Genomic DNA, 70,819 nt, shown 5'->3' on the forward strand with positions numbered 1-70,819 from the left:
GGTGCCGGTGTTTTCACGCTCAGGTAGTTGGGCAAGTTCGGCAAGATTGTCGGCACCGCATCGGGGGAAAGAGTTGGTGATCCTCTAGGAATTCGCGATTCAGCACCATTCACAATGTGCACATAGTCTCTTATTATGAAACGCGACTCAAAATGCAGCTCACACACTGCACAGTCGACGTCGAGTGCTTTGTCAGACCTGTGTAAATTCCGTTGCCAAACCAGTCGCCGTTCTTCGTCAGCAGGAGCTTTGAAAAGGGAGAGCTTGCGGTTATGTCCAGTTCGAGCATATCCTGTCTTGCACCCTGGCGCGTAGCAGTGATTTAGACGTCGCTTGAGAGGCATCACAGGTTAAGAGCGGGCCAGCAGAGATTTCTCGGTAGGAAGAACTGCCAAAACCAAGCACAACAACCATTCACAGCAAGCAAGGGTCTTCAAGTGCGGGCGACGACAGCGCCGCCGCAACTTTCTACACAAGCGGGGGCCTCGGCGAACAATAGAACCGGTCTCCGCTCCTTCCACTCAAAACATTCTAGTACACTCTAGCCGGGCGGTCATATCTAGCCCGGTTTGATCGGCGGCGAACGGTCATCCGGCGGCCTGCCGCCGGCGGCGGCCGGACGCCAGTTTTCCGCGAGAAAGACGCTCCATGTGGGTCCCCCTTAAAAATGCACGAAACACGGTGGCCCGATGCGATGCGTGCGTCGATACCGTAGGGTAGGCAGTGAAACCTAAAAACAAAATTTTCTGTGCAAATGACACTTCACGTGTTTTTGAGGTGCTAAAGAAATGTATTCAGGGAGTATGCAACAGTCATATGCCACACAACCTGTGACACTCTGATGTTCCTTCTAAATTGAATAATCAGTAATGTATATCTATTTTTGTTACATTTAATGAAGTTCTGATTCTGCAGTTGACACGTGAATGAGCCTCATGTTTGATCGAAATTAGCTTGTCTGAAGTGGAAAATTTTTCGCTAAATAGTCCTTCAGGCACTCTCTTCACACTGCAGTGCTGTCGGTGGCCTGCTTGTAGGCTGCTGCAAGTCAGTGTTCGCATCTGAGACCATACGGGACCGCAGTTCGCAGTACTCCGTCGACCGCATTTCGCCGAAGTTACGAAGGACACATGCTGTAAGAGCAACTGTGGGCACGAACTTGTAGAAGATATCTGCGCACTTGATCAAGGTGCGCTAGCGTCTTTTCAGCCTTCCAAATGCTTGTTCGACATAGTTGCGGGCACTGCTGTGGTAGGAGTTGAATGACTTGTTCACTTGTGAGTTTGCCCGTGTAGGTCTTAAGAATCCACGGCAAGTGCGAACACGCTGAGTCTGCTAATAACTCGAAGCGGAATGTTTTTCTTTCATATACCCGGTCTGCCTGGGGCAGGAGGTATTCGCTCCTCTTATAAATCTCCGTTATTTTGTGTGCCGTTCAGTCATGGCCAGAACCGGGAGCTCGGCATAATCCATTAAGGAACTTGCATATGCAAAGACATGCGCGTATTAGCCGCGGAGTCAAACACTTCCCAGGTAACGACTCTTAATAAGCGCAAACTGTTGGGTTAATTGTGTTGGATCCTTTTGAGGAAAATTACGCAAAAGCGCAAGAGATAGGACGTAGGAAAGAAAACAGACCAGCACTTGACCGAGTTTTCTTTTTCAGTTCTGCGCAGTTTTCCTTAAAACTTAGAACTTCAATAACAGCTGAAATCTCGACGTTCTTTTGTCTGAAGTGGAAGAGTCAGCTGCATTTCTACATACCCTAGTAACATAGGAAAGCTCAAGCAATGATCCAATTAAGAAACCTAGACACTTTTGTATGAAATGCAAGAGTGCTTGTGCATATTTCACGCAATAATAATGGGCTGCATATTTCATACAATAGAGATATGCTAATCTTATTTGTTGTTTTATGCTGCACACCTTTTCCGGAAAAACATACAATAATTAGAAAATGTTTTGCAGCCAAATGAAATATGCCCCTCGCACGTAAAAGATTGCATACAGGAATTTGTGGTAGTCATGAACAGTTACACAACTCTCTTGTTGAGAACTATTACTGACATTTTTGCCTTTTAATCATACACTCCTGAACACATGTTTAATGCGACAAACTAATTGAGTAAGCAGAAATAAATGCGCTTACAGTCCACGGTCATCCACCACTGCTAGCATGTTGTACGGGCCCCCTGCTTGCGGTTAATCAAACCACAGTACCCATCCTTCGGCACAGTAATAGGAACGTGGATACCATAAAAAGCTGCACGCAATTGTAGCATGTGGCATCTCTCCTCGAGTCGTTTGGCTATTTCTGTAGCTTCTTGCGTACTTCTCTTTGAGGTGTGTTGAGCACATTGAGGCAGAATAGGTTGTGGGTTTCTCAGTAGGCACAGGCCACTACCTACTGCGGGTTCGAGCTTCGCGCGAGCCAAGGGCCCCGATCAGCCGTCACCACACGCACCCTGGGGCACCGCTGCGGCGGCGTTCAACCTCTGCAGAGAGGATAGCGGCTCGCCGCAAGAAACAGGCCTCCAAGTTCACAAAGGAGACGTTTATTGACGCCGTCCTCCAGCGGTACACACACACTCAACAGTCACCCCGTCCCGGGGTGCGCTCAGAGCAAGGCTCCGGTGTGCGCTCGGGGCAACAAGATAAATGCGTGCCGCTAGCACGCCGCTGCAGGAGATTGTCCCCGCGGCAGTGCTGTGATCTCTCTCGTGTCGGCCGTTTGGCCGTTTGTGAGAGAGAGTGGGCAGTCAACGCAAGGTGTGCCTGTCAGAGGTCGTTGGACCCCTGGACAGGCTCGAGCCGCGGCGGGTCGAGGACCCACGCTGGTGAGCTCGAGTATGAACTGGTCCGAACGGCAGAGGCCGGCCCGGATGAACAGCAACGTACGCACCTTATGCTGTCTCGCAGGGGGTCTCTCTCCCTGGGCCCCGCTCGGACGGTCGCGCGACCACCCAAAACGGGTCTCGAATTCCCGCCAAAAGTCACCAATGGCAAAGGCCCTCGGGAAGCCGGGGGCGGAGCTGCGGCCGAATGACAGCGATTAGCCACCAGCCGTCTCTCCGCCGCCCGAGGCGGGAGAAAGGGAAAGAGAGCGACATGGGATGCCGCGCAGACGCCACGGCGGGAATCTAGCAGGCTTCCCACATCCTCCTCTCCTTAAATGCCCTCCAACCCATCGGTGAAAGCGTGCGGCAAAATAAAAAAAAATAACAAAAATTAATCCATATAAAGCTACCACACTTCAGTTCCAGCCATAAACTCAAAAGACAAACAAACAAGAACAGAAAACAACACTTGCATACGTTTCAAGGAGACAAAACTAACTACACTGTACACAAGGCCAGCTGACAGGTGGCCTGCAGCCTCATAATGTTCGGTGGCGCGGCCCATTGGGCCCGTCGGCGGCCAACTCACGCTTTTGCTGCCTTCAGGGTCCCGGTGGACGATTTATTGACGGCGGTCCCATGTCCTCCACAAGGTCATCAAAGTTGAGCATGAGGACGTCGACGACGCACGACGATCCCGAAGAGGACCCGCAGCCCGACACATCCTCGCCTAGAGTTTCCGATCCCAGGTGACCACTTGCCTGGCTGCCGCTAGGCGCCGGAACTCCAGGGGCCAACAGCGCGGCGAACGCCGGGCTGGCCTCCGCCCGCCGGCGGCACAGCGCCGCAAGCTCGACGTCGGAAAGATCGCTCGCCGCCGGCAGTGCCGCCACACTCCGACTCCCAGCGGCAGTCCGCCTCTTCACTCGTTGTCGCTCCTCCTCCCGCCGCCTCAATTCCTGCCTGTGCACTTGAACCGTGAAATGTGCTTGAAAATAAACGGCCACCCGGCGCATATGGCAGTAGCCGTCGCCATCTGGCACAGGGACCCGCCGACACGCAGTTGTGGTCCGCCACGGTGTGACCACGGAAGAGCCGTGGCACGCAGTCCAGCGGCACCCCGGTCTTCACCCGGCGCTGCTCCTTCCGTGGTGTGTCACTGAAGAAGGCCAGCGGCGGCTCCTGGCCGTCCTGGCACGTCCACACAGCGACGCTGCGTTTCTTGGGTGCCGGCCTGATCTTGGACGGCAACGCCGCCCCGAACGACCGGTGATACTGCACGCCCCTATCGACGCCGACGAGTTTTTGGTTGACCCAGCTTCGCCGCCGCTCCACCGTTTAGCCCACCGCTGACCTGCACTGGTGCCATGGCAGAGTCATCGAGACAATACATGGTTTTCACGTGACGTCACGTCCGGCGGCGCGCGCTGCGGCGGACATGTTGGTGCAGTCTGTGCGGAGTCGGTGGAGTGCGGGTCGCACGCGTTTCCTCGCTAGTGGTAACTCGTGCAATTTTGTTGCCTTTTGTGTGGCATGCCGCCGCTTCTCAGTAAGCAGCCTTTAGACGCTACCTACCGCTTAGATCTTACGGGGTCGGAGCGCGTTCGGTATGCGGAAAAAGTGCGTCTCTGCGATAATATCGACCCGTTCATGCTGCGGCCGGGAACGGACACAACAAGCGATGTCGACATATTTCCAGAGATTTGTTACGGTGACATCGTCAATTACCTTGTTTTTTCTGCAAGCTTTCTGACCCTTGAAGAAATGAAGGCGTTTAAGTCCACCGAGGCGCATAATTATTTCACTAGCGGCTGGGTGAAGGGACTGTCGGCAAAACAGCTGCAAGGGGACAAGGTGCTTCTACTTGGAGAGGTAAGCCGCAGGACATTGATCTTTGTAAGGATTAGAGTAAAGAAATAACGGTTATTAAATCCACAAGTGACTGAGTGTAAGCAGTCACTCAGTAAAGTTTTAAAAAGAACTGTTTACAAACTTCATTCATTTCTTCGTATGTACTGAACCTGGATGACTTCAGATTAAATGGGCACATGAAAGGAACCGTTGCTGGTTTATCTTTAGTTTGGAAACCCAACAAGTTATTGCGCAAAAAAGAAACGGTCATGCGTGGAGAGATTGTTATCGCTCGCTACAGATTTGTCGACCAACAATTTAGGTCTCGCCTGTCGCGTCGCGCATTATGGCCCGCATTAACTGATCAAGCTCATCGCTGTTGCCGTTTTCGACGGTCCGGTAGCGCGACAAGATCGACAGTGACGTGCGCCTGTGCAGAGATGTGCCCAATGTTAATTTGGACTTTGCCATATTTTCTTTGCAGGTGAACCATTCACAAAGGTTGCGAGACCAGCCTCTACGTGTATGGATTCTGTGTAAAAAAAGTGGGGCTGTGCTCACAGCCCACTGCACGTGTATGGCAGGAGCAGGAGAGGCCTGTTCTCATGTTGGAGCCTGCCTTTATGCAGTTGAGACCGGTGTCATAATGAAAAACGCCACCAGCTGCACCTCACAGAGCAACATCTGGCTTCCTGCCTACGTCGAGAAGGTACAATTCAAGAGGCTGAAAGATATCGACTTCACTTCGTCCAGGGTGAAAAAGCGAAAGCTGGATGATGCAATCTGCAACAGCACTTCAACTGAGACCAAAGCAAAGAAACGAATGGATATCCCACCACCAACAGAAGAAGAACTTGGAGAACTTTACAGTGCTTTCGAAAACACAGACGTTGTACCTGCGCTATTTTCTGTGCTGCCAGAATATTGCGAACGTTTTCAGGAGCCCGTACGGACACAACCTGCTCATTTAAGAAAGTTATACTCTCAGGAGAACTTGGCTAATGATTTTGATGTGCTTTTGGAGAAGGCCAAGAACTTTCTGTCCACATTTTCAGTCGGAGAGGACACAGTTAAATCAGTTGAGGCTGCAACAAGACACCAGAGCAACTCACCGGACTGGTTCCTCTACAGAGCTGGCAGAGTGACAGCTTCAGTAATGAAAAGGGTGTGTCAAACAAGTGTTGACAGCCCCAGCGTGTCATTGCTGAAGTTGATATGTTACCCTGAACAAAATTCTGTAAATGTGCCTGCTGTTATGTGGGGTCGGAAACATGAGCAGGATGCTTTTGAGGCTTATAAAGCTAAAGAAGCCATAAAGCACTGCGACTTCCAATGCCGAAGGTCAGGGCTGCACCTGAGCACTGCTTACCCATTTGTTGGCGCATCACCGGATGCCATAGTCTCATGCAGCTGCTGTGGGAGAGGTGTTGTAGAGTTTAAGTGCCCATTTTCGTTGAAAGATGGTGAGGAGATCACCACCAAGTGTTTGAGTAATATTAATGGAACACTTAAGCTTGACACAAGTCATGCTTACTACTACCAAATCCAGACTCAGATGAAAGTGTGCCAGGTTGAATTCTGTGACTTCGTGGTGTGGGGACCGAATGTGTTACACATTGAGAGATTACGGTGTGATGAGCAGTTTTGCACTGACATATTTGCTCGTGCAAGGCAGTTTTTTCAGAAAGCAATTTTACCTGAACTGTTCAACCGCTTTTACACAAGGCAACAAAACAGTCTAGAGGACAAGCCGTCTGACGGTGCAGAATACTGTTTCTGCCGTGGACCGGATACTGGCAAAATGGTTGCTTGTGACAGTGCGTCATGCCAGTACAAGTGGTTCCACTTCTCCTGTGTTGGACTGAAACGCAAGCCGAGAGCAAAAAAATGGTTTTGTCCTGAGTGCAAAGAAAACAAGACTGATTAGTCTTTTTTTTCTCACTCTTTATTCTTAAGTGCTGTTCAGGCTTCCAGTTTTTGTTGCCAATACAAAGAAAATATACCCTGTGTAAGACTGGACATGGGCTTTAGAATCTTCAGACGCTGGTGCTCAACGAAGAAGACGACGAGAAGCGCCGAACACTCCGAAGCTTGAGCGCCGAACGCTCGTGCGTGCTCTGGACTGAACGCGGTCTCTGATCTGTGCCTGTACGGTTCCGCTGGTTCTTCGTGACGCTGTGCTTATTACTGTGCTGTGGTGTGCTGTATTAGTAGTGTGCTGTGTTCTTATTACAAGTGGTGGAGGTGTCAACGATCCCTCGCCCTGGAGCTTCGCACCCGCGCATTGCCTACCACCTCTGCAATGCCCGAGACCGTCACCCAAACCACTTCACAGCTTCCGTCGGCTGTCTTCTGTTCCGGCGCCGCGTGGCAGCGTGACCCAACCATCTTCAGCGCCACAGATGACATGGATGTGGAGGATTGGTTGGCCTCCTATGAATGCGTAAGCGCATACAACAAGTGGGACGATAGCGTCAAGCTCACCAACGTTATCTTTTATCTGAGCGACGTAGCCAATCTCTGGTTTCGAAACCATGAGGCTGACATCTCAAGCTGGGCAGCTCTAAAAACCAGTCTGACAGAAGTCTTTGGCCGTCCCACAGTGCGAAAGCTTCGCGCCGAGCAAATGCTTGCGAAGTCGGGCCCAGCAAACCGTTGAAAACTTCACCAGTTATATAGAAGATGTCGTCGACCTCTGCAAGCGTGTCGACCCTTCTATGAGCGAGGCCGACAAGATCAGACACATTATGAAAGGCATTGAGGATGATGCCTTCCAGATGCTCGTCGCCAAAGATCCCCAGACTGTCTCCGGTGTCATCGGCTACTGCCAAAGCTTCGATGAGCTGCGCAAACTGCCTTTCTACCCGGCGTGCAGGCTTTCAGGAGGCCGCACTTTGCAGCTTGGCTCTCCCAGGGGACGGTGCTCTGGACCAACAGTCGCTCCTCCAGAGCATCCAGCAGTCTGTACGTGAGGAAGTCGCACGCCAGCTATCTTTGTCTACCTGCCCGCCTGCGCCGTCGCTCACTCCCAACCTACAGCGTATCATCGAGGAGCAGGTCGCTGAAGTCCTGCCACCTCCTCCTCAGCCACTCCTGATCACGGCTCCTCTGACGTACGCCGATGCCGTGGTGCGGTCGCGGCCCTCACCTGCTGCCCCTGTCTACCCAGCGACCTGCAACACCACCTTACCGTCCGGTTGCCTGCCCCCGATCACAGCCGCAGCCACTCAACCCCTGGCGCACAAAAGACAACCGCCCTATTTGCTACGCCTGTGGCGTCGCTGGTCACGTGGCTCGTTTGTGTCGCAGTCGTGACCACCGTCCCTACGATTATAGGCGTGAGTCGACGTATGACCTTCCGCCACACTTGCCGCCTCCAGATTCTTTTCCTAGTTACCATCCCTGCACCCACCGCTCGCCGTCTCCTGGCCATCGTTCCCGTTCTCCAATGCTCTGTCGCCAACCCGCCGTCCACGCGTAAAAACTAACCACCGCAGTTACGGAGGCAAGAACTGCGTCACCAGCAGCTCACTCAAGACCTGTTTCTGCGCCTGCCAATATTATTACCATTTTCGTTGAAGGAGTCGCCGTCAAAGCACTTGTTGACACTGGCGCAGCCGTTTCGGTTCTCAGTCACACCCTCTGTCGCAGTCTCAAAAAAGTGACGATGCCCCTTCCTCCCGTTTCTCTCCGCACCGCCAGCGCTTAGGACATTCGACCGTTAGCCGCCTGCACCGCCCGCCTGCTCATCAGGAACGTTCCCTACACGATCGAGTTCATCGTCCTCGCCGGCTCCTCTCACGACGTTATCCTTGGTTGGGAGGACTTCCTCTCCTCACATCACGCCGTTATATTGACTGCGCCCGTGCTGAGCTTGACTTGTAGCCCTACAGTGACGCCCCCTTGGACGTAACCGGTGCTGCTGCCGCTACTGTGGTCGTCTCAGAGGACACAGACGTTCCACCTTTCTCTTCAGTGCAGGTGCCTCTTTCTTGTGCTGCCCTCTCAGATGCAACTGTCACTTATACCCCCACTTTACGATGCGCTGACCAGAAGTCTGTTTTGCTGCCTCATGCTGTGCTGACAATTGTTCGTGGCTCCAGCGCTATTTATGTGGCCAACCCGTTCTCCTGCCCTACCACTTTACTCCGTGGCCAATCGCTTGGTAACGTTGCCGTTCTCGATCCCGCCTCCGCATACCCCCTCGTCGATAGCGCGGCCGGCCTTCACGTCAGCGCCATTACGCCTGTTCCCATCACGAATCAGTCGTCTGTAGATATTTTTCACCGTTCCATCGACGCCGCCCTGACGTCTACCCAACAAGACTAGCTTGTAGCCATTTTGCAGCGTTTTCAAGCTTCGTTTGACTACCAGCAACCTTCCTTGGGCCGCACCACCACCGTTACCCACTGTATTGACACTGGAACCCATGCCCCTTTGCGCCAACGTCCGTACCGCGTGTCAGCCGTTGAGCGCAGCATCATTGACATGCTCCAGCGTCACGTGATACAACCGCCGCACAGCCCGTGGGCGTCGCCAGTGGTTCTGGTCAAGAAAAAAAGATGGTTCCATCCGTTTCTGCGTGGACTACCGTTGTCTGAATAAGATTGCACGCAAAGATGTTTACCCTCTCCCCCGTATCGACGATGCCCTTGCCTGCCTGCAGGGCTCCGAGTTCTTTTCTTCATTGGACTAGCGCTCCGGTTACTGGCAGGTGCCGATGGCGGAGGCCGATCGCCCAAAAACTGCATTCGTCACACCCGACGGGCTCTATGAATTTAATGTCATGCCCTTCGGCCTCTGCAATGCACCCGCCACATTCGAGCGCATGATGGACAACATACTCCGAGGGCTCAAATGGCACACATGCCTTTGTTATCTAGACGACGTTGTAATGTTTTCCCCGGACTTTCCGTCTCACCTCCAGTGCCTTGAGACATTTCTTCGCTGCCTGGCCGACACTGGCCTCCAACTTAATTTGAAAAACTGCCGCTTCGGAGCTCGGCAGCTCACCATTCTCGGACATGTCGTGTCGAAGGATGGCGTTCTTCCGGACCCAGCCAAGTTGCGAGCTGGGGCCGAATTTCCAAAGCACACTTCTGTAAAAGACCTCTGCAGCTTCGTCGGCCCCTGCTCCTACTTCCGCCGCTTTGTCCGCAATTTTGCCACTATCGTCTACCCCCTGAACAAGCTCCTTTCCAGCCACGACCTTTCGGCCTGGTCGCCAGCCTGTGATGAAGCGTTTACGACACTCCGTCGCCTCCTCACCACTCCACCAATGCCAGCGGCGTCGACCTCGGTGCAGTACTCGCTCAACGCAAGCAAGGCTTTGACGAATACGTTGTCGCTTATGCTAGCCGGACACTCACAAAAGCTGAAGCCAACTATTCTGTCACCGAGAAGGAGTGTTTAGCCATCCTTTGGGAGATCGTCAAATTTCGCCCCTGCCTGTACGGGCGCCCTTTTGACGTTGTCACCGATCGCCACGCCATCTGCTGGCTGTCCTCATTGAAAGATCCCTCTGGTCGACTGGCGCGATGGGCTCTGAGACTCCAAGAGTACGACATTCGCGTTATCTATCGTTCCGGCCACAAACATGCCGATGCTGATGCTTTCTCACGTTCCCCTGTACCATCTGAGGCAGCGCCTTGTATACCCGCCCTGCTTTCTTTGAAGTTTGAGTTCGCTGATATGGCTTACGAGCAACGCAAAGACCCTTGGATCACTTGCCTTTTTGATCTCCTATCTGGCCAATCGTCTCGACCTCCTTCCCGTGCTCTCCGTCGTCAGTCCCACCATTTCGCCATCCGAGACGAGCTCCTTTACCGCCGCAACTATCTCCCGGATGGTCGGAAGTGGCTTCTCGTCATTCCGACACATCTGCACTCCTTCATTTGCTCTTCCTACCACGATGATCCCCAGTGTGCCCATGCCGGATTCTTGAAGAATGTCACCCGTCTACGACAGCGGTACTACTGGCGTGGGATGGCCCGTTACATCCGCCAGTTCGTTCAGAGCACCGTATGCCAGGGACGAAAACATCCACCTCGCCGACCCGCCGCTCCTATGCAGCCGCTGCCTTGCGCAGTACAGCCCTTCGAGCGTGTTGGCGTCGACCTCCACGGCCCTCTTCCCAGCACATCAACTGGGAACCGCTGGATCATCGTTGCCATCGACCACCTTACACGTTACACTGAAACATCGCCTTTACCATCCGCTACAGCCCACGACATTGCATCCTTCATTCTTCGCCATGGTGCGCCCAAAGAGCCTACCATCCCCAGACAAATGGCATGGTTGAGCGTTTTAATCGCACCCTCGGCGACATCCTGGCCATGTATGTTGCTTCCGACCATTGTAACTGGGACTGCGTTCTCCCTTTTGTCACATATGCTTATAACTCTGCTGCTCAAGCCTGTACGGCCGTGAGCCTTCTTGCAAAATGGACACCATTCTACTTTACCGCCCTGATGCTTCCGAATTTACAACTATTTCTCAAGCCGCAACTTATGCCGAAGAATGCCGACAGCTTGCCCGGTCCTTCACTTCTCACGCCCAGCAGCAGCAGAAAAGCACCCGTGATCCCCCTGCACTTCCACCTGCTTACCTTCCTGACTCTTTGGTCTGGCTCTGGGTACCCTCCTCAGGTCCCGGCCTTTCCTCCAAACTTGTTAGCAAGTACCAGGGACCCTACCATATTCTTCAGCAGATGTACCCCGTCAATTACCTCATCGAACTCCTTACACCATCCCCTGATCATCGCCGCCGAGGCCGCGAAATTGTCCACACGACCCGCCTCAAACCTTACTACGACCCCGCCGTCGTCACATCGCTCTAGGCCGCGAGGGTGGCGCCCTTTCGCCCGGGGGGAATTGTAAGACTGGACACATGCTTTAGAATCTTCAGAGGCTGGCGCTCAACGAAGAAGACGACGAGAAGCGCCGAACGCTCGGTCACTTGTGCGTGCTCTGGACTGAAAGCAGTCTCTGATCTGTGCCTGGACGGTTCCGCTGGTTGTTCGTGACGCTATGCTCTTATTACTGTGGTGTGCTGTGTGTGCTGTATTAGTAGTGTGCTGTGTTCTTATTACACCTGGCTTCTTCAATCCCTCTGTGTCATGGTGCTATGCATCTTTACACATTTGCATCAATGACAACAATGAACAAAAAAAACAACTGACAATTGCAGGAATACAAAAATGAGTTGAAGTTGCATTGTAAAACCACTTTATTGGCATCCATCTACGACCCTAAACAAATCAGAAAAATGTATACATCTCAACTAGAGGTACAACTAGAGATATGGCAGTGGAATTGCCGGAGATACAGGCATAAGCAAGGGCTCTTACAGCAATTCATTAACATTAGAGGAAACCCACCAGATCTAATACTTCTACAAGGGACAAATTGCACCCCAACCCTAAAAGGATACTCATGTCAGGAGAACGGAAGAACAGCAACTCTCATTAGCAACAAAATCACAACCATAGCTCATAAGGAGTTTGAAGACACACAGCTAGAACACTGAAGACACACAGCTAGAACACATAATAACTGAAGTGATTCCCAAGAGAAAAAGAAAAGCTAAAAGCACTTTTATAGTAAATTTGTACAGCCCACTTAAAAATAAAGGAGACTTCATTAAGCTTTTTGCGGAAGCAAAGAAGCTTGCAGGGCAGAATACCCTAATAATAGCAGGGGATTTTAATGCGAAAAGCCCACAATGGGGCAGCAGGATCGAAGATAAAAAGGGGTGCGGCATCTGCACAGCAGCGGAAAACATAGGCTGCGAGTTACTCACAGATGAAAGTCAGCCTACTAGACAGGGTAATAGCGTAAGCATGGACACATGTCCCGACCTAACCTTTGACAGGGGCGCTAAGCAAGTCGAATGGGAGAACCTGCAAGAAAATCTCGACAGCGACCACTACATCATTAGGGTCAGCACAGAGGCAGAAAGCATCAAAAGGAAGATCGGCAAGGCAAACCTAACTGACTGGGATGCCTTCTGCACCCACTGCAAACAACTTAAGGACGACATAACTTCTCAGGCTCTGGGAGGCAAGACGAGGCCTGACCAAGCGGTGGAAGCGCCAAAAGCTAAACAGAAAGTTAAAGAAGAAGATTGCCGAAATTCACCGGTGTTGCACTCCCACGTGCTTTTCCTTTTTGTAAACTGCGTTCAGGTGAATAGCCACCCGATTCTTGGCCGATCCCCCAGTGTGGGTATGTGCCATCTTTTGATAGGCTAACAACAACAACATATGCAACGCAGCTGGCAAGACAAGGGTGGCAGCAGTTTAGTACCTCGCTGAATGGAACCCTCAGCACGGCTAGAACGTGGCAGATCCTCGGAACACTCATGGATCCGAGCAAAAGCAAGGCGGAAAGCAGCAAATCCATCCAAAGGCTAATTCATCAGTACGAAGGTACAGAAGAGCAGCTGCTCCAGGCAGTACGAGAGAAATGCTACGGGAAGGACCAGGTAGACGGCTACCAAGGCGACTACCAGGGCGAAGAAAACCCAACCACGGACTGACCCATCACAAGAGAAGAGGTCGTCGAGGCCATAAGGGCAACAACGAAAAATATGGCAGCAGGGGCGGACAAGATTCATAACTCGTTAATCCGAAATTTAAGCGACGAAGCAATCAGCCAACTCACCCTATATCTAAACAAACAATGGGAAGAAGGGACAGTCCCAGCGGAGTGGAAACACGCCGTAGTCGTCATGATCCCCAAGCCCGGCAAGAAACTCCAAATTGAAAACCTCAGACCGATCTCGCTAACATCATGCCTAGGCAAGCTGTACGAGAGAATAATTACCCGACGAATACAAACGCATCTAGAAGACTGAGAATGGTACCCCAACACCATGTTCGGATTCAGGGCAAATTTATCAACCCAAGACATCTTGCTACAACTAAAAGAAGAGGTACTCGAAACGATGCCAAAGAACGGGGAGAACGTTGTCATGGCCATCGATATTAAAGGGGCCTTTGACAACGTATCCCAAGCCGCCATTATGGAAGGACTTAACACAACCAACTGCGGGAAGAAGGTCCATGACTACGTTCGAAGCTTCCTCACGGACAGCACAGCGACGGTAGGCCTTGGAGACCTACGGATTGACACCTTTCAAATGCCATGCAAGGGCACTCCGCAAGGCTCAGTAATCTCGCCAATACTCTAACATAGCGATGGTCAACCTCGCCAAGAAACTCAGCCAAGTCCAGGGGATTAGTCATGCAATGTACGCAGACGATATCACCATCTGGACCACCCAAGGCTCACTGGGGGAGAAGCAGGAGGCGCTACAAGAGGCTGCCACCTGCATTGAAGAATACACAAAACAAAGAGGACTTAAATGCTCCACGGAGTGGGTAGGAACCCTACGGATGCTCCACTCGAAATAAAACTAGAGGGCCAGAACATCCCGGAACAAAAGATGATCAGAATCCTCGGCATGTGGCTGCAAGGAAGCCGGAAGTGCAGTCATACACTCAGCCTGCTAAGCAAAGCGGCAGGACAAGTAGGCCGGATGATCAGTAGAGTAGCGCACAAGAGGTATGGCATGAAGGAGGAGGACACACTCAGGCTAGTCAACAGCCTAGTGATCAGCCAAGTAACATATTCATTACCGTACCATGTGACTATCAAAGCAGAGAAGGAGCAAGCGGAGACAATACTCCGGAAGGCATACAAAACAGCTCTTCATCTCCCAAGAAATACATCCAACGACAAGCTCATGCAACTCGGAATCAGCAACACCTTCGAAGAATTAAGAGAATGCCAGCTCAAGGCACAAATACGAAGACTTAGCAACACAACGACTGGAAGGGCGCTCCTGACAAAGCTAGGTCGAGAAATAGAAAAGCCACAAAATAGCAGGGCCACAATACCAGACCCGCTAAGAAAGAAGCTATGCATACAACCTATTCCCCGAAACATGGATCCAAACCTCCATGCTAACAGGAGACAGGTTAGGGCAGAATTTTATGAGAGGAACATGGGGCATCAGTCTACACTGATGCCTCCCTATGGACCTCCTCCATGTTTGTAAACAAACGAGGTGGCGCTGATGTCGCTAGCGAGCTCGTGGTAGGCAAAAGGTCGGGGAGTGGCGTCGCGGATAGGTGTTGAGCGCGGGTTTTCAAGGCTTGTAGGCGCGTTTCCAGTTTCTGCGAATCATAGCAATGGTCGATGCTTCCAACTTAGTAATTTGTTGAAGTACACAAGCTCGCGTTGGCCACATGCGGCCTATAAAGAGAAATAGTTTGCCACTGTATTGTATATATGTTTAGTAGTAAACATGTAGAAAGCGTTCCTGCCGTTTATTTATGCGCTAGGCATTGAATAAAACAAGTTTTGACACACTGCACTAGCCGGTATGATTTTACTTCGGGACAATAGTGAGGGGAAGTGCTGGCCTTGTTTCGTCGGAGCAGACATGCGCTCATCGTCTGCTGACATACCTACGTGTCGCGCTGTGCGAAAAGTGGGGACAGAGTCGTGTCCCTGATCTCCTGTCTCGCTTAGCTGTTTTTAGCCGCATGACCACACACCAGCCAGGCCGACTTGTCCTCTTGTTAAGCTAGTCGATTTGGTGAAAATTTTTGATTTCTAGAATTATTTTCTTTCCTAGCCCTGAAGTCTAGTTTCGTGACGCAAAATTATAGCAAAATATTGAGTACAAATTTATAAATTACGCTTTTTAGAAGTGTGGTCGTCAAAAATTGTGAGGTAATTTCTTTGATTTCAGTGCCGCATTTCTTTGACCAAAGCGAAAGCGAAGATGCCATAAACGAGGGTTCGTTTTGTGACCTCTCACATTTTCTGCGACTGGATCAATCACCTTCTTAATTCGCATGAAAATCAAATGATTCCATTTGTCGCAAACTATTCCTGAGACGTTGAGGAGCGTAATAAATCTCTCGATTTTTTTTCCCTAGACGTGCAGTACTGTGTTAGTTATTTCTTGTAAGAAACGTTTTCATGTAACTATGCATGCATAAGTACTGATCATATAGAAAAAGAACTAATCGCGTCATCGTACAGAACAGGGCTTTATGCACATGCTGGCATGAAAAAACTGCGCACTATCTAGTCAATTATTTGAGACCTTGGGGGGGACTTGACGACGGTGTTAATTATAATTACCCAGAACTGCACCAGGTATAGCTATAAATAAAAGGAATTACTGAAACTAGCGTAGGAATTTCATATTTGCACCAAGTTTAGTTACATATCGCATGCATGAATAACGAAAACACTTTTCATGCCGCGTCCCCTCTCAATCTCGCCACGTGTCTGTTAGTAGCACGCCTGCGGCTGCTTCGTTCCAAACAAGCTTCGCGATCATGTACTACCTCATGAAACTTGACACATGCATGATGCAATGAAAAAGCATATGGCGTTTAGCACACTTAAGGTACGCTATTCTAAGCACACCAACGCGACCGCGCAAGATTGACACAGCTTACCAGACTTCTTTCTACTCGAATGAAATAATTACGTCGTCATATCAAGAAACAGTTTCAAGTAAATATTAAATGTCATAAAACGCGCCATTAAAACGTGCTGTGCTATTAACAAAAAACGCATTCCTTGGGGGCGAGTGAACCTGTCGGCGCCCTGTGCACTCCGGCTCAAGGTGATAAGTACGTGTGCAGCTGCATATGTCGTTTTTTTTTTCCTTGAGCAATTATCAGCCTACTATCCTGAAGTTCAGGTGAATGAACGCAGTAACTTGAATGCCATTAAGTGCATTGAGTGTCAGTGCCTATCGACTCCCAGACTTCGCGCTTTACTACCGTGGCCCAATGCCTGTTAGCCAGTTTCCGAATGCGGCATTTATGCGCGAGAAACCTATCGAGGCTAAATTAATATTTTTATGCTACAACGCGGATCCAGCAGTGACGCAGCTGGTCAATACATGCTGTTTCTGCAGTGCACAGGCTTGAAGCAGCCGCCGGTAGCTGCGGCAGCTGCGGTAGGCACGGGCAAGCGGAACCTGTTTTGCCTACCATGCGAAAGTCGCTGCTAACATCAGCGCCACCGCATCTTCGTGACGTCGCGGGGTGAAGGAGGTCCATACCCCCAAACACACAAAAATAGCGCGGTAGCAGTAGTTGTAAATTACCACGGAGAACACATCACAAGTCTCACAGCCGAAGTATCTCACATAACGGAGGCAGAGGAGATTGCTGTCGCCCTGGCAGCGAATGAAGGATATAGGACAGGGAGATCCCTTAACATCTTAACAGATTCACAAGAGGCGTGCCGGAACTATACTAAAGGCAGAATTAGCAGCACGGCACTCAAGATCCTCAGTAGAGCTCTGCTCCCTGAGGGACGACCAATACACAACATAATCTGGATACCGAGTCACGCAGGGATCAGGGGCAACGAAGGGGCAGACAACCTAGCTCGAGGAATGACCAGCCGAGCAGGAACGTCATTAACCCCGGAGGGGCCCCAGATTAATTGCAGGGACAGCTATTCAGAATTATTAAGCCTATATAGGGGCTAAGATTCCAATACCCCCCACCACATAAAGCATTATCCAAGGAGGAAGCCACAGGATGGCGAAGACTGCAAACAGGCTCCTTCCCAAACTTATACATATTAAACAAGATGTTCCCCACACAGTATAGCACCAACTGTCCGTGGTGCGGAGCAAAACCAACACTATATCATGTCACATGGGAGTGCGGAAGAAATCAAGCATTCCACAAACACAAAACACCAAGTGCGGAGCAATGGGAGAGCCGGCTCACCAGCTGCGAGCTAGGGGTCTAAAGGGCCCTCATAGCACACGCAAGCGAGGTGGCCCGACTCAGTGGAGCCCTGGACTAGGGGCCCACCCACGGCCAAGGAGGACCCAAGCTTCAAGACGAAGACTTTGTCCTCTACCGCTACTACTTCCTAAAGGAACCAATAAAGTTTTTCATTCATTCATTCATACATCTCAAGATGTTACAATATGTGTAGCGGTAAAGGCATAACACAGATTCGTATGTGCAAGAGGTGTATATATTCAATGCAGGCCACAGAGCATGGTGTACCTAAGACAAGATAGGAAGAAAGGGACAATGTCGATTGTGCCCCTTTTCTTTACTGTTGCTGGTTAACGGGAATATTTCACCTTTGCCATGCTGAGACTGCAAATGTACGCATTCCAAGGACAAATGAAGCAGAAACAGCGCAACATTGACAAAAATCTGAGGGGCAACCACACTGATAGTACAAAGCTATGCAAGACATAGTGCCGTGGATTTTGCACCTAAATAATCTGCGATTCGCTGATGACATTGCCTTGCTGAGTCACTCAGGAGGTGAACTGCAAATCACGATCAATGAGTTAGACAGGCAGAGCAGAACGGTGGGTCTAATAATTAGCATGCAGAAAACCAAAGTAATGTTCAACAGTCGAGCAAGGGAACAGCTGTTCACATTTGGCACCGAGGTGCTGGATGTGTTAAAGGTCTACTTGGGGCAGGTAGCGACTGCTGATCTGGATCATGAGCAGGAAGAAATGGGCTTGGCCAGGGCATGCAATGCGAAGGCAAGATAACTGCTGCTCCTTAAGGGTAATGGAGTAGATTCCAAGAGAAGGCAAGAACAGCAGGGGGTGGCAGAAGGTTAGGTGGGCGGACAACATTAAAAAGTTTGCAGGCACAGCGTGGGCGCAGATGGCAAAGGACAGGGATAATTGGAGAGACATGGGAGAAGCCTTTGCCCTGCAGTGGGTGCAGTCAGCCTGATGATGGCGAAAGGCTAATGCAGCACACTTACTTAAATGCAGCCCCTAATGTGAAATTACATGTAAAAAAAAGTTTCTTGGTGGGATTGAAACCTAAAAATTCCATTATCATTCCCCAGCCAAGAGAGGCACCTGTTCTTCATTGTACTGTTTTAGTGATGCTACTATTGAAGGACATAGGTTAGAAAGGGCACAGCAGACAGTAACAATCTTGTCGAGAGGTGTCAAATCATCTCCAGATCTGCAAACAACATAGTCAATGGGCAGTGTCGCTTTCAGAATAACATACTTATTTCTGATAAGCCCGATAACTCTCTCAACGTGAATCCTTACATTTGCTAGTTTCCTCGTGGTCAGAACGTCTGCTGCGGACAGTTGCTTCTTTCCTTTTGTGAATGCCGGTACATGAAGTCTAGCGCAGTAAAACCCAACACTTTCAGACACATTGAACCCTCGGTCTGCAAGGACTACATCACCTGGAAGTAAATTATCTAGAAGTCCACAGTGCTCGGTTATGTGCCTGTCGCTACAGCGCCCTCCCCAGCCTTCAGAGATGAAGTTGACAATTCCTTGTGGTGCAATGCCAATTAAATACTTTGCTGTATTGCTGCCTTTATACTGAGACCATGTCTCACTTCTGGGCAAATATGAAGATGGTCTCTCTATCTTTATTTCAAAGCAGTCGATTATTACGGCAACATTTTCCCCAAAAGAATCATAAAATGCTTGTGGCATTGTCCGGTGCAGAACACTTCGTTGTGGCCACAATATTTGAGACTTTAGACGGGAGTAGGCAGTATGCAGCCATTTGTCAAATATGCGTGACACTGTGGCATCCGACACATTAAACCTGAAAGCGAGGTCAGTGACATGCAGATTCAGTTTCAACTTCATCATGAATAGCATGAACTCCTGGAACTTCAGCAAACAGTTGTTTGTATTGTGCGATACAAACCTCTCTAGAACATTGAAGAGTGCATACAGAATTGTGAAGTTTGCCATGCCAGTGTAGAACACAACCTTAGCGTCGCTACATTTGAGGGCATCTTCTGTCAACTCCAGAAGCTTATTTTCAGTCCTTGAAGCGTAGAGACGCTCATTGAGTGCCACACATTCGTTCTCCAGTGCTTCAATGTCGCCCATTTTAAGGTCAGTCTGGACTGCAATCCCTGCAACAAAATGAATTTTGTTATGCAGTTCATGTGCTGCAAAAAAAAAAAAATTAACTTGAGATGTTGGGGGGGGGGGGGGGGCAGCATTGTAGTAGAGCGTGGGGGATAGGAGGCTAGCAAAGAAGCAGGAGGGTGACATCTTGGGTGCCCCACATAAATGAAAAAAAAAACTAAGTCCCTTCTCCACTCCAATTTTGTGCTTAGCTGCACCCGGCCCCAAACGCACAAAATAAAAAAGCGTTAAGTCCCTTCTCCACTCCAATTTTGTGCTTAGCTGCACCCGGCCCCAAACGCACAAAATAAAAAAGACGTTCACCTGTTTCGCAGTCTTCTACGCCGACGTTGTGCTCAGCTCGCGGCGAGGACGACGGAGAAGCGGGAACGACGTCCGGATTCGTAGCCTCCATTGTTCCCGACTCCTCGGCCTGACACTCCGCTTGAGCCGCGCGTTTCTGGGTCCGTCGTCTTGCCGCGCGAGCGTGGCGACCGGGATCACCATGTTTTGCGTTGTAGCCGAGCAAAAGCGTAGGGGCCCAGTCCGGGTCCGTCTCCTCCCACAGTTTTGATGGTCTGCCTACAAAATGCAAGAAAAATTTGTTTAAAATGAGATTTTCCGCTATGCTTGTACGTCATGCACCTAAATAAACATTGTGCATATGCAACGGACTTACCTTTTACGAAGTGGGCGCCGCAAACACGTATGCCCGTCCTGTCGGTGTTGAGATCGGCACGTTTTATACGAGCCAGCCAAACCTCCCGTCGCTTCGCGCATAAAGCTTTCGTGCGGTCACCTTGATGCTCTATGACCTTTGGAAGACGAAAAAAGTTTGTGTTTGTTGATTTCGCCCAACAAGTGCGGTTGGAGCATCCAACAACAGCGCAGATAACCATCGCAACGCCGTCAAGTACACCGTACGCGCGAACTGTATCAAGTGCACCACGGCCGCTGCGACTGCACCAACATGGCGGAACAGTATCCCAGAATTCCCAGCTACGACGTCAGTGCAAGCCATGTATAGACCGATCCCACCAGCCAATGTGCGCATGCGCCGGTTTTCCGGAAGTCGCGCCGCCGCCATGCTAGTTGTAGTCGAGTCGTGAGCCGCACTACAGCTGTACCATTCTAATCGGCGCTCATCGAGCACATGCAATCTTCCCGCACATCTCTCCGACTTCACCATCGAGGAAATTTCGTCATGTGAGTACTTTATGAAATTTTATTGGCTCTTTCATGAAAGCTCAACGTTCGAAAGTTTCTGCTGCTCTTCCTTTTCTGTTGATATGCGCGGGGTATCGCATTGGTTTTAGCTTCATTCACACTTGAGAGTCGCAGAGCTCGCGCGACCCGCACTTGCCGGCGACTACACCGCAGCTCGACAACACCGATGTTCACACTCGCAAGGGCGACCTGCGGGTCGCCTTCTCGTTCGATTCTCTTTTGAAATGAGAACTCTTGGGAATGACGCCGTTCGCGCGCTTTCGAGAGTTTCGTCTGCTTTGGCCGCGTCTCCTGCGCTCGCGCTTGGCCCTCAGAAGTGCTCTGGTCCCTCGATGTTAGCTATGTAAGTACGCACTGTGACGACCTGAGCGAAGAGGATGATATAGCGGCAATGTGCACCGCGGCCGTACAGGCGGCCTGCCAGCCAGCCTGGATGCCGACCGCTAGCGTCAGAAAAATGCGCTAGTATGTTGTTCGCGTTCATACCATGCTCTGGGAAGTCGAACTTAAAAAAATGAATCAATTTTGAGTGTCGTTGACCAATATCGAGCTGCTGGATACAAGCAAATTTCTTCTCATAGCCGCTTTGCTGCTGTTGCCCAAAGCGGCTCGATCGCCTGTCGTCTGCTTTCTCCGCTGCTGAAGGCGTCGCGGAAATCGACAATATTTCTATATTATCACGAGACGGGGTCCACAATAAAGCCGTGACAAATGTAGCATCTTGGTTGCAGCGCTGGTCAGTTCCGAAACGCCCTCGGCTGCGGCATCGACGTGAAAACGGCTAGGCTTAGCGACGACTACGGCAGCCAAGGAGCAGAGTTCGTCGCTCGGTGCACCCGCGAGCGGCGTCGTTGCCGAAGTCTCGGCTCGCTCGCCGATTGGTTCAGCGGTTTGCGACTCGCAATCGCGAGGCTGAAAAATCGAGCAGCGAGCGACTGGGCCGCGACTGTCGCTTTTCGACCAACGCGACCGTTTGCGACTGTCGCTTTTCGACCAAAACAGTCGCGCGACCTCTGCGACTCTCAAGTGTGAATGGGCCCTTACAGGTGCTGTGGTTTCAGATCAGTTCACGAAACTGTATTATCTGGACTCCTGCATTACTATTGCAGAGCACTCATGCATTGGATACATTTAATACTGGAAGTAATTTTTTCCCTGTAAATTGTTTCGTTTGTTTTTTACTGATTTTTGCATTATGATTTTTATCTTATTCCTGCCTTTTCTTTTCCCTACTGTTATCCTATCTTTAATTGCCAGCTCAATAACCTTACGTGATATTTAGGGTTCCTTGTAATTGCAACTTAACATATTTAGATTTGCCTTATTACAGCATTCTTTAAGCATTTTAAGTGCACCCTCACCTCAATACAGTACCTACCTTCAAAGGATTTCAGGGAGTGTATGAATGATAAAATCAATGAAAATGAGAAACAGCATTCATTGAAGCCTATGCATGCTCTAGGAAAATATAATTGTTATCAGATTAACAGCAGAGTATGACACAGGATTGAATAGACATCTGTAGGGTACAAGCATCATTAAATGAAGTTTGTATCACGTGAACAGTATATGCAGCCTGTTTACTGCCTTAGCTTATATATGGATTATGAGGCACTGATTGTCTGGTACTGCCTGGCTTTTTTTCTTAGCACTGCATGGTGTTTAAATGCTCCTGTTTCACCTACAACAGTGGAAATGCCATGATCAAAATATGTAGCCTCAGAAAGTGTATAGACTGCAGGAAGTTGAGCCTGCAGTGTTCGGTTTGAAATTGCCTTGGCATGTGGTATAACCAGACTTTTTCATTTCTGACAGCTGTGCACGATTCTGCCATGTCATGTGGACTACGCAGTCACAACAGTCAAGGCTGGACCAGCAAAACACAGTCACTGAACCCTTTCTTTGGAAAGGAGCACATTGTTAGGTATGCAAACTGCATATAGTAAGCTGTCATTGTTCTCTAAAACTGATGATTGCCTATTTGAAGCATGAGGAAGCATGCCCATGGTAAAATGTTTAAAAAATTTTAATGTTTTTTTTCTCAAACCAATAGTGTGCTGGTACAAATTCTTTATTTCATTATGAAGTGTCTGCAAGGTTTTTACAGAACTCAGTGTTATTAACTCGTTATGATAATGGTTTCAGTTCTGCCGCTGTGGTGGTTGAGTGGTTATGGCGCTCGGCTGCTGGCCCGAAAGATGCGGGTTCGATCCCGGCCACGGCAGTCGAATTTCGATGGAGGTGAAATTCTAGAGGCCCGTGTACTGTGCAATGTCAGTGCACGTTAAAGAACCCCAGGTGGTCGAAATTTTCGGAGCCCTTCACTACTGCGTCTCTCATAGCCTGAGCCGCTTTGGGACGTTAAACCCCCATAAACCATAAACCAAACCGGTTTCAGTTCTGCTGTGCAACTCGCCTTTTTACTTATTCAAAATGCATCCTTTGGGTATGTTATCGTTTGAAACGAAGTAATGCTTAGAAGTGCTTAATTTGTTACTTTGATCTGTGTGCTGCATTTACCTTTCGGTTTGGTGTAGTCTCAAGCCTGTGTGAAATCTCGGAAGTGGGAAAGGGGATGGTGCTTATTAAGCAATTTAAGTGCCTTTTTGCCGATTTCGGGGGCACTAGTACATGTCTTGCAAAGTCATTATCTTATCTAAAATACACTGACTGCAATATGTCAAGATGGCTTGTGAAGATTCCAAATGCCTGTTTTATAAAGCAGCACCAAGGTTTCATAGTGTGTGACTTTAATCGACAGAGTCCTCCTAAATTGCCTCTTTTGGATGTACAGACCAGATTTAAGCTCATGTGAAGAAGGAATTTCTCTATTTTCAGAGCTTCTACAGTGCTAAAAAACTTTAGTATGCAAAGTAATCAGGGTTCTTCCCAGAAAATATTGAGAGGTGGACATTTGTGGGCGAATGGGGGGAGGGGGGGCAGAGGCTGTGTAAATGGACCCATTGCATTTTTGAGGACGCTTCATAGCACAATCTGTGGCTGGAATGTGTAGATATACATGCTTGAAAAAAAGCCTTGGAAGTGTTATTAATGTTGAAGTTTATTTTTTTGTGCAGGTACATCGAGAGCAAAGGGGCTCGAAAACATCGAGAGAGTGGCCTGCGGCTTTTCACGTCAGGCCATTTACAGAAGTTGGTATTTTCCACTGAAGACACGGCAGAGACCGTGGTGAAGGCACAAGTGCTCGCATCTATGGCAACACGGACAGCATATAATGTTGGGGTCAAGTTGCTTAATTGTGATGGAGAAGTGATAAGCGGCAATTGTTCATGTATTGCTGGGAAAGGCGGAGTGTGTAAACATGTATGCTGTGTTTTATATGGGCTGATGCACATTGCACAGCATGACCTTACTAATGTACCTGATGCCGTGGCATGCACTGAAGGCGAACGTCAGTGGTACAATCCCCGAGACCCTAAGAAAGTGACTGAGCAATTCCAGCACATTGTTTTTTCTAAGGACACCACCGAAAGACTCAGCGACGCACCAAGGCATCACAAAAGAAGAGCAGTGTACTCATCACTGCGAAGTGAGGATACCAATTTGTCCACATCGCACCTTATAAACCTGCATGGCAAGTTGAGAGCAAGCAAACTGGATTGCTTCGCAGATGTCTTGGAAGCCAACGACTTCATGCCAGCAAAACGAAAGAAAGCCGAAAGTTCAGACCCTGAAGATGTGCCTGGACTACCTGCAAGGTGGCTGGAGCGAGCTAAACAGGGGGACGCTTTGTTGCCCTACACGCAGGAAGAAGTTGCAGCCTTAGAGGCAGCCACACGACTTCAAAGTGGTTGCCTCCTTTGGCATAGATACAGGGAAGGCATGATTACAGCATCACTGGCACATAGAGTGTACACTTGGGTGAAAACATGCCAGACAAAAATGGGACCACATGATGCCCGAAGCCTCACTGCTGCAGTAATGGGAATGAGAAGAGTTAGGGCAACATTTGCTATGAAGCGGGGTCTATTGTGCGAGCCTGAAGCCCGACAAGCCTTTCAGGAACAAAATGATGGACATGTGGAGCTGGAAGTTAGTGAGACTGGCCTCTTCCTCTCTAGAAAGCACAGCTTCCTAGGAGCAAGCCCAGATGGCCTTGTGAAGTGCAAATGCTGTGAACCACGGCTACTGGAAATCAAAGTGCCTGTCAAGGTTGAAGACTTTGCCAAAACACAGTTTCGTGATGGACAGCTGAAGAAAAGCAGCAAATATTATACGCAGGTGCAAGTCCAGATGGGTGTGACCGGCCTGGATTTTTGTGTACTCTTCGTATACAGCAAAGAAAAGTGTGTGCAAATTCTCGTGCCCTTTGACAGTGATTTCTTCGCAGAGGTAGCAAAACGCTGCAATTTTTTTGCTACAATGTATTTGCTGCCCCACATTTCCAGCAACTGCTGAAGTACGTATGCTGATGCTTGTAGAAGAAATTAATACTGCTGTTTTTTTTCTCGATGATCCATAACAGCGCGACAGACGGGACAAAGAAGAAGAAGAGACACAACACACAGCGCTGACTCACAACTAAAACGTTTATTGGCTGCCAGCCAGTTTAAATACGGGCCTGGTGGCCGGGAAAAAAATACAAGCACGGTTGACTTGCGTGATATCAAACATCGGCAGTATATCAGGCACGTGTCAACATACAAGAGTCTTTAGTGCAAAATATCACCGCTACAGCAGGCACGAGTTTTCATTCACAATCAAGGTAGCAGTTTTCCTTATCCGACAGGGCTACAGAGGGAGTGCTGATACACTGCCAGTTTGGCCGATGTGTTAACGAAAGATTAAAGGAGCACCAATATAATGTCTCTTGTGTCGCTATCACAGGCCAGGTGGCAAAACATTGCAGAAACTGCAAAGACAACGAAGATGGCGAAGACGAGGAAGACGACGACGACTCCAAAGCTTGTTTTCCCCTTTACAAAGAATGCTCTGTGATAGGTAAGAACTGCGACTCGCTAGCTAGGGAAATAATAGAGGCCCACCCGATAGCTAGGACTTCAGATCAGTGTATCAGCACTCCCTCTGTAGCCCTGTCGGATAAGGAAAACCGCTACCTTGATTGTGAATGAAAACTCGTGCCTGCTGTAGCGGTGATATTTTGCACTAATGACTCTTGTATGTTGACACGTGCCTGATGTACTGCCGATGTTTGATATCGCGCAAGTCAAGCGTGCTTGTATTTTTTTCCCGGCCACCAGGCCAGTATATAAACTGGCTGGCAGCCAATAAACGTTTTAGTTGTGAGTCAGCGCTGTGTGTTGTGTCTCTTCTTCTTCTTTGTCCCGTCTGTCGCGCTGTTATGGATCATCGTCAGCACCAACTCGTCCAACTGGTATTGTCGTTTTTTTCTCGAACTTTGGGTACTTGCCTGTGATCAGCACAAATGTTTATCAGCAGCATTATGGATCTGAGAGGACAGAGTTAACTGTTAAGCTACCTCGTTATTAAAGTAGCCTAACTAACCCCTGCAGCTGTGCTTGTAAAGTGTCTATCTTTGTACTGCATGTGGCCATTCACAAACACCATTTGTATGTAGGCATAGGTGTACTAATACATTGCACAGAAACATCTTGGGCATGCATATGGTACTACTCACCATAATCTTATCATTTAACCGTGAGGACAAAGAACCATGCACATTGAAGCAATCGGTAATAATAAATCTAGTCTAGTACACAATCTAGCATTTTCTGGCTGGTAGTATAAAATGAACGATAAATAGTGACATTGTTCGGATGCTGTTGAGTACAATTTTCAAATCATAGCAGTCATGATCTGTGCAAGTATTCAAAAAAAATTTTAAGTTCACCGGTGACTTGAAAGTCAATGGTATTTCAGATAACACAAGAGACTCCTGTTGTAAAAATGAATGCTTCCTTAAACATTGCTTTTATTGTTTGTACATAAACCTCTCTTAGACAAACTGAGTGGCTTATTACGAAGCACAAATCATTCCTTGGATTTCAGATGTTTTGATAACCACGTGACCATGCCCAGGCATGAAGATGACTATCTACTGAATTATGTGCTTGAAAGCTGAGCTTAGTCAACACATACTTCCAAGTCAAAGAATGACACCCACTGTGCTGGAGCATTGTCAGTATATTGACGACAAATAGCTGCCTTTTTCCACAGTTTTATGAGGGCATTGGACTGCAGAACATGTTTAAACAGACTGACTGCGATAGCAACAGTTAAGCCGTTCTGTTTTGCAATACATCAGTAATTTTCTTTTTTATGCGCTGGTACTATCAAAGTTGAGTCTATTGGAAGGAAATGGAGACAATCTGCTAGGAAAGCTTGTCATGCTCGGCACGCAATGGCTGACAGCCTTGAACATGCTGGAGGCTTTGGGGAATGATAGCACTTTAAAAGGTGCGGATGTAAACTACTTGAAGAATTGAACTGTTCAACTTGCTGTCTGTTCTATATACAACATGTATGAATGATCATCCCGAACATACCTGGAGTAACAAAATGTTCAGTCTGGCTTCCAGAAAGCCTACTCTGCAATGGACCATTCTCACATCAATGAGCGGAGAAAAAAAAGGGCACATAATGTAACCAACTTCTGTGTACAGCCTTCATAAGTGATAAAACATTTCGCTTGGTTAAAATCTCAGAAGTTGTGCAGACATTCTTCAACAAGAGTGTCGAGGAGGCATCTAATAAGGTAGTGAAAAATATCTCAGTTGCACAGCCATGGTAGTCCTTCATGGAGGAAGTGATAAAATTACAATCAGGAAGTGTGTCAGAAATGAGGACATGATTTCTCCAGTAGTGTAGTATTGATCGTGTGTTTACAAGCAACGAGAAATGAGTGCAGTTAGTTGGGGAACATAAGTCAGTTATTGACATCATGGTTGAGATATAGAAGAAATGGGCATGGACAAGACACGTAATGCAAAGGAAACATAACCGATGCTCCCTTAAAACAGCAGATGAGGTGTTGAGAGGGGGCAAGCGTAGCAGGGAGTGCTGTTTTGTTGACGGATGAGAATAGAAGTTGGGGACGTCAGGTGCATGCAGTTGACACCGCACAGGGTTCATTACATTAATACAGAAATTTGCCCTGCAGTGAGCATGGGCTGATAATGGCTATGCCAACCAACGAAAAACATGGATCATGATGAAGACGTGTACGAGCATACTGGCACAGCCTTCCATTCCAAACATGAAGAGCCTGTTGTGGTTGCCGAGTGGTTAGGGCACTCGACTATTAACCCGAGCGACCGGGCTCAAACCTGGCTGCTGCAGCAGCATTTTGATTGAGGTGAATCACAAGGCAATTGTATACAGTGCAATGTCAGTGCACATTTAAGAACCCCAGGTAGTCAAAAATTCTGCAGCCTTTAACTACTGCGTCTCTCATAGCCTGAGCTGCTTTGGGACATTAATCGCCATACATGAAATCAAACAACAAACACTGAGAATTCACACCTGCTCACAGCAATGGTTCACCAACGAAGTTAGTCAAGAGTGCACAAATGTGCCACACTTTGTTCAGCTGTCCAGACATGCTGTTTGGGAACACTTGGGAGAGTATTCTGTATGTCTTGATCCTCCTGATCACCCTTTCCACATGTATCCGCACACTAGCAATCAGTCTTGTCTCATTTTCATCTTCTTCTGAGAGCTGAGGCCGTCCTTCCAGGAATGGTGGTATGTTGAGGTCCAGGGACCGCTGCTTGCACTCTTCTTCAATGGTGAATCCCCTGTCAGCCATCACACTTCGCCCTGGTGCAAACTTCTCCAGCACCCCAGAAGAATTTGTCAGTGCTTTGTCAGACACTCTCCCGGGAGCCAGATCTGATACAAATGTGACAAATCCATTAGGGCTGCAGACAACTAGTCCCTTTGCAGTATTATGTTTTTTGTATGTGGAGTACGTTTCACTTTGGACTCTGAATGAAGATGGTGTTTCTATGAAAATTTCAGTGCAGTCGAGTATGCCGTCAACAGTAGTGTAGCCTTTGTCGCTGAACGCTTTTGGCCTGTACTTGTCACATAGTTCTGGTGGCATCCAGGTTGGGACCTACAATGAGGTATGAAAACAGCGATATTTTCATTCTATGCATGCATATATAGTACCCGTTTTACTGCAATACTGCAAGGCCCCTGTGGATGTTGTGATTCATCAAGACCATTAAAGAGACAGAAGACAAAAGGCACAATAAGGAACATCATAAAAAAATTGACGGTGGTTTAGCTCTGGTTAAACCTGGTATGTAGCGAGAGCTACCAAAAGCCGCGGCCCGTTTCTGTGAAGGCAGCAGCGCCCTTTCTGTACCCTCGCTATTGTCCCCCTTGCCCTCGCATAAGGGTCCGGTCACCGCTAAATGGGACGATCAGCTAGGTACAGGGGTTTAATTGAGAGGCTTTACCCACGACTTCTTCCTACCCTTGTCTGGAGACGCCACTTCGTATGCCCTCATGTGTTTGGTCTCCCTCTACTGCGGGCTCTGAGCGACGGCGACGGTAGACGAGACGCGACACCGAAGAAACGCAGCGCTCGCCTCCCGCCACGCCGAACCGTATATATATACAAACTGCGACAGCCCCTCTCCCTCTACTACGCATGCGCACAACTGGCGATGCGAGCGGCAACTGCTCCACGACGAGCGCACGGCCCTGCCAGCTGTTGTGGTTGCTAGGCAACAGCTCAAGGTCAGTGCGACCATGCTGAAGAGGCTAAGTGGCTGGCATAGTGTAGCTCTCGCTACAAAAAGAACTGATGCTTACATACCTGGCAAAGCCTATTGTCCAAAAAATCCAACCATGTTGCCCACATCCTTGAGACAGTGGTTTTAGACACACCAAACCTGTTAATAGAACATCATTTATCAAAATGTGCACTTCAGTAATTTGCAGCTCCTAGACAACAAAATAAGTGAGAAGAGGAAGCTACTGTTGCAGTTGAAAGGTTCCATAACACAGGTGTTTAAACAACTTCAGTAGCAAAGGCAGGCAGTATAACAAATGTGAGTAGAAATGTAGCGTGTACCCTTAGCTTAGCTTCAGAAGTCCATGCGGCATTCAATGAAAGTGATCGCTAACAAAAGCAGCATTTGGTAATGGTCATTTCATTAATTTATTGCTGGCACGCGTACGAGTATGGTATGGCCCTCCAGTCAACGTGACTATCCATTGATATGTAGAAAGATTTCCTGGAATATTAATGTCTGTATAAAAGAAACATCATGGTTCCTTGAAGTCATCGGGAATCTCATGGACTGCTAGAATCTACAGGGACATCGACATCGTATTGTGGAGTCCTAACACATTACCCATGGTGCTCACTGGCTTGGCCTTCCGCTTCCGATGTGGGAGCGACCCGCTTAGTGGTTAATTATCGCTACTTGCAGGACCAAATAAAGTTTTCCATCCATTCATCCACTGACCGTGCAGCCCCTTCGTTACTAAAAATCAAGTATCATGATGTTAAAACAACAAGGATAACTTTTACCTGAAAACTGCAATTTACAGTGCACTGTACTACACTATGCTCTAAGGCATTCAGCTGGTAGTTTTACAGAGCATAAGCGACTAAGGCCGTCATGCACTCAACAGCTGTTCATCACAATGTGTTTTAAGAATGTAAGGTAATTAACTTTTTGCACATTTTTACTCAAGAATCAAAGTGCCTCTACAATGAGGTACTACTGTGTGAGGAGTAACTGCATATACTGCAGCTGCCCTTCTGATAAAACATGTTAAGCTGTACATTTTGGTTAGACTGTTCAGGGTATCCTACACGCATAGTGTGTATGTGAATGTAAGCAAGAGTGACAATCGTATTGGGTTCTGCACTGTCAATCAAGATGCACCAATGTAATGGCTTAAATCAAAAAGGCTGGTCGGATTTGCCTGTCTACACTGCACAGTGGGTTCATACAAAATGTTTTGCAGCAAATGTCTTCATAAACAGATGGGAAAACATTTCTGAGTCACACTTATTAACCAAACAAAAATTAAGTACAAATGGCGCTTAGTACCAAATAAAAATGTATCAAGGTTTAAATGTTGACAGCCTACCTGTATGCAAGATCAAGGCCATCAAGACCAAGCCGTAGCCGCATCAGGACAAGCACGAGTTGGGTCTTCAAAGGCAGGATGAACTTTCTGTCCTCACTGTTCGTCTCTTTCATCTGCCAGAACTGAAGACGTTTCGCATCTGGCTCTAAAAATGACCAAAAAGCCTCCAAACGCTCGCTGGACGTGAAGCCTGTGTAATAGCGAAGCTTTTTCTCATCTTTCACAAGCTCTTCATAAGTGTTTTCTATATTCTGAGCAGCATCAGCCTTGCAAGTTTTTACTTTTCTCAGCATGGATGATAGCTCGAGTCTCAGGCACCTGTTCTTCTGCTGAAGACGGTCGCACAACTTTTTTGTTTCAGCGTGATCAAGCCGACTTCGTTCCAGCTGGCGCTTTAGCTCTGCCACTTGTGCATTTGCTGTTTCAGCTTGCTCCAAGAGATCTGTTGCAATGTGCTTTTGTTCACAAAATCTCTTGACAAGCTCATCATAACTTAATTTTTGGCTGCTGTACGAGTGGTCGATTAGTATGTTCACTTCAGGCTGTCGACAGTCGCTCTCATTGCTGCTGCTGGCAAAGGCGGACACTTCCTGCCCGCGTTGTTCGGTACACACAGTTGAGGTGCTGGAAACTTCAGGCTGGAAGGTGAAAATAAAACATAAGAAAGCAATGTGTTTTAGTAACCTGAGAAATGTTATAATGTTTGCAATGCAGCCATAGGTGATGCTTTGCACACACATGTTTTTATTGCTTCACATGAGTTCAAATTTACTACATATCCCCTCTTGTTTTTTATGCAACAGTCCAATTAATCTAGCCATCTCCTTGTGTCAAACTATCCCAAAAATAGAAATGAAGTATACATAAGCATGACATGCTATTTTTTCTTTCCTCCTTGTGCTTATCTCACCTCAGTTCTTGTCAGCAGTCGCCTCTTCTCCACCTTTTGCTGTCTCAGGGGGAAAATTGAGGGAACACGGACCATGTAAGTCTTTTTGCCCCCTTCGAAGTGGGCACTGCATACTCTGTGTCCCGTGGTTGGAACAAACTTTGAGAACCTGGGTAGAGAAAGTTTCAGCATTACATCTATGATACTGCAAAGCACGGCCAGGGCTACTGCATTGTACTTTATGCATTTGGTATGCTCAAGCTGTATGCCTTTACTGCGCTACTACAGTAACACTTTTTCTAGATTAAAAGTACATATTGATCAAGAATATGGTGCCAATATGGTGGATTTAATTTTCACTTTTTTTTTACAAAACCACAAATGCATATAACTTACAGCTGTTGCAGACACTTAGCTCAATAGTTGCAATGAAATGGTCGCGTGCTTACGCCAGCTAACAACATCGCGGAACTAAAGGCGAAGTTTAGAGATACCGCTAGCCCCTGGGATAATCCGTGAAAGTTCACCTGATCTTGGGCCATGATGTTCCTGCTAAGTGGCTGCCAAGGGTCCCGTGAAGCGAGCATATTACGTCGATAGCAAATATAACGCCTGGCTGTGCCATGCGGTAAAAAAAAAATCAAGAAGTACTGCGTCTATCCGCTCTGCCGTTCGCGTTTCGGCCGCGTTTCTTGCACCGCGCTTGTACCACAGCGCATGGTAACAAGAACAGACGACTCTGGAGTCGTTCACGATAAACTCATGGACGACTGTACCCTCTTTTTTATCATACATCTAGAAGCCCCACGAAAAGAAATGCGAACGGCGAAGCGCGTCGACACCGCGCAGTTCGCATTTACTTGTGTCGCCGCTGTAAACTCGTCAGTGAGCTTACCTTCCCCTACGGATGCGTGTTTCCTACCAGTGGTGTGAATGAAACAACGTAACCCACGTTCAGGTCGAAAAGAATTCTATTTGTAATCAAAGCACTCAATCAAAATGAAGCAAAGAAACGGGGGACCTACATCAAGAAACATCGGCGTGCAAGTACAAACGGGCTAACGATGGTTGATCCATTCCAGAAGAGGCATACGAAAGCACAGGTGCCCAAACATTATATTCTTTGGAATGTTCAACTACTGATTTTACATTCCGATACAAGAAGCTGCTCAATTTACTTGAGAAAAAGCTTTATACATCGTAAAAAGCCGTCTTACCTGCCAGTCTGTCCGGCCCTGTTTATCCTCTGAAGCCACGTCTGTCGGAGTTTGTGGTCTTTCGGAAAGACATAAAACCCGGGGCCTTTGTCCCTCGCACTGTTGTTGTAGCACCCAGGAACGCAACAGGTGAATCCTCCCATAGCAGGATAGCTCCACACGTATTAAGAATCGTCCGGACGCGCGACGCGTAGGCAATCCGCGCGGCTGCAGCGGCCGGGTGACTACATCTACCAGCATGCACCGCGGCAGCGGTGGCGCAGTGAAACTAGGCGGTGGGATCGGTCTATTGGTGTCCGCTTACTGGCTTACTAGACGCTGCAGCACGATATGTAGGCACCGTCAGACTGCAGCGACCTTCAGCGGGAACCCCAATGGGAAAGGGTGCTGTCCTTCCTGCCCCCCTCTCGGCGTTGCCTTTGATCTTGGGAACACGCACATAACCCCAGGCACGCACCGGCACAGAAGCGGACGTTGATCAGTGACAACGACCCGCTTGTCGGAATCGTCCCGAGGCGCCGTGGCAGAGGTCAAAGGACACACAGACGCACTCTTCACGCTCCCCATAGCCACACAAAACCATGCGGCGAGACACTCGCTCCTTAACGAGCAAACCACTCCCCAGCCGGAAGGGGAGACTTTCGCTGACCCCTCCGCGAACCAGCCGGTCCCGTGTTCGCGAGGAAGGCCGCACCCGTGGGGTCAGAACGTAAATGAAAAGAAGGCGCGCTGTCAAAAGAAGGCCATCTCTGCGCTACAAGAAAAGTGCAATCGTGAGTAGGCTGAAGTTTACATATGTACAAGTCTGGTTTAAAAACCTGAACGCCAACGCAAACGTATATTACATATGTACAGATCTCGGAACGTTATAAAAAACAACGAATAAACTGGAAACAAAAACATGCTACAGACTGACTAAAACAAACAAATGACTAAATAACTGCACAAGGCTGGAACTGAGCATGCGGCAAACAAAAAAAAAAGAAACCGCCGTGCTTCACCTCGGGTAGGGCCCGACGAGAAAGCTCGCCAGCTAGCTGAGGCTGCGTGCCTTCGGTTGCGGAAGAGTCCGCCATCCGGCATCAATCACATCGGTGACCGTCGCCTCAGATTGTACCGGTGCTCGGTACGGTTGCGTTCCGCAGCACCAGTTGTGCCTTTGCGCTTGCTTGTGATACCAATGGGTACCGACGCAAACTCGTCAGACTGCCGCATAGGCCTCCAGGTCTGCGATGTGGGCACGGCTGGTTTTCCCCGTAAGGGGATCCTCCAACAGGTACGCGAGCGGTGACCAGACTCTGGCCACTCGGTACGGACCAAGCCACTTAGGAGCGAGCGAGGCTGAGAACCCCTTGCTCGCATCACTAAGAACGTGGTTGCGCTTCAGGACAAGATCACCCGCCTGAAAAGTCAGGCTGCAGTGCTTGCGGTCATACTGAGCCTTCTGTTGGGCTCTGGCTGCCGCCAAACTCTGCCTTGATCTGTTGAGAGCCCGACCAAGCCGGTCCCGAAGCGTCGACGCATAAGCAGAGCAGTCTGCCCGCGTCTGCTCATCCCCGAGCTGGCTCTGCATGACGTTTGACATCGGATTCGCCAGCTCCCTCCCGAAATTGAGGAAGGCGGGAGAGAAACCAGTTGAGCGATTCTCAGCTGTTCGAATGGCGAATGCAAATTCGCTCAGATGGTCTGCCCAGTCCTTTTGACACTCGGCAAAAGCCGCCAGCATTGGCTTGAGCGTTCAGTTGATTCGCTCGGTCAAGTTGGACTGGGGATGGTAGGGTGAAGTGGTGTAATGCTCAATTCCGAGGGAACGGCACGTGTTACCAAACACCCGAGCGGTGAAATAGGACGCATTGTCCGTGATCAGTCTTTCCGGAAAGCCGAACTGACAGAACACTTCCTGGAGTTTATCCAGCACCGCTCGTGCTGACACTTTCCGAAGCGGGTACAACTCGACCCATTTGGAAAAATGGTCAGCTACTACCATCAGGTGAATGAACCCCTGCTTACTCCTGGGGAAAGGCCCCATCAGATCGCAGGTGGCCATCTGCCACAGACGCACACTGTCAATTGGTTTCATCATTCCGGGCGGCTTGTCGCCCCTTGAGTTGAGTTGAGTTTAATGGTGCATAAGCGACTAAGGCTATCATGCGCCAAGCTCAAGGTATAAGAAATTGTTTTCTGTATAATTTTACAAAGGTATAAAAAATCCTGGGGTGTAGAATGCCTAAAAGGTAATACCCTTCTCCCTAGTATTGAGAGCAAAACAAGATATTAAAGGTTTCAAAGGAGGCTGGTTACCCTCATCAGCCGTCCTTGGCTGGGCAAGGACTGGAGGCCCCCAGCCAATCAAGATAAAAACCTCAGCCCTTTTCTCAGAATGCAAAAGTGGCTGAAGTGCATCAGGCAAAGTACTGGGTCATGTTTTACATATCCTTAAGGACACCAGCTTCTGTCAAAAATCTAAAAACACAGGACGTGTCCACAATTGCATTTTCACCTAAAATCAGTGATGGATGAAAAGGGATGCGTTGGATATAAAACGGAGAGAAGCACTTGTTCCGTAGCTTTTCTAGTTTAGAACATGAAATTAAAATGTGACTGACTAAGTTCGTCTCCACATGTACAAACTGGTTTGTCTTCTTTTGTTAGCAGGAAGTTGTGAGTAATGTGTGTGTGGCCTATACGGAGGCGACAGATAATGACTTCGTTGAAACGTTTCTGATGCACACATGACTTCCATTCACCGAGCACTGGTTTTATTAAGTGTAGCTTATTTAATTCGCTGTCCCAGGATGACTGCCAAATTTTCCTTGCCTTACGTTGTAGTAATTTCATGCAATCTTTATAGGGCACATTTGCATTCTTTATTAGCTTGCCACAAGCTTGAGCAGCACACAAATCTGCTCTTTCATTGCCCTTCATGCCGACATGACTTGGTACCCAACAGTCTAATGTTTTGTCCTTTTGCTATGGCTGTTGTAATGTTGTGTATAAGGTCTCCAAGCAGCAGAGTTATTGCATTTCTGGAATGAATGGCTGTAAGCACACTTAGCGAGTCTGAGTAAATAATACTGTTGGTGAGGTTCTCATTTACTATTTTTTCTACGGCTACACAGATAGCGTAACATTCCGCAGTGAAGATTGAAGCACGCTGTGGAAGTCTTACTATTTTGTACCAATTCCCGTGTACCGCTGCACTTCCAACGTAAGCGTCTGTTTTGGAACCGTCGGTATAAAAGGCTGCGTAATTACTGTATTTTTTTCAAGTGTGAGGAATTCTTGTATGATATGTTCTTGCGGGATTAGTTTTTTACGGAAGCCTGTAAGAGTGAGATCACAGATCTCTGGAAAGTTGTACCATGGCGGAAGTGGACCTCGTCATCGAGAAATGCTTGGCAATATGTCTAGTACGCCAAGGTTCTGACATATGTCTTCGAAACGTAAGAGGAGTGGACGGGTAGCTTGCGGTTTATTGTTAAAGAGTACTCTGGATGGGCACTCTGTAGCGATGGGGTAACAAATATGTTTGTGCAGTGAACGAATTTTTAGAATGTACGAGCATGTGAGCATGGCTCTTCTGTCTGTAAGTGACGGCTCGTTGGTTTCAACATAAAGACTGCTTATAGGTGACGTTTTGTAAGCACCAGTTGAAAGGCGTAGACCTGAATTGTGCACTGGGTCGAGTCGTTTCAAATAAGATGGTCTTGCTGAACCATATACTATACTGCCATAGTCTAAGCAGGATCGTACCACAGAGCGGTAGATTTTTAGGAGGCTTGCCCTATCAGAACCCCAGTGTTTATGTGAAAGGACTTTGAGTATATTCAGTGATCGGGAAGTTTTCTTTTTTAATGCATTAATATGAGGCAGGAAAGTGAGTTTTTGTCAAATGTTATACCTAAAAATTTGTGCTCATTTTTTACGGGCAACTAGTTCGGTGTCGTTCAGATGTAGGGTCGGATCTGCCTGTAATCTTCGTTTTAATGAGAACAGAATTGCCACTGATTTTTGTGGGGAAAACCGGAAACCATTTCTATCCGCCCATGCTGCTAGTTTATTTATTGTCAATTGTATTTGTCTTTCACATGTCGATACACTGGAGGATGTGCAAGCTATTTGAAGGTCATCTACATAGACCGAGTGCATAACGGACCTTGGGATTATTTTCGTAAGAGAGTTCATTTTCACAACGAAAAGAGTTGTGCTTAAAATGCAGCCCTGAGGTACTCCGTTTTCCTTAATGAAATTTCTCGGAAGGGTTGTACCCAGGTGGACATGAAATGAACGATTAGATAAGAAGTCTTTTAGGCAGTTCAACATTCTTCCTTGGATGCCAAGCTCGGCAAGGTCTTGAAGAATCCCGAACCGCCAGGCCGTCTCGTATGCCCTTTCTAAATCGAAAAATACAGAGAGACAGTATCGCTTATGAAAGCTTCTCGAACAGTATTTTCAAGACGGACTAGGTGATCTGTTGTGCAGCATCTCTTTTTAAATCCACTCTGATGGGCATCAAGAAGTTCACAGGATTCAAGAAAAAACGTTAATCTTATATTAAGGACACTTTCAAAAGATTTTGAGAGGCAACTAGTCAGGGCTATGGGTCTGTAACTACTAGGGGAGGTTGGGGGTTTTTCAGGTTTAAGGAACGGTACAATAATAGCTTTTTTCTAGGCTTCGGGTATTTTCCCTGATACCCATACTTTGTTAAAGAATCTTAAAAGTGCCTCTGCAGCAGGTTTGGAAAGATGGGCAAGCATTTCATAGTGTATTTGGTCGGGCCCTGGAGCAATTTTCTTACCGGCAGACAGTACAGTGCTGATTTCTTGGAGTGTAATAAGAGTGTTATATTTTTCATTAGTACCTCCACTTGTTGGGAGCCTTCGTTTTTCGGCTATATTTCTGTATTTAAGAAATGACTGCGTATAAAGTGCTGAACCGGAAACTACAGCGAAGTGCTCCCCCAGTATGTCTGCCTGTTCCTCTAAACTCGTTTGCGTGCCGGGTGTTGTGAGAAGAGGAATTGTGAAAGGTGAGTAGCGGCCATTTAATTTTCGAACTTGCTCCCACATTTTTTTTTATCTGGTTGAGCTGTTTATAGAAGAGACGTAAGTTTGCCATGATGTTTTCTCGGCCTTGCGCCGGAGACGCCTCGCATGTGCTCTCGCCTTTTTGAAAAAGATAAGGTTCTCATGAGTTGGGTATCTGCGAAAGACTCCCCAGGCTTTATTCTTTAGTTTTTTTGCCTCCTTGCATTCTCGTGTGTACCAAATTTTGTGGTTTTGGCACACCACTCCTGTGGATTTAGGAATTGATACATGTGCAGCAGAAAGAATGCATGTTGTGAACATTTCATTTATGTCATCTATGCTGTGGTTTTCTAAAATTATATCCTGTACACTTGCTTTTTCTTCAAACAATGCCCAATCAGCTAAATGTAATTTCCAACGCTGCGGTTTTGTTGGAATAATTATTGGTGAGAATGACAGACCTATTAAAACGGAGATGATCGCTTCCATATGGATTGTCTAAAACATTCCAGTTAAAATCGCTAAAAACAGACAGTGAACTAAAAGACAAATCTAAAACACTTATTCTTAATGAGGATGGGGAACAGTATGTGGGTTTACCCAAGTTCAGCAAACAGACATTAGTGGATAGAATAAAATCCTCGATGAGCTGCCCTCTAGCGTCCGTTTTCTCGCTTCCCCAAAAACGAGAATGTGCATTAAAGTCGCCAACTACCAGGTATGGCTCTGGTAGCTGATTTAAAAGGCCCTCTAAGTCAAGGAGTGTTAATTTCAACTGTGGCTCAATATATACAGAGCACACTGTAATCGTTTTATGTGCAAGCAGAGTGGCTGCTACTGCCTCAAGTCTTGTTCTTAGTTTAAGCTCACTAGCCGGGACACCGTTTTTGACTATAATTGCCACACCTGCTGACAGCCTGCTCGCCTGTTCTCGGTCGCGGCGAAAAACAGCATAATTCTTTAATTCTTGAGAAAATTATTGTTTTGAGGCCCTAAATTTGTCTCTTGTAGACATAACGCAACAGGAGCGTGTGCTCCTAGGATATCTTTTATGTCACTGTAGTTATTCATAAGTCTTCTACAGTTCCTTTGCATTATGAAAGCCATCTTAATTTTGTTTTCCTATGTAGTTAAAACAAGATCGTTATTTGTGGCCCTTTGATTCGGGGCCTGTCTTTTTTTGACCTATCCAGAGAGCTCTGCCGACCACCCGACGTGGATGACACGGGGCTGCCCTGGGTCGTGTCCATCGCCTCTGCAGAGGCGCTGGATGACCATGCGGAGGGCACGTGGACATTAGAGTTGGACCTCGACCTGTGGGAGGAGGTCTTGGGGGCCACGGACACGGAGGTCTGCGCGGCCTCTTTTTGGGTTGCCGGGTTGTGTTACCTACTCCACCTGGGGGCGCGGATGGCCCCACCACAGGCTCACTGCGAGTGGCCTGGGCAGGTGCTGAAGCCTGTTGTGGTGCGCCGCGCCCACGCACCACATCGGCAAAGTTTGTTTTGGCTGTGAAGGAGAATGTGCTTGTTTGTGTGCATCGCCTTCTTGCTTCTTTGAACGAAATGTTTTCAGTAGTTTTGAGTGTGATTATTGCTTTTTCTTTCTTCCAGGACGAACACGCCCTGGAGTATGCAGCATGGTCTCCCTCACAGTTTGCGCAGCGTGGGGCGCCGTCGCAGTCATCAGAAGAGTGATCTTTTGAAGCACATTTTGCGCAAGTTTTACGACCGCGGCAACTCCCTGAGCCGTGGCCGACCCTTTGACAGTTAAAGCATCGACGAGTGTTAGGAATGTAGGGTCTCAGATTTATTTTTAGATAACCCACTTCAATTGAGTCTGGGAGAATACTATGTGCAAATGTCAAGACTATGTGCTTTGTTGGTATTTCTTTGCCTTCTTTTCTTATTTTTATCCTGTGGACATCAACGTTTTGTTCAGCAAGCCCTTCTTTGATTTCTTGTTCAGTGAGGTGCAGAAAATCATTCTCTGAAATTACACCCCGGACTGTATTGAGGGATCGTTGGGCAGATATGGACACAGGGATGTCACCCATGGACACAATTTTGGAAAGTTTTGAGTGTTGGATGCTATCTCTGAGTTCCAGTAAGAGATCTCCACTGGCCATTTTTGTAACCTTGTAGCCAAAGCCCAAGACACCCGTCAAACATTTTTCTACAATGAATGGGGAGATTATTCTAGCAGATTTCTCACTTTCTTACTATGAATCACATGAAACCTAGGAAAACTGTTTCTTTTTGGTCATGAAATTTTGAGTTACCTCGGTCCACCCTCTCTTGTGAGGGCGATCAGTTGCTGAGAGGTTTGCCATAGAATAAGTACGTTTTTCGGCTACGGCGCCAGCCACCCACCATGGAGCCCAACTTAGGGACGGGACAGGAACTTGCAAACAAGTCCTACCCTCGCCAGCTGTACACCCCAACTATAACCCAATATGACGCAACACAGGGTGGTTTTCCACACAAGGTTAACCCTCGCCGCCAGGAAAAAAGGAAGAAACTAGAAGTGAGTAGGAGACAGGAGAGTTGTGAGAAAGGGGTAGAAAAGTGAAAGATAGAGGGGAGGATAGGAAAAGGCGACTGCCGATTTCCCCGGTCAGGTCAGGCCGGAGGTGCCGTCTACAGGAAGCTGGGGCCAAAGGGGTGTGTTGCCTCCGCCGAGGGGCCTTAAAGGTCCAAACGCTCAGCATCGGCTCAACCACCAGGATCCCCTTTTCCCCGGACACGGCGATGCCACGCACGGCCGGCTAGACGCGGGTGCTCGGGTCCGTGGTGATGCACTGTTCACCATCATCCCTTGTGGGGATGTCCCTGCGGATGCTCGGGAACCCGTGGTGTCGCCACTCATCGTCGCGACGCCTGCAAGCTGCAGGCGCCCCCCTGCGGGGGCGTTGCCCCTTGACTTCACCGCTTGACAGTCATGGCAGGAACGGCAATAGCGGAAAATGTCACGCTTTATGCCGGGCCACGTCACCGATTGACTCAGTTTTGCAAAAACTTTGGAGCCACTCAGGTGGCTCCGGCCAGTGGTTCGTCATGACAAAATCGCAACAGTGCGCTTCTCAGACTTTTGGGGATAACCACCTTGAACGGGTCAATGGACTAATCATCGGTGGCTATGTATTTCAGCACGAGCCCGTCATGGTCCAGCAAATATGAATCCCCCGGGGCTCGCCGCGACACACGCTGGCTTTTACCCCCTGCGCCAGCTACAACCCTTACAAAAATCAATGTTGACTTTGTGTTAAAATTCCAGCAACCCATGTCAACACACACTGTTGAAATTGTGTTGAAAAGGTGGAGAGTTTTGGGTGATTCAGTGTTGACAGCATGTTGAGCCCATGTTGAAAATTGGCACATGAGTTTCTGTTGTGCATGTGTTGAATTAATTCAACACTAACTGCTGTTGATTTTCTGTTGAAGTGATGTTGAAAAGCTAAAAGTTGATTATCTGTTGAATTTCGACCAATAAACAACAAAAAATGTGTACGATCATAAGTTAGCCAGCAGCTAACTTGGCACGTGGCGGCCAGCCAAAGAATGAGGCGCGATGAGCAACGGCAGAGATATGATTTAATGGCAGTTAGGCACGAGCACCATGCCACTGCCAGCCTCGTCGTCTTTGTAACACTATCTGGGGCCATGAGCGATTGTTCCGGATCATTGAAGAGTACAAAATGGTGATGAGCTTGAGGGGTGAAAGTAGTGCCACAATGAATAAGCTGGGCGAATGATTCCTGGTCCAGAAAACTTCCAGGCCGCAGTACAGTGCATACTGTACAGCGATCACTACTACCTCGTGCCTTTCTAGCTATCGGCAGCCAGGACTAGGTCTTCCCATGTCCACAGCTACCCATAAGCTCACGGCTCTCGGAATCTCCAATACCGTGAGCGAACTGATCGAAGCAACCCTCACCGCCCAGTATGAGCGGCTCTCACTCACACACGCTGGCCGAGCGGTACTGCAGCAAGTTGGGATCTCCCCGCCGAGATCGGCCCCCAGTTACGCTGAACTTACATCGGAATATCGCCTAAATCTCCGCATTCCTCCCATTCCCAAACGGATGCACCCGGAACACCACGCCGAGAGACGGGCCGACCGGGCTCGTCAGTTCGAGAAACGCTTCAGCGGACGTCCGGACGTCACGTATACGGTCGCCTCTTACCATCCATCGAGGCCAGCGATGGTGGCGGTAGCTCTCGCCCCTCACCGCAGCTGGTACACAGCCTGCAGCATTCGCAATGCAGAAACAGTCACCGCAGCTGAGGAGGTTGCCATTGCGCTCGCGCCAGCCGACCCTAATACCAAAGTCGTCATCAGTGACTCTCAACAGGCTATTCGCAATTACGATGCTGGCCGTATCTCTTGCCAGGCGTTACACATTCTACGTTCTACAGCACCCTCTTCCACATCTCGCTTACTTCTTTGGGCTCCAGCCCACGAGTCGCTCAGCGGAAACGCCCAGGCACACACTCTCGCTCGAGATCTCAGCTGCCGAGCCGAGAGTATGATCAGCCACCCTGCTTCCGCTGACACTAATATCCCACGCGCTTCTCTACTCACCACTTACATGGACATACTCCAGCACTACCGACTCCAAAGGTGCACATATCCTCCCGCACACCGCGATCTAACAAGACGCGAGGCCGTCCAATGGCGCAAACTACAAACTGGCAGCTTCCCACACCCCCTCTTATACAGCAGGATCTTTCCGGAACAGATAGCCCCCATGTGTAAACACTGCTCAACTCCGGCCACACTCATACACATGGTGTGGACTTGTACACATTACAACACAGACAACGCAAACACCCCAGAGACGTGGGAGTCTCTCCTGTGTACTTCCAAGCCAGCAGACCAACGCTGGCTTATCCAGCGCGCGGTGGAGGCCGCGGCATCCCAAAGGATCCCCGCCGACCTCCTCTAAGTCAGCGCAACCGGTCCTCTGACTGGTCCCCTGTTTTTGGGCGCAATAAAAGAGTTTACCTACCTACCAGCCAGGACCTACAGTCAGAGCTGGTGGCAGGCAGGTACACCTCCCCAATGCAATGCTTCATCTCCTACTATGCACCATAGAAATCAACTTGTCCTTCTAAATTTACTACCACCTGTCAGATAAGCACAAGCTTGCCTGACTCATCCCCATTTCCATGAGTTTTGTACAGCTTAAAGTTGTAGTATGTACGTCATGTTAATTTAGCTGCGTCATATCACAATTCACCTCCAGACAGGCTAGTGCACTTTCTAGGTGATGAAGCCAGTGTGTACCTTGGATAAAGTGGGCATGCATTAGTAATTTTTTCGTGCACAGCTGGTTTTAACTATTTTGGATGAAGCAACCATTTTACTGCATCACACTCATTCAACTCGCAAATCTTTCAAGAAGTGATATTTCAGATATCTGCTTAGCTTAGAGACAAGTAGTTCTGTCAGCTGTAGATTATGAGCATATTCTGCGCGTTGTTACTGACCAACAACAAATATAGTTGGATATTCATTTTTTAACAGAAGGCAGGAAATAATAGTTGAACTCATTTCAGTTTATTTTAGTTCCCGTGCAAGGAGTGCTGCCAGGCTGTTTTTTAAATACGCCACATTGACTCCAGGAAAATGGTCACACGTGTACCCTGCAAAGATATAAAACAAATCACAATTACAGTGTGCTACATATCAACTGAAACACAAAGTCAATATTATTTGTGTGCACTGCCCTTGATCACCTCATCATACTGGTATGGTATATAGGGTTTACCATCCCAGAACAACGCAAGGCTATAAGGGGCGCCGCAGTTGAAGGCTCCAGATTTGAACCACATGGTGTTCTGTGCACTGAAATATGGCCGCCGAGTGCATAACCACTGAGCCACTGCACTGGGGCATGCATGAAATTACATGTGCCGTCAAGAATGAGTCAATATGCCTGTCACTGCTTGCATGATATCAACTGAAACTATTGCCACAACTAGCTGCCTCAACTCTGTGAACATTACCATACTATGCTTACTTTCTCCTTGGACATGAAACTGAAGAGAGTACACTAAAGCATCGGGTTACACACAGAATGTGCACTTCAATACTGTCCGTCTTGAACAGTTTCAGCAATATTAATTGTTCAGGAAAAGTAAAAGAAAATTCGACATCCACAACCACTGAGAAACAGTAACTGCAAAAAAATAAACTACAATGTTGGGCAGGCTGGGTTATACTAAGATAAATGCTAAGTACACAAAAGCAGCAAAAGCAATTAAACTGCACAAGCAGATAAAACTACCTTCCTAAAGAACCACTGCCATGCTACTTGTGCATTAATTACAGTTGTGTATAGAACATTCAATTTTATAGCTCTGATTTCCATGGCACTCCACAAAGAAAGCATGTCAGCACAGATGTTTTACTCTGCTTCAAACAAAACAGTCTGCTAAAGAGTCCTATTATTCATACAGTAGCCTGTTTTGGCCTATGGTAACCTTCATAGTGGTAAGGCAGATCTCGCATACCTCACCCAACTGAATGTGCCCATGCTTGCTTCAGCTATTTGCACCAGAAATGAGTCATGAGGACCGAGCTTACAGAACGCTAAATTTCATGAACGCACAGTTTATCTTGTGCCTCCTTAGCAAGTAATAAAGTGCAGTAACCGACGAGTAATTCGGAGTTCGATGAGGCACTGTCAGTTACCCCATAGAAGCGCATACGTATTCACGACGGATATTTTGGACTTTCAAAGTCCGAAAGTTTGATTTTTCAGACTAATTTCAGTCGCCTGCGGGCCAAAATCGGCCATCTTATTGGCTTTTTGCTGGCGCAAAAGGCGCCATCTTTGATTGAGGTGGATTTACTCTGCAGTTGGATTGGCTTGAAATACTTTTGGTACCTCATTTTTGCCAGTAGAGGTCCCTGCGATCTCTGACACTTCGAGGTGGCAGTCGGATAGTCATCGCCGTCAACTTGCTTTTGTTGCCAAAATTCTCGGGGGCAGTTATCGCTTGTCTCATACGTCAAAAATTAAAAACTGGTTGTTGGGGGAAGGAAGTGGCGCAATATCTGTCTCACACCTCGGTGGACACCTGAATCGTGCATTAAGAGAAGGGATAAAGAAGGGACTAAGAGAACAATGAGGTGCCATAGTGGAGGGCTCCGGAGTAATTTCGACTACCTGGGGATCTTTGAACGTGCACTGACATCGCACAGCTCAGGGGCGCCTGTGCATTTCGCCTCCATTGAAATGCGGCCGCTGCGGTCGGGTACGAACCCGGGGAATCCGGATTAGTAGCCGAGCTCCCTAACCACTGAGCCACCACAGCGGGTCTCATACAGTCATTCGCCGTTTCGTCACTTGGATTTCTCCGACCGTGTCGACAGAGTGACGCTCCGTCTTCATGAAGTTACATCCATTCGCCATTTTGTGATTGCTTTGAACGAAAAGTGCCTTGTCTTTGAGTGTGTTTGACAAGCGGTGTAGTGCACACTTGGGTTGTGGATAACATGGCCCCGCCAGGTCCGTGAAGGAAGCGCGGGAAGTATTAAGCTAAACGCCGTGACCTTGCTGTCTAGCGTAGACAGTGAAAGCACAACTTTGGCACATATCGTCGGCAGCAAGAGAAATTTTCCGCTTAACTTCTCTTTCGCTGCGAAACACTGCCACCGAGTCGCACTCATGACGCCAAAACAAAGCAGGGAAATAGTGCAAACTGGGGTGCAGTACATGAAAGAGTGCCCGACACTAGGCTCAACAACACTGGCTGAAGAAAACGTGGCCAATGGCGGGGGAAGAATAAACAGACTATGAATGTGGATTCCGCTACACGTTTCGCTGGCCCCTCGTCGTCTTGACAAGCGTTGACGACAATGAGAATGGCAGACTACACGTGGAAGGCCGCCATCGCGCACTGCTGTGAAGCTGACCCCCCCAAAAGAAAAAATTAGCAGGTAACTCGCACCCTCACTTATTAAAGGCGTTTTTTCAAATTTCGGTGCAGGTTATACGCGAGCAAATGCGGCACGTGCCAGCACTTTCTCATGGTGCAGCGTCTGTTTTTAAGGTATGCATTGGGTGACTGATAAAATATGTCAGCCTATTTGCCCACACACTTCTGCCAGCCACGCAAACATCCCCACTCATGTGGTCCCTCCACCTTCGCACATGACTGCACATGCCAGGTTTGGTGTTTTCAGCATACCATGTGGGCTAAGATATCTGCCAGCACACATTTCTGGTAGAAATAATATAATAAACAACCATGAGAAATGTTAGCACAAGGCAGTTTGCGGTCTGTGGACCTTGTAGTCTTCACCTATGGAAAAGTTTATGTAGACATAGAAAAGGAGGGTGCCAAGTGCCATAATATGGCACAAAAGCAGTGCTGTCGCCATGGGCGCAACCAATACACACACACTTGCAAGTGCTGTTGTGCTGTGGAATGTTATGTTAATCTGGCGCTAGAAAAATTAGCCTTCTGGCTGAAGCCATGACAGTACAGCCCATAAAAGAAGTGCACCAAATTTCTGAGCAGCGAGGCAGTGGAGTGTTGGAAGGGACTGCTCTAAAGTCTTGCAAGCAGCCGGGTCTCTCTCATAACTTAAAACTCGAACTTAACTACATGGCCTATACTTTTCCTTCAATGCTTTGCTATAGTTTGGCCCTTAATTTTTAAGCAAGCAAGCAGAGAAGAGATGGAACACTCACCTATCACAGCAGACAGCCGAACAGGGTCTAGGGCCTCCTTCACAGGAAGGCCCTTTTGCACGTTATTTTTCATCCCATAGAGGGACTTTCCCCTCAACTCCTCCTCCGTGAACACATTCCGAAGGAGCGCCCTGGCGAATTTCCCAGGGCTGCTTTGACACTGCCGCTTCAACATTTGCAGAATGGTGCGGTCAACCAGTACACCATTCCCAATGTCAACCTGCAAACAGCACAGCAATCAAAGATAAAGGCAAGCAAGCGAATTCAGCTGTTTCAATGGAAATGCTAGATTGCCCGTTATCCTCTGTGCAGTTGGGATGTCAGCAGTTGTTTAATGCGAGTAAATTACTTAACTGTACTGCAACTGCAAAAATTTTTCGAAAGATCCTGCATTAATGGGTTCAATGCGAATTGTAGTGCTGTAATAGCCTAGCGACTAGATAAAGTGCCTGCAAGGAAAGCATGGGCTCTTTCACGTTACCTGAGCATATTGCACTGTATGACCATCTACTTCAGGGGTCCTCAAATTGGATCTATGGTACACCGAGGTATGATGGAGGGCTTTTTGGGGTTTCCTGAGCATCTATTTACATGCATGCCTCTACAATAACCTTTTCAATTGCCAATTTTTTTAGGACTGATCACACTGCAACTGATTAGTGCACAGCCAGTCATAACTTAATTTGGTCATTTCTTCGATACGTGTTTCATAACCTGTTCGTGCTCAGCACTTCGCGGAAAAGATTTGAGGAATTTATGGTTGTAGACGGCTCAGTTGGTATACTAAGGCACCAATGCGTGTCTGATTTAGCATTTCGTCTCCATGCCTTGAGGAAGCAACAAGGATGATTGCACGTGGCTGGCTAAGCGAAAAACATGCATGTGCTGCCGATCACCCGCAGTGCCCTCTTTCTGGCAATTCTCCCTTTCACTGTCCGGTGGGGCGACGGTCTGCAAACATGCAGATATACATTTTAGGACATGCCTCTAATGGGCTCATGCATGAATTCAAGAAGCCGTGATAACTTCTCTATCGAATGCCAGAGAAAATTTCAAACGCAGAAGAGTACCTCACTTGTATATTCAAGAGTATGTGCAACGATCATATTTTAGCTCACAAACCTTTGCACATGGCACAACAGGCTGATCTGGCTCCTTTTTGGACTCCAGCATCCTCTCCAGCCGTTTCACCATTTTGGCTGGCACTGCAATGGACAGGGAAAGAAAATTGTTAGCATTCTATTAAAACAGGATGAATGTGAGCACACCACTCAAAGCCCAGGCAGCAACCCGCAAGTAAGTAGTCTATTTTCCAGTTGTAAACAAAACACCTATAAACATCTACCATTATAAAAAAGTATGGAATCAGTTAAAAGGGCCCTGAAATGAATTCGATGAGCTTATTCTAGTGCAACATATCTGCAGAGGTGGTCTTTATAAGCATTCAACTCATATTTGAAAGCTGTGCATGAACCCTATAATTTGAAATAATTTTTAAATCTCTGCTCGCAGTACCTCGCAATCGATTAAGGAGACACACCTCATCGTGCGTCCCCCACCCCAATGACATCAGTGGGCAGAGGCGGTGAGGCGTGTCTCCGTAACCGGTTGCAAGCTACTGCGAGCAGATTTTTAAAAAATTATTTCCAAATGATAGGGTCCATGCAGAGCTTCCAAATATGACTCGAATGCCCACAAAGACCACCTCTACAAATCTGGTCCACTAGAATGAGCCCATCAAAATGATATCAGGGGCCCTTTAAAACAAAAACACCGGTTTCTGGGCATGTTAAGGGTAGCCAATGCCTGTTTCGCAGAGCAGGGTTTGTACATTTTCCTTTCCAAAATACACAAATATTCAAGAGGCATTCCTATCGCTGGCCTATATTTTAAATTTACATGAATAAAAATACTGCCACAAGGTTTCGTTTCCTCCTTCAAAAAGCGCAAGGGGCCTAGCATCTAAGCTGTAGCAGCCGCATAGATTCTAGGAAAGTTTATTATCATTAGTAGTGAATATTGTTCGGCAATGTGTGGAACCAAAGGTTTATAGCTACTTAGAATAAAGCTGGAATTCAACCTAGTTCATGTACAAAATGATGAGCCATTTCAGTGGAGTTTACTGTATCAAGGCTCTCTCAAAGATTCTCCAGAAACTGGGTGTTAGGTTGAACACTATCTGTCATCTATACAACTGGCTGACAAACACATTTTTTAAAAATGAAGAAACATCTCCAAGTGCAAAGCCTATCCACAAGCTATCAACTGAAGAACTTTTTGCAAACATTTTCACACAGTTCATATGATGGGCCTTGCTTGAGTCCATGAGATGCCCTAGAGTATATTGCGCATAAATAAAATCTCAAATTGCAAGATATGTCCGAGATGTCGCTCTGCTTAAAAACAAACACAGACGTCTTACATTAAAAATGAATATTGCATTGTTAACCAGCCTGAATAAAACACTCATATCTGAAATGAACACCAAGAAAGAGATTGTTATGACTTGTGCTTACCAGCAAGGAGAAGGAAAAGGAAAGACATGGAAGGTTAATCAGAACAAACCATTTTGCTGTGCTGCACTGTGAGAAAGGAGTGTCGGGGCAATGGTGAAGCAGAAAAAGAAGCAAGAGGAAAATGAAATCAGTAAACAATGTCAGCACAGACATAAGTTTGAAAACTCAGGCAGGCAAATATTTTCGTTAAGCAATAGATATGGCAATACTAACAATGCCCAACGGTGCGTGCTTATAAAGAGACCATCTTGATCTGAAAGTGTTGACAGTTAAAGGCAAAGAATAAACAGTGCTGTAGAAGAGGAAACATTACACCCGCTGAGCACGAACACAGTACAAATGTATGCTTCGGGCATAGAACAGTTGTATCTGTGAAGTGGTGATCAAGAACCAGCAGACTGCACACAGTTATGCTAAGTATTCAGACATGTATGACGTAATGCCTCCAAGCACAAAATGCACGCACTTAATGATTTATTGCAAGAACAGGTTTCATGCCAAAACTAAAATTTCAAGTGCAAGGAATGTGAAGCCATCCCAGAATTCTCACCAGCTATTTTCTCGGCTGCTTCCAGCTGCCTCTTCAAACTTTCATTTTCATTTCTCAGGCAGGAAATCTCCTCCTGCTGCTCCTTAAGCTGCTGTGCAGCTGATCTACAGCATGGGTGTTCCTGAAGAAGTGGCATGACAATTATTGAAATGTAAAATATTTTGAAAATTGAAGCATATCCTTGTGCAGTTTCAACCACTTCTGGCTGTAGTATACATGCCAGATGTCTTCAGTATTAAAAAAAAAAGGTTTGGTTTTTGTAATGATTGCAGTAGTTTACTGCATGACCACTTAAAACTGAATAGCACGCACTTCAGCTGTTCTAATGTCCACATGATATGCGCTACTAGCAAGGGCTACACATTCCTAACATAATGAAACATCCAGCACTGAAAAGTATGAGTATTTCAGATTGCATTTCATTACTGGGGTAGAAAAACTGAATCCACAAGAAAAAAACAACCACTATCAAGGACACAGGCGAATATGAACAATCTGCTTACGTGTGCACTTGTCACAAATAAACAAGCACCATGTGCAAAAAAACTACCTTTATAGTTTAGAAGCCACTTTACTGCTGTTGCATATTCTCATCAAGTACCACATGCATTAAATGAAAAACACTAACTTCAACCAAGACACCAATGGATTAACATAATGCACCATCCGTTAGTTCATAATATGAACAGCCACAAGTAATTAGCGCTTCAGGTTTGCCCCTGATTTGGTTTGAGAAGAAAAGAGGAGCACACACTGTGCAATTTGTAGGCAAAGGCATGCTTTGGCAGTGGGAAACCTAAAGTTCAGCCATGTTTGTGCACACATATGGAACCACCCCTTGACTCCACCAAAACAAAGGGCAAATATACCAACCAAAATGTAAGGACTATTTCAGCCATTTGACTGGCACTCTTAGAGGTTGTGACCCCTGGCAGCACCCATTACCAGTTAATAGAATGGCAGCAAATAACTTGCGAGTCCATGCTTAGTGACAGTTTTCTTGTTGATTATTAAGCAATTCAGTCATATGTAATATGAAACTAAAAAAGAACAAATTGATTTGGTTTACTTTGGAGGTACTGCGTACCCAGCCCTTATTTTTCCATCAAATGGGAGTTTAAGGATGAAGCGAAAACCTGCTAGTGGTTTTATGCCATTATACAATACAACTGCCATCTACTCTGCCAGGGTGGCTCGGTAGTTATGGTGCTCGGCTTCTAACCCTAAAGACTAGATATACCGTATGATCTCTCCCACTGCGATTCTACGCTGTTTGTCACCAGTGGCTCAGAGTGGCATTTACAAATGCCTATTCGGACCTCATCACAATGGCAGACTCTCCTGCACGTGAGAACTACGGGTTTGATGAGCGGATCGGGCACCTACTTAGCGACTGCCTACGGTTTGAGTGTGAGTGCACCCTCCCAACCACTTGGACCCTTGTCCTCCACCCCCATAAGCAAGGTTTGTAGTGCACTGCACCTAACAATAATATAAGAGGAAAGCAGTGAAGGCGGTTTTGAAATTTTTAAAGCTCTCACAGTTGAGTTTCTGGCTATAAACTATGCATCTACTACAGTCAGATACAGCTCAAGAAAGAAGTGGCAAAATGCCCCAAAGGAGGACCTTCATTCATTGGCATCAACCGATCTTTATGCCATTATGGTTAATCCATGGCTAATTGCAGTCGATCAACCTCTAGCTCTCAATCCCCAGCAGCCGCAGAGCAACTAACCAAGGCGGCACTCTAAACAACAATGCAGTGGAGAGTCCTAACAATCGCTCGATCCAGACAGGCTGCCATTGGAAACTAAACCTGGCAACATATAACGCAAAAACCTTAAGAGTGAGGCTAGCCTGGCAGTGTTAGAAGAATTTCCAGGTATTGGATGTCTAGGGTTTAGTGATGTTAGGAGGGCAGATGAAGCATATAAAATGTTAACGGGTGACACTGTACTATGTTGCTGATTAATGTCAAGGAGAGAGCTAGATGTGACATCCCTGGAAACAAAAAGGAATTCTGCAGCCTTAATGAGATGTTGGCAGCTATTGTAATTGAGCTTAACGAGAAGGTTGTACCGCCATCAGCATGCTTAACATGAACGCTCGGCAGCATGGCTTGGGCTGGCTTGGACTGATGTCAGCGCTGCGACGCGTCACAATTTTGGTACGACTGTCAGGTCATGAATGACGCCACATGGAGTTCGGCCAGTGGTAGGTTTGTATAGAGGAGCGACATGTATACGATTGTCTGAAGTGGCAGTGCTCGACTTGCTGTACTATAAGGACGCTTGATGACGTCACCCTTTTCACTTGCTATCTGTGATTTTCGATACCACCTGCGAGTACACATACAACCCATAAGCTTTTAGTGCAAAAGCAGTTTTGCTCACTAACATCAACCAGGAATTTTGTGATCATTGGATCTTGTGCAGTTTCCTAGCAATAGCGATGATACATCAGGTAAGTTAAAAAGAAATCAAGATAACATCCACCACTGGGAGTCGAACCCGCGGCGAGGTGAACTGATCAGATTTGCAGGCCGCTGCGCGAGAGCACTAGGCTATCACCGCAGCCAAACATGCCTCGTGTTAAACTGCAGAACACAGTTATGCCGTGAATTGCACATCTGCAGTGCAAATAGGCTTGTAGGGGTTTAACGTCCCAAAGCAACTCAGGCTATGAGAGACGCCGTAGTAAAGGGCTCCGGAAATTTCGACCACCTGGGGTTCTTTAACGTGCACTGACATCGCATAGTACACGGGCCTCTAGCATTTCGCCTCCACCGAAATTTGACCGCCGCGGTCGAGATCGAACCCGCGTCTTTCAGACCGGCAGCCGAGCGCCATAACCACTAAGCCACCGCGGCGGCTGTTGCAGTGCAAACAGATCAGACAAGCTTAACAGGAGTGTAATATTGTCCCCAGATGTGTCGACGGCCCAGCAAAGCAAAATCATGACCTCTACTCAGTTTTACTGCGTTAAAGAGACTATGGGACTATGCAATGAATAATAAGTCACTTGTAAATGTTTTCAATGCTTAGAAATTATGCTAAGAAGCATTGACACCAAGTACGAGTCTTCGAAACTGAACCGGCAATTTATTATGAATTTTTAAAAACCGTGTTTTTTAAAATTTGCGGGCTGATTGGTGTCCTCGTAGTGACCGATTTTTAAACTTATATCATGAAAAAAGACGTCACTGTACCCATGACGTCGCCAGGCCACCACACGCTCTCATTCGCTGGAGCCACGGCAGCCACGAAGTCACAGGCACACTTCCGGTAGCCGTGAAAATCGTCTGCTCGTGCCACCGCACGACTCTCGGGCAAGCGCGAGCCAGGGCGTTGCCTTCGCGCATATGGTTTCAATTTTCCTCTGCCGCCTCCTTCTGTATGGAGTTCCGGAGCCACTCGCAGTGGCTCGTCGAGTCGCTACTGTCGTCACTGGCGTTCAGTCGGTATGGCGTGAACGCATAGGGCTCGATGCCCATCGCGGCCGTAAGAGCGAGCAGTCGCACCTTGAGGTTCCGGTCTATTACTGCTAACTACAACAGACGACAAGCAAAGAAACCCGACGCGCGCCGCAATCACGCCGCCGACGCTGCTGCTGGGGTGCTAGGAGCGACAACCGGAAGTTGCAAAAGGAACGTCAGCGGATGACGTATTCATGGGCGGGGCCCAGTCCCAGAGCTGTTTTCTTTATTTTTGTCTGGTGCCCCAAGTGTACGAGTTGAGGGGGGAGAGGAGGAGCGTAATTTTAAATCGTCTATATCTTCGGTGTTATCGATGCTAGCTTAAAAATTCTTGCATTGGGGTGACGAGTGATGAAATGCCTATCTCTCGTCTGCTTTATGTAATCTCAATTAATTTATTGCATAGTCCCTTGAAAACCCTACAAATTTTATTGCCATATGCCCTGAAATTATTTATTTTCCTGCTGTCTTGCAGGCTAGAAAATGGCAGGCTTTGCACAATGTTTGCTAGGCTAGGGGAATCACACCCTTTACAGAAAATTGAAAATTGATTTCTTGGGGAAAGGAAATGGCCCAGTGTCTGTCTCACATATCAGCAGACACCTGAACAGGACACCTGAACCCTGCCATAAGGGAAGGGATAAAGGAGGGACTAAAAGAAGAAAGGAAGAAACAGGTACCGTAGTGGAGCTTTTAGTCCATTGCAGGTTTTTGTTCAATAATATGATACTTATACAAGTGGTAATGCTAGGGTTGAGGTCCATCATATTTTGCACTTTCTACATGCTGAATGGAAAGAATGGTACCCAAATATTAAGGAACCGTGCTGAGTGCGAAAAGGAAACTGCGGATAACCTAGAACATCGCGGAAACGACACTGCAGATTTGGAGACTCCAGACGAGACGTCATTGATGAGTGTTGCCCTGTACAGCAGTCTGTGTTGAAAGGGACACAGGATGAGCGCTCGTCCTGTGTCCCTCTCTTGTCCTCGTTTGTCTCATGCTAAGGCAACCTGGATATCATGAATCACCAACTGGCCTAAAACTCCACTTTATTAAAAGCTTAGTTTGAATCGCATCAACGAGTCTAGCTCAAGACATGTACGTGCAGTTCTTATGCCCCGACACTAGATCTCCAGAGCAGCATGGACTATGCAGGAAGCCGCCCTGCAAAGAACCCTTCGATGCACACTTTGAGGCCAAACTCGAAAGGCGTGCAAGACATCGCACACCATGTTGCTTTGCTGAGATAAGCAAACCGCAACATTTTCCGGGTGCACATGAGACTGCAGCCACGACCAAAAAGTGGCAAAACAAGCCTGTCAAGTGGGTGCTCTTCCCCCGCCGGTCAGACACAGGAGTAAGACAAGTCGACCAGTCAAATCGAGCTGCACTCCGGCTGTGGTTAGCTGCCGTAAACATACTGAGATATTATCTCAGCAACAGTGGCCAACGCTCAATGGAACTGGCGTCAGTCCAAGCCATGCTGTCAAGCATTCGTGTTAAGTGTGCCGACAGCAGTGCAGTCAATGAACTTATGGTCGTGAACACAGAAACTTATGGCAGATAGCTACAAACTCTAGTTGTGGCAATGCGCGGTAGCTACTTTTCACAATGTGGCAAAAAGGGTTCTGCTGCCTTGCCTGCTTCTGGCAAACGGAGAAACGCACCTCCCTTTCTACTGTTTTTTAAAGCAATCGCCGTGCATCACCACAAGTAGAGTTCGAGGCTGCTCGGCACGCACTTCAGTGCTCATGCTCATAAATTTCATGACTGCGCAGGTTTACACAGCTATACCCAGACAATATGAGGAGATGTTTGAAAGATTCTAAGGAGACATTGTTAACTATGCCTGGAACCCGACAGGGTCAGTTTAAGCGAAGCAGGAGAGGCCTTTGTTTTGCAGTGGACGTAGCATAGTTAGTCTGATGATAATTTGATCAATGCACACCCCCACACACAAAAAGCCCTACCATCAGCAGCAAAATGCAGCATTGTAGATCATGCTATTACAAATGATTAGCAACTCATCGTCGTAGCAGCAAGCGCAGGGGCACCTATGCATCAGCTAGGTTTGGGCTGCTAAGCACATGCAACGAACTACCATCTGCACCAATGCAATAATTGGCAACAGACCTTAACAAAGTCCTGAGCAGTTCGTTACTTTATAGCCCTTGCATGCAGTTGTGTGACCGTTCTTGTGGTCTCTACTTTTTCTCAGGCGTGTACAAACAGCCCAGGCCTGGATGTCCTCTAAAGTATTTGGTTTCCCGCCTTTCCGTCTTTTGCGGCAAAAATTTATAAGTCACACTATTTAAATACCACACAGAGAAAATAAGCGATGGCCTAGGCAGTAAAGGATTTACATATGCAACTTCTGCGTGCAGGTTGCGAATGCACGTGGAACACATTTTGGTTCCCTTGCTCGTCAAGAGGCACAGGAACAAAGTTATTAGTAAACCTGATACAGTAAATTGCCCCGCATTAAAGGCATGTTACAATAACAGCATCTGTGGTGAAATGCCCACAGTTATCCTTGATATTGCGTTCGCCACCGCGCACGCACAAATATTCAAACGGCCCCCCTTGAACTGAAATCGCTTTGAAACGAACGACAGTGCAAAGAACACACGTAACAGCATCACTGATACGCACATTGCACGTGGCCATCCCGGCTGACGGTTGGCTGTCCTCCCTCCGCCTGTCCACGCATTCTGGCGCTTCCGCAGCAAGTTTCGCCCTTTTTTTTTCTAGTGAGGCTTGTTTACCTGTCAGAAACAATGCAAATGAACTCCACTACCTGAAAAGGCGTAAACTTGACTAAACACGCAAAAGAAATACAAGTACTCACCTAGGTACAGCAATTCAGCTTTCGCCGGCTGCTCGCCCTCCTTCCAGAAAACGCTCACAACTGAGCCTTTCAATTGTTTTATGGCGCCTTCTTCGGTTAAAAGTCGGATGCCGATGGCAGGGTCCGCGAGGGATTTAACAGGATAAACATCCCACTTAGCTTCCTCCACCCATTTGATCAAAATGTGGCTCATTGTCACGGACTGGGTAGAAACACGAGGCCTTCCTGTAGCACCTGCTGAACCGACTGGACCGCAAACAGGGCTTGGTGGGCTTGGCTTGGATGGTTGGAATTACAGGTGCGGTATTTGGCTGCACTCATGCCTTTTGCCGCTAGGGAAGGGCACCTACGGTTGGTGTGGCGCTACAGTCAACTTGTTGGGCAAGATTGCATTTGCCATTACTTTACTTCAAGCACGCTTCATTACTCGATTTCAAAATAATAAGACAGGAAAAATTCACCGGTAGGCAGTGAGAGGAGAGTAATCATTTATCCTAGCACATGCACTTCAAACCGCGTTCGAAAATTGCATACGCGAATGCCAGTAGCGCCGTCATAAATAGCAGACGATGACAACATCCGAGCGCCCATGCGAGCGCCCTTCCTTTGTTACTGGTAGAAGCGACCGACGATCCTTTGAAAGCTTCTTGGAAAGCACGGGTGACCATAACACGGAAGATATATATAGCTTCCTGTCCCATATAATCTCCAGTTAACCTGGTACTGTGCCTGCTGCCACCATGCCTCCGAAAAGGCAGTACAGTAAATACTTATGGGACTCGTCGGCCGAGGTTCCGCATCGTTCAAAGTGTAGGTTCAAGCAGCGGGAGTTACTTGGCGCGCCATCAGCTTCTCGAGCTGATAGTGACTCGGATGAATCGGGTGATGAAAGCTCCTATGCAATTAATGAAGAACAGAACACAGCCGGCGTTACAGATTCCAGCTCTGGTGCCTGTGCTGGGGAGACTGCGCACAGCCGCTCACGTTCTTGTGAATCTTCTGAAGGCGCTTTTCCCGAAGATGTCTCATCGGACGAAGTTGACGACGTCTCGTGCGAAGAAAGCGAACCTGAACCGCATGAACCCGAAAGTCACGAGGCCTCACCGGATGAGCGGACTGGTGAATTGGTAACAGCCCTTGCCATTTGTTTCTGCATGTGCGGTGAACTGCTGAATTAAGGGAACACGCGATCGCGTGGCCTCCGAGTTTCGCGAAGCGCTGCCGCGAAAGCTGGCGAGAAAAGACTTCATCATAAGAAGCATGCGCCGTTAGTACGCTTGGTTGCTTTTTCCGGGCATGCGCCTGGTGCTGCTTTCGCCGTCAGTCGGTTGTAGAGTTTCACGAAGCGTGGAGGCCACGCAGTCGTGTGTATTCTTTAGCCGCCGTGGTGGCTCAATGGTTGTGACGCTCGGCTCCTAACCCGAAATACGCGAGTTAGATCCTTGCCGCGGCGGTCGAATTTCGATGGAGGCGAAGTTCTAGAGGCCCGTGTACTGCGCGATGCAAGTGCACGTTAAAGAACCGCAGGTGGTCGAAATTTCCGGAGCCCTTCACTATGGCGTCCCTCATAGCCAGAGTCATTTTGGGATGTTATACCCCCATAGACTATAGACCAGATCATTTATCAGTAGGCCGTACTCTACTGCAGTATGAAAAGGGATAATGGATTATATGTTGTTTGACAGGAGCTTATAGCAGAACCTTATAGTTAGGTTATTTTCAGTTTAAGTGCTGTTTCTTTTTAAGAGCCGCCATGCAATGTTGACAGGAGAAAATAGTATTTTTCAATTTAAATGCTGTTCCTTGTTTAAGAGATGAAGAGCCCACAGAGTTCTTATCCCTTTGTAAGAGAGCTTAACATGTGTTGCACTTGCTTCAAGTGTCAGCAAATGGACAACTGTGCACCTATGTACTGTCGGGAAGAAAAGTCTGCAGGACCAGCGAGTGACAACAGAAATGGAAAAATTATTATTGTCCGGTTGCTTGAGGCCGCACTTCTAGATGTTGAAGTCTGGCTTACATGCTCTTATATGCAGTATTTAAATGATGTGGCAGTCATAAGAGGCTCCTGTGTGACTAGATTGCTTGTTGCACATAAAGTTGCGTCTCGATAGTACATTTTTGCATGCTGAAAGCTACCAAACAACAAAACATCACTTAGCATGTTTCTATCTGTCACTGATAGGCACCCTTCGTTATCTGCATTTACAAGTGCAGGTGCACCGTTCATCATATCCCATTAAGACGGAGGAAAAATTCAAAAGCTTTTGAGCCTATTCCATCAGTAAACTGCCTTACAATACTTTCTGACATAATTTGCAGTCCTAATGCAGGTGTTTTTTATGTCGAGAGGACTGCGGTATGGCCGCACAGCACACTTGACGAGCACACTTGAGGTCTCTTCACATAGTCATTGCCACAAATGTGTACCACTTTTTTTTTCTGCAAACTAGTAGTTGAAATGCTTGAAAGTGATGTCATTTAAGTTCTAGTCATTCTGAGTACAATTTTATCTTTTGTTCCCTAAGACGCATACAGTCTAGCAACGAGATGCATTGTAATGTCATGAAGACGATTGGTAATGCAGTAATGTACAGTTATAAGAGCATCTTCCACGCACAGCGTTTTTCATGAAACCTTGCTCGTTTGCTCAGAACACGCTCGCATTGCACTTCAAATGTTGGTTACGGTTTTTTTTCTTTTTTTAGGATGACTTGCTGTTTCCAGGAGCAAATATAACGCAAGCAGAAAGCTTGCTCATGGTGATGGCTCACAGTTTGCGACATGGCTGCTCCAAGGAGGCGACAGAGAGCCTAGTACGACTTATTGGTGCCCACTTGTCCTCAGGGGTGACATACCCAGGATCGAAATATGCCTTATTTAGGCATTTTATTGCCTGTGAAAAGCAATACAAAAAACACTTACTGTACTGCTTGCACTGAGTACATAGGTGAGGCGATAGAAGGAGAAGATATTTCATGTCCTAAATGTAATTTAGTGCACACACATGAGAGTCTTATCAAATCTTCTTCCTTTTTTCTTGTCATGGACCTCAAAAGCCAGCTCCGAGAGGTGCTAGAGTCTACAGTGGCTAAAAGAGAGGGAACCTCGGTTCAATACGAAGTGGCAGACATTACACAAAGCATTCATTATAATAAATTGCCTTTGTCTGCCGATGATGTCACACTCACCTTCAACACTGATGGTGTGCCTCTCTTTGAGAGTTCAAATCTGAGTATGTGGCCACTGCTGGTAATGGTGAATGAACTGCCTTACAAGCACCGGAGAGAGAAGCTTCTTTTGGCAGGCTTGTGGGTAGGGTCTGGGAAGCCAGTAATGAATACATTTTTTATTCCATTTGTGAAGGCAATAAATGAGTTGTCTGCTGAGGGAGTCACGTGGCAGGACAGAGATGGAAATACACACTTGTCGAAGGCATTTCCTGGACCCTGTTCAGTGGACAGCGTCGCAAGGTGCGATGTAATGAATATGACCCAATTTAATGGGGCAAATGGTTGTGCTTGGTGTGAGCACCCTGGCCAAGTTGTAGCTAAAGGTAATGGCTTTTGCCGTGTGTATCCACCAGCCACACCATTGCCCAAGCCGAGGACACAAGATTCTTTTGCTGAGCATGCCAGTAAGGCAAGGGTCAGTCAGCAGGCAAGCTGTGGCATTAAGGGCGCAAGTGTTTTGACAATGCTTGCATTTTTTACATTTGGAGGAGGGTTTGCAGTTGACCATATGCACGCGGTGTGCTTAGGCTTCGTTCGAAGCACCTTGTTTATGTGGCTCAAATCACATCGCTGTCGGAAGTTCAGACTGCGCAAGCACCTTGAAGATGCAAACAAGTTGCTACTAAGCCTGACTCCTATATGGGAGATATCGAGACTCCCAAGGTCGCTATCACAGATCAAAGAATGGAAGGCGTCAGAGTGGAAGAACTGGATGTTGTTCTATTCGCCTGTTGTGCTCAAGGACTTTGTTCCAGAAAAGCACTACAAGCACTGGTTAAGGTTTGTTGCCATGATGCACTATCTGCTTGGTCCGTCAGTACACATAGAAGAGCTTCTCCGAATTGAGAAAGAAATGGTAAATTTTCTTATGGATTATGAAACCTTATATGGCACAGAGTATATGACATATAACTCCCATCTCCTGCTTCACCTCGTTGAAACTGTGAAAAACTGGGGGCCATTGTGGGGTTATTTCCTTTTTCCTTTTGAGGCAATGAACGGGACACTATGTAGATTTGTGAAAGGAACCCGATACCCTCATTTCCAAATTGTTCAGAAGTTCTGTATTCTGCAGGCACTTTCAACACTATGGTCAGCACACTCACTAAACCGAAAAGGGCGCCACATTCTAGAATCCGACTTCAGATGTCTGATGAAAGGGTATACTTTGAGAAAGAACTTCACTAAAGTGGGGTGCGTTCTGCTTTTGGGCAAAGGTGAACGTGTGGAGGGTGGTACAGTGTTCCGAAAAATGGTGCTTGGGCCTTTCAAATTCGGCACTGCAGGCCTCGACAAATCTCGCAGAAAAAATTCCTATGTATTCACGAACGGGCTTTTTGGTCGCATTGTCAAAATCCTTTTACCTTGCAGTCATTCTTCAAGCAGAAGTGATCATGTTGATGTGCATGTTGATGTCCTGAGTGTAAAGCAAGCAGTGTTCAGTAATGTCCCCCTGGATAAGAATTTGCAGTTTGTGAAGACAGAGTGTACATCACAAAGTTGCATCGTTGACGCAGAGTCTTTAAAAAAGTGCATATGTCTGAATAACACAGAATCTTTCTACTTGTGTGTAGTGAATGAAAATGAAATGCTAGAGTCTGTATGAGTCCATATGTACCTTTTGTTCTGTCATAAGTAGCAGCTGTTGTAGAGGTGCCACACCACTGACACCTCTCCTTGATAGACATAAGACCTTGTCCATTATCTTGATGCCGAAATTTTCATATGTTTGAGAGCCTTGGTGAAGGGGCCCACAGTATTAGTTGGCTACCAGGCATGTCACGTCAAGTCACAGTTTGCAATGTATGTAATAAGCACTGCCCATTTTATGTGATAGCATAAGGATCCCATTGATGCGTCTTATTGGCGGTGTTGTGTTGCTGTCACACTCAGTGAGACGGCAGTTTCTGGAGAAAAGTCTGTGGGCCCCCATATGTTGCACCAGTGCAAGACTGACCGTGTTAAAATTTGTGTGACGTCTAGCACAGAACTGCTAATCATAGCTTGCACCAGCCATCGATCGGCCGTCGAACTGTCAACCAACACATGCAAGGACATCTGTAGTATGGGTGTCCATGGGGAATTGCTATGCTATCATTTTGTCACATGTAATTAGCAATTATGTATCCCCTTTGGGGGTAATTTTCATATGAAAACCTGTGAGACCATTAGTTGTGGCACAAGCTGCTCTGTTTTCGAAACATTTAGGACGTTGAATTCATTCTTCAAGGCTGCTGCTTTCTCTTCACGTGATGCAGATAGTGGTTCATGCACTTCTTCAGGATCTTTCCAACTTTGCTTCGCTATGCGATAGCCATTATATTCCTTTGATTTTGAATGTGCATACTTGTTTACCAGCCTCACTGGGTGCCCAGTACCAAAGTGCTGTCTGTCTGAGGCGATGCCTGTTGTTGGAGCCTATCATCTCCATTTGTAGATGAGTCAACTTCTTCAAAGTTGCGATCATCATCACTACAGTCTGGTCAGTCCATATTCATCAAGTCGCCTGAGCGGTCCTTCACTTCAGCACTTTGCACGTTGACGCTTGGGTCATGTGCAGTAAACAGTAAAAGAACACGGGCGTTTTGCTCCAGCTGCCATGATGTGCACGTGCATTGAGGCTGGTTTATGGCAAAATTCATATGGTTCAAGATATTGCCAGCCGTTTACGTGGGTGTCATGCACCTGGCTGCAGTTTGTTGTTGACCTGGCCTGCACTTGACCATTCTTTTTTTGAACAGCCAGTGCAAAGTTGCATTTCAACTACCAGAAGTTGCACTGCACGCTTATAGCTCTGCTGAAGAAATTTAAGGAACTGGTGCAGCGAGTGTATTTGAATGAAACAGAGCTAGTGTTAGCAGAATGTGAAATATACATGTGTAAATTGCCATTTAAATGCTGCCCTAAGAGTGTAAATATATTAGGAGCACTTAGTAGAAAAGTGTCATGTGAGCATTTCTTACAAATGTGAGGTATAAATATAAGGGAAAGGGGGAGGGGGTTACACATTGTACATGCACTTTTATTTTGCAAGTGTTCTGCTGTGCTTGTAAATAGCTCATTGATATTGCCTGTACAGTTGTGTAAATAGTGACTAAAGGCGTAGTGTTGTGCAGACGTTATGTGTTGAAGTAAGTCTGGCCTTGAATGTTGTTGAGAAATGTGTTCAGATCTGAATGTTGTATTTGAAGAATTAGCTTGTGTGCAATAAACTGCTCGCTTTTCAACCTTGTACTTTGGTACCATTTTTTGTCGGAATGCCATCTTCACTCTGCTGAACTGAATTCCTGCCTCTAAATATCAATACAAAGGCACAACACTGCTGCACATTACAATCATTCTTGTGTTCTGCCTACTCTGCAGTAATATTGTTATTAATGACTATTGTGTAAAGCATGCATAAATTACTACAGTGTGATGAAACAAAAGAATGATGTAACAAGTACTCTTTAAAGCAGGCCCTACAGCCAATAGTGTCAACCAATTGTTATGACATCATGATATTAATCCCCTTGCATGCTTTAGCATGACATCACAGGCAAATGGCAGGTGCACAGGCAATAATCCTGGATAAACCAGGACATCATGACGATCGGTAGGGGCCATGCCTCGTATGAAGGGCATTTGCTGCTTTGATCATGAGTTTTATCCGTCTATAGCTACTGATAACACCGCAGTATTATTCAAAAAACCAGCTTCTGCTTTTCATAGTCCTTACCTTGACATTTTGAGAAAGCAGAAGTATAGGAATGTTACAGGCAATGAATAAGCATTTCATACATTTCAGTTTTTATGTCATTTTCTATCATATCCCTTAGAGCATTTGATGAATGCCATCTTGTCGATCCACTGCAATTGCTCGTAAAGCAAGTGTGGTTGGGTATAAGATAACTTTACCAAAACAAGAAAGAGCGGCATTACCTGCCAGCATGCAGACACTGCATGCTTTCAAGTGGTTCTTGTGAAGTTCATTAGTGCTAATGATGTGGGAGATTTTTCTTTTACTCAACGCATTTGGGAGGTGCCAGGTTGGATCCCCAGTGCCCCCGGGTACCCACCGGTTTTTAATGGGTACAAGATTTCACCTGCCTTGGTCCTTGGGTCTTCTAAGGTGTGATGCTTGAGAAAAGGGTCTCGGACCAAATAGTCGCCTTGATGGATCAGAGATAAATTCCGCCGTCAATAAGCAACCCTAAGTCCACTGTAGAAGTCCATTTGTAGCCAACGGATCAACGTTCAGCGAGAGGTGTGTGCGTTAATTCTTTCGAAAGAACTGCAGGCGACGGTGTGTGCTCGCGAGAGGGGAGGCGTCGTCGCGGAGACACCGTGGCTCTGGTCTGCCGTGTATGTTTCTCTTTTGTCCCCGCATTTCGCGCCGTTTTGTTTGTGCATGAATCAAGAGTAGCAGCCGATTTCTAACATAGCAGTAGATTCTCCTGTCAGAACAGCTCATGACGTGGCACACGGTGCTACGGATGGTTGCAAAGGACTTACTGTTGAACATTTTTCTGGTGGGTGCTCAAAGAAAAAAACAACAGAAATTCAACAGAAATTATGCACCATATTTGTGTTGAGGTTTTGGGCACAGAAATTCTGTTGGGTGAGTGTTGCGTAAACTCAACACGGTTGGGTCGGGGCATGGCCCCTCTCCATGCACAGCGTGGCTCGAGGGACTCGCTTGCCGGCGGTGGCGGACGATAGGCGCGCGCGGCGAGAATGTCGCCTTGAATGCGCTTTGCCTCGGCGGCCAGCTTCTCAAAATCTCGGAACCGGCCTCCGCGCAGGTATGCCGAAAAAGTCGGATGTGCCTGCCTGATCGTCCTTTCCACACGTTCCTCGTTCGAGGCTCTGGGCTCGGCGATTGAGAAAAGGTCGTCCATCGCACGTACGTACTCCAGGAGTGACTCATCCGGAGCCTGTGTACGGAGCTCCAACTCTCGCCGCATCCTACGCTCATAGTCAGCGGGCAGGAATTCGCGCAAGAATGCTGCACGGAACTCCTCGAGAGTTGCTGCCCGGTGGCCGGAAAGCCGATGCCACCTAGCTGCCGTGTCAGTCAGTGCTGCGGTGATGATGTGTGCAAGCACAACCTGATCAATGAGACCCATAGGTCTCTGGTAATGGGTGAGGGACTCAAGGAAACCCCGGGCACTGAGGAGGTCATCATACCCGCGGTATGTTGTCATGGGCAACTTGACCGTGGGGTGAGACACCTTCGGTGCGGCCAAAAGCATCTCAACCGCCCCTGACAGTGACTGAATCATCTGGGCAGCACTTCTTAGCAGCGACTGCGCCCCGGCCTCGGAGGAGGCTTGGGCGGACTGCACGAACAAAGGATGCAAGGCGCCAAGTTCGATGAGCGATGCGGTTTCCACAGGGAGCCGAGCCAGCGCCTCACCGTTCGCAGAGCAGAATTGACTGCTCGCGGGGCACGGCTCCTGCTGTGCAGGACGGCCGGATGCGGCAGCGTCGCACGCACCGCTTTCGCACGGGGCGCAAAGCACGGATAGCGGAGGCATGTGATTGACGGGTGCACCGCAGGGTGCTCCCGATACAGCTCAAATGGGAGCTGCGTGATCGACGTTGGGGGTTGTACCGCCGTATGCCCCAATGGGGGCCGCGGCAAACCACGGTGTTTGGCTATTCGAAGAAACAGCAGCCAATGGATCAAAGGACGCTACGACTCCTAAGGGAGCCGACACGTAGCTGCCGAGTGCACTGATGGGGGTGGCAGACATGGTGCGCAAGCGTGATCGTCAAGGCGACCTGCTCGGCAAATGTGCTATTAAAGCCTAAGAGCCAGTGACTTAGCACGTTGGGCGCCAGTTGTGGGTTTCTCAGTAGGCACAGGCCACTACCCACCGCGGGTTCAAGCTTCGCGCGAGCCAAGGGCGCCGATCAGCAGTCACCACACGCACCCTGGGGCACCGCTGCGGCGGCGTTCAACCTCTGCAGAGAGGAGAGCAGCTCGCCGCAAGAAACAGGCCTCCAAGTTCACAAAGGAGACGTTTATTGACGCTGTCCTCCAGCGGTACACACACACACTCAACAGTCACCCCGTCCCGGGGCGCGCTCAGAGCAAGGCTCCGGTGCACGCTCAGAGCAACAAGAGAAATGCAGCACGCCGCTGCAGGAGATTGTCCCCGCGGCAGTGCTGTGATCTCTCTCGTGTTGGCCGTTGGGCCGTTTGCGAGAGAGAGTGGGCAGTCAACGCAAGGTGCGCCTGTCAGAGGTCGTTGGACCCCTGGACAGGCTCGAGCCGCGGCGGATCGAGGACCCATGCTGGCGAGCTCGAGTATGAACTGGTTCGAACGGCAGAGGCTGGCCTGAACGAACAGCAACGTATGCACCTTACGCTGTCTCGCAGGGGTCTCTCTCCCTGGGCTCCGCTCGGACGGTCGCGTGCCGCGCGCCCACCCAAAACGGGTCTTGAATTCCCGCCAAAAGTCACCAATGGCAAAGGCCCTTGGGAAGCCGGGGGCGGAGCTGCGGCCGAATGACAGCGATTAGCCACCAGCCGTCTCTCCGCCGCCCGAGGCGGGAGAAAGGGAAAGAGCGACGCGGGATGCCGCGCAGACGCCACGGCAGGAATCTAGCAGGCTTCCCACAAGGTACACAAACTTTTTCACGGTGCTTTTGTTAACGCCAAATTGTTTTCCAACCACCCGATACTCGCAGCAGCTTGCAAGCTTGTAGAGGGCCATTGCAATCCTTTTGTCGACTGGAATGGGAGTCCTCACTAAGCACTCCTCAGGTGACATGTACGGCCGCAGCATCGCGACAAGCTCACAATACCTCCACCGCGATTCTGAAGTTCAACCCGCCAGTCCTTATCAAATTTGGCAAACAGTCCTGTCCCACCAGTCTGCGGACTGGTTTTTGGTCCACAACCTTGGCTTTTTCTCCTGTGGTGCCATGCAGTCAAGCCCTGCGAGAAGATGTGGAGTAAAAGTGCTGATCTGCCATATACGTATCCGGACATATAATGAGGAAAAGAAGAATGAAGATAGCCGACATTTCTCCTCACTAATAATGCGAGATTTCAGTTCCTTCACTAGCGTCTTTATCAGGATACGCAACGAACGAGACCATCAACGCAAATGCTATGAATTCGTGCTGCAGTTCACTCTTTAGCAGTGTTCGGTGGCGTTCCGCATCCTAACCATTAATTTGTATCAGGCATTTATTCAATGTAAGAACCAGGAAATGCAATACTATCCAAACATGATGGCAACTTCGTGACCGGAATAGTCGGCGCTCTGTCTCAAACGAGACCATTCTGTCAGTGAGGCTTTGGAAGCGGCGGAAGCGAACATTTTGACGGTACATCACCACGGGATTCATCCATGACACTAAAATTCCCCGCATGGGGGCGCCTGCAGCTTGCAGGCGTCGCGACAATGAATGGCGACACCGTGGGTTCCCGAGCATCCGCAGGGACATCCCCCCAAGGGGATGATGGTGAACTGTGCATCACCACGGACCCGAGCACCCGCGCCTCGCCGTGCGTGGCATCGCCGTGTCCGGGGAAAAAGGGATCCTGGTGGTTGAGCCGATGCCGAGCGTTTGGACATTTAAGGCCCCTCGGCGGAGGCAACACACCACTTTAGCCTCAGCTTCCTGTAGACGGCACCTCCGGCCTGACCCGACCGGCGGAAATCGGCAGTCGCCTTTTCCTGTCCTGCCCTCCATCTTTCACTTTCCTATCTCTTTCTTACAACTTTCCTGTCCCCTCCTCCTTTCTTGGTTTTTTCACTTTTCATAGGTGGCGAGGGTTAACCATGTGTGGCTGACAACCCTGTGTTATGCCATATTAGGTTATAGTGGCGGTGTATAGCTGGTGTGTGCAGGGCTTTTTAAAGGCGCCTGTCCCATCCCCATGTTGGGCTCCGTGGTGGGCGGCTAGCACCGCTGCCAAACACCAAACTTTTTTTATGGCTCCCCCCTTTCAAAACCTGATCGCTCTCATAAAAGAGTGCGGACTGAAGATATATCTATTCAATGCTTCAGGAAAACGAAGGAATCATTTCCAAAATTTTATGTCCTCCATAGTGAGGAAACAGAAAAATCTGCAAGAACTATGTCCCCAGTCTTAGTCTCAAAATGTCTGACTGATGCCATCGGCCCAGGCTACAAACTGTCAAAAATGCCCAATGGTGACCTACTACTTGAACTAAAAGACATTGTGCAATACTCCAAACTTTATAACCAAGTGCAAATTGGGGACAACATTGTGTCTATTACTGCACACCGATCCTTGAACACCGTCCGTGGTGTGATTTCTGAAACAGATTTTATCCACCTCACTGAGGAAGAGATGCTGGAAGGCCTCAAGGACCAAATGTCATAAACGTACACCGTATAAAGATAAGAAAAGAGGACAAAGAAATCCCAACGAAACACATAGTGCTCACGTTCAACTGCAGCACACTTCCAGAGTCCATAGAAGCAGGCTATTTGAAAATAAATGTACGCCATTACATTCCAAACCCACGAAGGTGTTTCAATTGTCAAAGATATGGACACGGGTCACAGAGTTGTCGTGGCCACAAAACATGCGCTAAATGTGCCTCAAAAGACCATGCTTCCGAAAACTCTGAAGGAGCAGCATTTGCTGCGCAAACTGCGGAGATGATCACCCAGCATATTCAAGGTCATGTCAAGCATGGAAAAATGAAAAAGATATCATTACAATGAAAACAAAACAAAACATCACATTCAAGGAAGCGAGACGACTCTTCTACGCAAAGAACACTTTCACCTTCTCTGCAAAAACAACCTTTGCTGATGTGGTGCGCAGGGGCGGTACGCCACACAGCACTCCGGCATCTGCCAAGGCCACGCTCAGTGAGCCTATGGCAGAGCCACCCACGCCCCAGGCAGAGACAGCGAAAGCTGCTCTGTCATCCCCAAAGCAGGGAAATCCATCCAATGGGTCGGCCTCCCGCAGGACTTCCCCCCCAACGGGGGAGGCCTAAAAATCAGACATCCGCGGCTTTGCGGTCCTCCAGCACCTCTCTTGAGGTGATGGATATAACTCCCAGTCCGTCTGCTTTTAAGCGGCGGAACAGCTCTCTCGAGTGAAAAAAAAGGCAGACCCCTAATTACGGGCCCAGAAAAGTAAATTCCTTTTGCTCCATTCCCACTTAACAACACAAGCATGACTTTTGTGATTCAATGGAACTGTCGAGGATTACTGAGAAACTACAGTGACGTAACACATATTTTAGGGTCAATAATGCCCATTGCTTTGTGCCTTCAGGAGACCAATCTTGGTCTGCAACATGTGAATATCTTAAAACACTATAAAAGTTATCGACGCGACCGTGAGCAGTCAAATAGACTCTCGGGTGGTGTCGCAGTTGTCATTCAAAGCGGCGTCCCTACTCAAGAAATTAAACTTAACACAAAACTTGAGGCAGTTGCAGTTAGCGTCGTTACCTACAAAACAATAACAGTATGTTCTGTATATCTTCCCCCGCACATCACATTAACAGTCGAAGATTTAGAAGGCCTGATTGATCAACTGCCGGAGCCATATCTGGTAGTTGGCGATTTTAACGCTCACTCCCCATTTTGGGGAAGCGAACGATGTGACTCAAGGGGACAAATAATCGAAGATTTTATCCTCTCAAATAACATCTGTCTTTTAAATACGGGAAAAGCCACTTATTGTTGCCCAAGCTCGGAAAAAATTAGCTTTCTCGATTTAGCTTTCGCATCACCATCACTTTTTAACGATTTTAAATGGGATGTTTTAATTGACCCTCTGGGAAGTGATCACCTACCTACTATCATAAGCCTCTCATCGTCTACTCCAGTCATCCCCACAAGACCAAGGCGCTGGAAACTTCACCTCGCTGGCTGGTCACTTTTTACAGCTAATGCCACACTAGAAAAATTTTGTGAAGACCTCACTATAGACGAAATTAACGAAAGGTTTACTAAGTGCATAATATCGGCCGCTACACTAGGCATACCACAAACAACAGGACTCGTACACAAAAAACATAAGGTATGGTGGACGGAAGAATGCACATTAGCAAAAAACAACAAAATAAAGCTTGGGGCTCTCTGCGTCGGTATCCAACAGCGGAGAACTTGATTGCCTTTAAGAGGGCCAAGACCAGAGTGCGATTCGTTCGGAGAAATGCCGAGAAATCCTCGTGGCAGAAATATGTGTCCTCAATAAACAGCTCAATAACCTCAAAAAATATGTGGGAAAAAGTTCGTAGATTCAGTAGTGACCATACCCCTTTCACACTTCCTCTATTGACTACACCCGGGACACAAACATCATTAGAAGAACAGGCCAACATACTAGGTGAGCATTTTGCTGAAGTTTCCAGTTCGTCCAATTACACAAACACGTTCTAGAAGTACAAAGCAATAGCAGAAAAACAAAAACTTCCATTTGCAGCAGGTATGCACGAGGACTACAATCAATCCATCACACTCCAGGAATTGATTAAGGTATTATCTTCTGGTAAAAAGACAGCACCAGGCCCAGATAATGTGCATTACACTATGCTTGCCCATCTCTCTGAGGCTGCCGTGCAGGCATTGTTGAAATTTTTTAACAAAATATGGACAACTGGGAATATACCTGAGGAGTGGAAGAAAGCAATAATAGTACCTTTTCTGAAACCCGGAAAACAACCAACAAGTCCTAACAATTACAGACCGATAGCCCTCACCAGCTGCATTGCTAAATCTTTCGAAAGATAATAAACATTAGACTGACCTTCACACTTGAATCTCGTCGACTCTTAGATTTACATCAATGTGGATTTAAGAAAGCATGCTCGACCACTGATCACCTTGTCCGCTTAGAAAACACCATCCGGGAGGCGTTCATCCACAAACAGCACTGTATCGGGCTTTTCTTCGATTTGGAGAAGGCCTATGATACCGCGTGGAAGTTCGGCATCCTCCATGACCTAGCAGAGCTAGGGATCCGCGGCAGGATGCTGAACTCCTTGAACGACTTCCTGACTAACCGCACATTCAGAGTCCGTCTGGGAGCAACTCTATCAATGATATTCACCCAAGAGAATGGCGTACCCTAGGGGTGCATTTTAAGTACGACACTCTTTATAGTAAAAATGAATTCTTTGGCTAAAGTAATACCTAAGTCCGTAATGTATTCAGTTTTTGTAGATGACATACAGATAGCATATACTTCTTCCAACATACTGTCCTGCGAGAGACAAATACAAATCACACTAAATAAACTGGCTGCTTGGGCAGAGAAAAATGGATTCAAGTTCTCCCCTCAAAAAACAGTAGCTGTTTTGTTCTCATTACGACGAGGCCTACAGGTCGATCCCAATCTGTGCTTGAATCAAACCACACTGCCAGTCAAACAGGAACATAAATTTTTAGGCGTCACTTTTGACAAGAAACTTACATTTCTACCACACATTAACAACCTGAAAAAGAAAGCATC

General features: G+C 47.6%; 4 protein-coding genes across 4 annotated transcripts; 1 reads left to right on the forward strand and 3 right to left on the reverse strand.

The window, feature by feature from the left end:
* Positions 1–17,998: 17,998 nt before the first annotated feature.
* On the reverse strand, positions 17,999–20,572 carry LOC144130215 (uncharacterized). The gene is made up of 3 exons (XM_077664195.1): positions 20,296–20,572; positions 19,941–20,198; positions 17,999–19,621 (listed from the first exon to the last, which is right to left on the reverse strand). The coding sequence occupies exons 1-3, from the start codon at positions 20,513–20,515 to the stop codon at positions 18,561–18,563; spliced, it is 1,539 nt and encodes a 512-aa protein (XP_077520321.1). The 5' UTR covers positions 20,516–20,572; the 3' UTR covers positions 17,999–18,560.
* Positions 20,573–22,659: 2,087 nt separating this feature from the next.
* LOC144130216 (uncharacterized) lies at positions 22,660–25,385 on the forward strand. Its single transcript, XM_077664196.1, has 2 exons — positions 22,660–22,767; positions 23,921–25,385. The coding sequence occupies exons 1-2, from the start codon at positions 22,676–22,678 to the stop codon at positions 25,260–25,262; spliced, it is 1,434 nt and encodes a 477-aa protein (XP_077520322.1). The 5' UTR covers positions 22,660–22,675; the 3' UTR covers positions 25,263–25,385.
* Positions 25,386–27,755: 2,370 nt separating this feature from the next.
* On the reverse strand, positions 27,756–33,233 carry LOC144130217 (uncharacterized). Its single transcript, XM_077664197.1, has 5 exons — positions 33,009–33,233; positions 31,813–31,960; positions 30,903–31,540; positions 29,614–29,689; positions 27,756–28,902 (listed from the first exon to the last, which is right to left on the reverse strand). Exons 1-5 carry the CDS (start codon positions 33,149–33,151, stop codon positions 28,312–28,314), a joined length of 1,596 nt encoding a protein of 531 aa, XP_077520323.1. The 5' UTR covers positions 33,152–33,233; the 3' UTR covers positions 27,756–28,311.
* A 10,345-nt stretch (positions 33,234–43,578) lies between these two features.
* LOC144130218 (uncharacterized) lies at positions 43,579–49,922 on the reverse strand. The gene is made up of 5 exons (XM_077664198.1): positions 49,812–49,922; positions 49,262–49,327; positions 47,868–47,950; positions 46,746–46,965; positions 43,579–43,686 (listed from the first exon to the last, which is right to left on the reverse strand). Exons 2-5 carry the CDS (start codon positions 49,287–49,289, stop codon positions 43,601–43,603), a joined length of 417 nt encoding a protein of 138 aa, XP_077520324.1. The 5' UTR covers positions 49,290–49,327; positions 49,812–49,922; the 3' UTR covers positions 43,579–43,600.
* Positions 49,923–70,819: the final 20,897 nt, after the last annotated feature.

The sequence above is a fragment of the Amblyomma americanum genome, chromosome 4 (assembly GCF_052857255.1).
Source record: "Amblyomma americanum isolate KBUSLIRL-KWMA chromosome 4, ASM5285725v1, whole genome shotgun sequence".
Taxonomy (NCBI): domain Eukaryota; kingdom Metazoa; phylum Arthropoda; class Arachnida; order Ixodida; family Ixodidae; genus Amblyomma; species Amblyomma americanum.

Excerpts from the sequence above, each read along its gene's own strand:
- LOC144130215 (XM_077664195.1), bottom strand. The coding sequence starts at position 20,515 with ATGGTTATCTGCGCTGTTGTTGGATGCTCCAACCGCACTTGTTGGGCG. Across the intron at positions 20,199-20,295 it reads CGGCGCCCACTTCGTAAAAG|GCAGACCATCAAAACTGTGG; the intron begins GTAAGTCCGTTG and ends TGCATTTTGTAG. Across the intron at positions 19,622-19,940 it reads CGTAGAAGACTGCGAAACAG|GGATTGCAGTCCAGACTGAC; the intron begins GTGAACGTCTTT and ends ATTTTGTTGCAG.
- LOC144130218 (XM_077664198.1), bottom strand. The coding sequence starts at position 49,289 with ATGTCTTTCCTTTTCCTTCTCCTTGCTG. Across the intron at positions 46,966-47,867 it reads CTGTTGTGCCATGTGCAAAG|GTTGACATTGGGAATGGTGT; the intron begins GTTTGTGAGCTA and ends TGCTGTTTGCAG. Across the intron at positions 43,687-46,745 it reads TCGGCTGTCTGCTGTGATAG|GGTACACGTGTGACCATTTT; the intron begins GTGAGTGTTCCA and ends ATATCTTTGCAG.
- LOC144130216 (XM_077664196.1), top strand. The coding sequence starts at position 22,676 with ATGTCATGTGGACTACGCAGTCACAACAGTCAAGGCTGGACCAGCAAA. Across the intron at positions 22,768-23,920 it reads GGAAAGGAGCACATTGTTAG|GTACATCGAGAGCAAAGGGG; the intron begins GTATGCAAACTG and ends TTTTTTGTGCAG.
- LOC144130217 (XM_077664197.1), bottom strand. The coding sequence starts at position 33,151 with ATGGGAGGATTCACCTGTTGCGTTCCTGGGTGCTACAACAACAGTGCG. Across the intron at positions 31,541-31,812 it reads GACTGCTGACAAGAACTGAG|CCTGAAGTTTCCAGCACCTC; the intron begins GTGAGATAAGCA and ends TTCACCTTCCAG. Across the intron at positions 29,690-30,902 it reads GGCCTTGATCTTGCATACAG|GTTTGGTGTGTCTAAAACCA; the intron begins GTAGGCTGTCAA and ends TTCTATTAACAG.